The 72089-nt window shown below is 45.0% G+C and overlaps 1 long non-coding RNA gene and 1 other non-coding gene across 12 annotated transcripts; one reads left to right on the top strand and one right to left on the bottom strand.

Annotated features, from left to right (window-relative positions):
* Positions 1 to 41539: 41539 nt before the first annotated feature.
* On the bottom strand, positions 41540 to 41643 carry LOC114117709 (U6 spliceosomal RNA). The gene has a single exon (XR_003591365.1). It is a non-coding gene; the product is annotated as a U6 spliceosomal RNA (small nuclear RNA).
* A 10332-nt stretch (positions 41644 to 51975) lies between these two features.
* Positions 51976 to 62891, top strand: LOC121816163 (uncharacterized). Of its 11 annotated transcripts, none has more exons than XR_009595926.1 (5): positions 51976 to 52038; positions 54393 to 54490; positions 55784 to 56003; positions 56280 to 62561; positions 62652 to 62891. It is a non-coding gene; the product is annotated as an uncharacterized LOC121816163 (long non-coding RNA). The 11 variants fall into 11 exon arrangements; XR_006055603.2 differs by having other exon boundaries at positions 55784 to 56426; positions 56993 to 62561; XR_006055602.2 differs by having other exon boundaries at positions 55784 to 56426; positions 56628 to 62561.
* The last annotated feature ends 9198 nt before the right edge of the window (positions 62892 to 72089 follow it).

Genomic DNA, 72089 nt, shown 5'->3' with positions numbered 1-72089 from the left:
TCATCTTTCAGGATTTGAAATAGCTCAACTGGAATTCCATCACCTCCACTAGCTTTGTTCATAGTGATGCTTCCTAAGGCCTGCTTGACTTCTCATTCCAGGATGTCTGGCTCTAGGTGAGTGATGACACCATCACGATTATCTGGGTCATGAAGATCTTTTTTGTATAGTTCTTCTGTGTATTCTTGCTACCTCTTCTTAATACCTTCTGCTTCTGTTAGGTCCATACCATTTCTGTCCTTTATTGTGCCCATCTTTGCTACGCATATCCCCTCCCTTTGACTTCCTTCCTATTCATTTAGGTCATTACGGTGCATTAATTAGAGTTCCCTGTGCTATACAGTGGGATTTCCCAGGTGCTGCTAGTGGTGAAGAACTCATCTCCCAGTGCAGGAGACTTGGGTTCAATCCTGGGTTGGGAAGAACCCCTCAAGGAGGACATAGCAACCCACTCCAGTATTCTTGCCTGGAGAATCCCATGGACAGAAAAACCTAGTGGGCTACAGTCCATGGGGCACAAAGAGTTGGACTCAACTGCAGCAACATAGCACACACAAATGCTATAGAGTATGTCCCCATAAGTTATTTTACACACAGGATCTATAGTGTATATACATCAGTCCCAGTCTCTCAGTTTCTACCACCTCCCTCCACCGCCACCTACCTTCCCTCTTGGTATCCATATATTTGTTTTCTACATCTGTGCCTCTATTTCTGCTTTGCAGATAAGGTCATCTATACCATGTTTCTAGATCCCACATATTTGTGTTAATACATGATATGAGCTCTGTGTTGAACCACTTTTAAGCAGGCCTGTTGTGTTATTCACAGTTCCAGCCAAGCTGTGCGTTTTCCTAGATTGAAAGATAGTTATGTCAGGTTTTCCCGAGGTGGCTCAAATTTGTATTTGTTTAATTGGTTCTTCAACAGGAACTGTGATTCATTACAACTGATATCTTACTTTTCTCTTCCTGCTCTTTAAAGTGTGAAGTGCAAAAAGCAGTACAAAATATGTCTTGGTATGTCCTCCTACCAGTGCCTGGATGACTTGTCGTTGAGGTCTGTGGTGCTATAGGCTTTGTTGAGATGTTTGACACAGTCATTCTCTCTCCCTGCCAAAAACGCTCTGCATTTAACTCAGGGACTTGATTGTTCCTAAATGTCAACTGTCATTAAAGAAATGCGCTTCATTTCATTCTTCTGCTCACTGTGACCACTGTGTCTGCATGAAGAATGGATTTCTTTTCCCTCCAAATGTTTTCCTGTTGCTCTCATCTCATCAACCCTATTTCACAGGAGTGCAGGGTCATCAGCACCGTGGGAATGAGGAAATGCAATCCCAGAGTCTGAACTTTCTGTAACCAACCCAGTTTTCAAGTCTTTGGTCTCATTGTTAAACCACAAGCTCCAAATTTTGTTTAGCTTTGCTTTTGTTTAGAGACTGGCCATGGCAGTGTTGGGAAGAGTGCTCACTTTGTCCGCTATTTAAACTTGACCGTGTCAGTGGTGCTTCGTATCACGGGGTGTGTAGACAGCCTCTTGGGGTCAGGAGGCCATGGGTGCTCGGGGTTGCAATTCATAAAGTGGTGGGTTGGGATGGGCAGGTTGTTTTCATTCCTCTGTCTCCACTGACATTCTTTCCTAAAGGAAAGTGAGACCCCCCCCCACCACGATTCCAGTTTTTTTTTTTTTTTTTTTTTTTTTTACATATTTATGTATTTGGCTGGACCAGGTCTTAGTTGCTGCATGAGGAATCTTTTAGCTGTAGCATGTAAGGTCTTCACTGCGGCATGCAAAGTCTTAGTTTCAGCACGTGGGATCTAGTTCCTTGACCAGGAATCAAACCCGGGCCCCCTGCATTGGGAATGTGAAGTGCTAGCCACTGGACCACCAGGGAAATCCCCAAGATTTCAGTCTTCAGCACCAAAGAAAATTGTCAGGTGCGGGGCCACAGCCTTCCCTGAGTACACATTCAGTAATACTGAATGTCAGTATTAACTCATTTTAACATTTATCAGTGATGTTAAATGATGGGGAATGAGTCAACATCAGGCAGGGTAAGAATGCAATGGACTGTCTGCTGAGCAGGATGCCAGCGTAGCAATGACTAGCCCTCCAATGCATCATCACTGGGCCTCTTGTCAAGGCTGGTCTGAACCGATGAGGGTGAAGGACCCACGCCCTCTGCCCCAGTGACCGAGTCAGTGAGTACCCATCCCTTGGAGTTCCTCTCCCAGAAGGATGGCCCATGGACTAACCTGGCCCCACTGGGAGCCAGTTGACATGAGGCAAATTTGCCGGAGGAGTCTCTAAATGTTGCCCAAGTTGTCCCCCTAGTAAGTGAAGAAACGAAAGTCTGTCCAGGCCACAGCCTGTCTGCCAGTGGGCCCCCGGTTGTAGACCGTGGAGACAGAGGTGCAGGATGGGAGAAAAGCGGACAGAGGCAGGGCTAGGCCTGGGCCTGTTCTGGACCTGATCACCATTTCATGTCACACCTTTTGTCAGTTATGATTTTAAATGAGTCCCCAAGTCATGTTGTTTGAGGGAAATAGTGTTACTTTTGGTTTTATGTGAAACTGTAGATCCTGGATTTTCCAAGAAACCCGAGTCTTTGTCTTTATTTTTCTGACACATTCATTATCCTCATTGTTGAATGAAAACACACAGGAACGAGCTCAGAGGTTTTCTGGGTAAATGGCAGAACATCTCAGGCAAACAAGTTAGGGGACAATAGAAGGCATCTGTTGACCCCATACCTAGAAAACAGCTGTTTCAACGAGGTGGTCCTTCCTGCCCTCTACATTTTGCCCTGCCAGCTTCCTATAGGGCCCTGACTTCCTTCACAGTGTTATTTCAGTGCTCAGAGGTTTGTGTTCACACACCCCAGTGGGCCCTACCCTCACGTCCCATTGAACATGTCCCAGACTGGGTAACGTGTCCATTCTTGGACAAGCACTCACAGGGATCCCCTGGCAGGAGAGGCAGACATCTGCCCACTGGCTGAGACAGTCAGATCCCAACCCATAGCTGCCCTCAGACAGAGGAGGGTGGGGTACAGACTGGGGGCCAAGAGCGCTCCTCCAGGGGCTGTATACAGATCTGTGCCCCAGCTGGGGCCATGCTCTGGAGCAGAGTTCAACACAGTGCAAGGCTCTGAGTTCCGGTCTCACAATGTCACTTTGGAATCACCCACTCAGAAGGGCCAATATATCAACTCTGCCTCAGCCTTCCCCTTGGGCCCATGCAGTCCCATCCCCTAGCCTCTGCTCCATGCCCCGGCCATCCCCAGGTCAGAGATTTCAAGGGCCCTCTTGAGAAACTACACAAGGACAGTAAAGGAAGGTGGGACTCACAGACAGACGTTAGAATCGTGGGAAGCTGTGAAGAACAGAGGGGACCTGGCGGGCACAGGGCCATGAGAACAGCAGGTGGGAGAGCCCAGGGAGAGGAAACACTTGGCTCACACGTTGTGGGAGCTGGTCTGACTCAAGGTCCTTCCCTGAGGCAGTAGACTTGCATTTTTATTGTTGCTCCAAGGCCAGCCACCCTGTAGCCATTCTTGGCAAAAAGTCATGACCTTCCCCCTCACTGAAACCTCCTCTTGACCTTGAATACCTACCTACCCCCTTCTAGGCAGAGTCCCCTGGCTGCAGGCCCCAAGGCCCCGGAATCAGGGTCAGCCATGAGCCAGCTGGGCATCTACCCTTCACAAGAATCCCGGGCTCCCAGGCCGCTCTCAGCTCCACCCCATCTCAGACACCCAGCACACCTGTCTACATCGCCACCATCAACACACTGTGTGTATGTTCATTCTGCTTCCAAAGTAAATTTTATTACCAGTTTGAAAGCAACATGTTTTCATTACAAAAAGCAGGAAAAGTAGAAAAAAAAAAAACCACCGTTTTTTAAAAACCCATCACAAAAAGAAAAGTTCTACCAATAAATTAAAGCATTTCCTTTCATTTGTGTCTTTCCAATTTGATGAAAATTTGTGCATTTTTTTTGGACTTTTGCTACCAGTCTCTTCATACGTTGTGGATTTCATAGAGTATTTGTGCTGAAGGACCCTTTCACATGTGTGCTTTGACTCCTGTTTTCCACTTTGCCTTGAGTGTACATAAAATAAAACATTCATGAATGTTGCTTTACTGATTGCACATTGCTTTGCTGTGGAAATGGACCCACACTGACGTGGGCATCCTTTCCAATAACCTTTAGGTATAAGCAGGTGTTTTCTATTTCATAAATACTGAGCTTACAGCTGCAGCTAGTGCATTGCAGACTCTTTTCTTGGGATGATTTCTCCAGGTGTGGAGTGATGAAGTGAAGGCATAGTTTAAAGCTATTCATGTACACGATAAGCAAGGGAGTGACGTGGGGAACCTGGGGCTCGGGAAAAAATCCTCAGAGTCAGTCCCTAAGCCAGAGAGTCACTGGATCAGATGTTTTCAGATGTGAAAGTTTTTGACCAAAGTCACAAAGGTTCTTTACAAATTTATATTTTTTCTTTGCATGAAATCTTTTGGAGATTATCGAGACTGGCAGTTTGGCATTTCTGCTTGGCACTGCTTCTTTCTGGAGGGGGAAGAATGGCTGGGAGGAGCCCTCAGCTGCCAGTGACACCTTCACCACGTTCCTCACCAGACCTCCTTCCCTCTCCTGACTCCAGCCTGCTCGTGTGTGCGCACATTCACAGGATTCATACTTAAACACATGCATGTATAAGCATTCAGACACACACAACCCTGTAACACACATTCACACACATACACACACTCTCTCCAACACACTCACACTCACGACACACATGCTAGCCCAACCCTATACACTCTCATTTACTAGGATTGCTGAATACAACACAGGGTGTGCAGTTACACTGCATTTCAGATAAACAAGGAAAAATTTTCAGTGTAAGCAAGTTCAATGCATATTTGCAATAGAGCCATGCAGTATTTGGGATGGACTTACCTTCAAAAAGTATTTGTTGTTCATCAGAAATTCAGATTTTACCAGATGTTCCACATTTTTATTTGCTAAATCTGCCTGCCCTAACATTCACACACTCATTCATCCGTCCACTTAGCCGTGCCCCTCTGTGCTCACATCTACTCACACACACCCTGCTTGTTTTCTTCAAGTCATATGTTCAGTTTACTTGCTTATTATAAATAGGTACCAATAAAAGACAAATTGCATGGCAGTAGATTAACACAGGAGACCTATGTTCTATCCATGGGTTGGGAAGATCCCCTGGAAGAGAGCATGGCAACCCACTCCAGTATTCTTGCCTGGAGAATCCCCATGGACAGAGGAGCCTGGCAGGCTACAGTCCATGAGGTCACAAAGAGTCAGACATGACTGAGCAGCTAAGCACAGCACAGCCCAGCTTAATACAGATTTTAAAAATAATTGGTTTAATTAAACATTGGTGAATTTCATACCTCACAGGTGACTGTCTCTGAGAGAAACTGGTGTCACTATGTGGAGAACCCTGGCATCCGGGCTAAGTTCCTGAGGCCTCAATGGCCATTCTCACAAAACAGGCAGACTTCAGACAGCCCAGGTTCCAGGCCCTCGGCCCCAGCAGGCGGCTCTCAGATCTCCCTGTAAACATTTCCTTTTGCACTTCCTACGTTCTGGGCGTGTTTATTTTACAGAAAGGGGTCTCGGCCCAGCTGGGATTTGTTTGGAAAGGATTGCTTCTTTCCTTTCTTTATAAAAATAACCCCGTGTCTTTCTGTAACTGGGCCAGATCATCCGTGCAGCAAGTGGGCCTCACCTTTTCCTGGGTGTGTTCCTGGAAAGAGTGTGAGGAGCCAGGCGGGTTCACCATCTGTGTGCACCCCCTGCTTGGCCTCCTGTCAAACACGGCTCCACGGCTCTAGTCGCCCTATTCCTTGGTCCATGGGCCTCAGGGGTGCAGGGCGGCTGGGCAGGCCAGCTGCATCTTTGATGAGTGAGCCCGGGAGTGAGCAAGTCAATGAGCGAGGACCCCAGCTTCTTCCAACGTGTTTGCTATCTATAAATCTCACCATGAGCCGCAGCCTTATAGTCAGGGATCGTTCCACTCCCGACAGGCGGCTCCTCCAAGTCCAGGGCATTTTAAATTCTGCGTTTTTTGGCCTGTAATTCTGAGAATGAGTTGAGAATGATTTTACTTGCCCTGCCCTGGGATGATTTCTGGGTATGTGGAGCAGTGGCCAGCAGGCCACATAGCTGAGGGACCTCACCTCAAGATGTTTGCACACAGTGGCTTGCTTCCGCAACTTGCAGGGACTGGAAAAAAGGGACCTGAAGCCGTGAGGCTGGAGATGGTTCAGTGACCTGGGGGTGCAGCCCTGGGGGAGGTGTCTATGGAGGTGCTGAGTGGGTGACGCACAGGGTCATGTTTTTTTCAGAGGGCTTTTATACCCTCACTGGTTGGCACTGCAGGAAATGTTCACCGTTTCCTGCCCATCAATCCAGAGAGGTTGGAGCTTGGCCAGTGCTGCGCATGGTGAAGCTGTCAGCAATACATGGGCAACATCCATGCAGCCTGGCATTCGTCTTCTGTCCAGGGAGCACAGAGAACTTTCCAGACACTTATTTCCTTAGCCCCAGAAGAGCCTGGAGAGATGAGGACATGCTGAGAGAGATGGTCCATGTCCCCCACCACAGAAGGCACAGGCTGCTGGGTACAGAGGAAGTGGGAGCAGCGAGGGAGAAGACCCACTTGCACCCCCCAAACCTCCCCCCACCCCAAACCCACCCCACCCACCTGCACATGGCCCCAGGTTCCCGGCTCGTGGTCCTCAGGCTTAACACCAAATGTACAGTTTCCTTCAAAAAAACACCCACACAAACATCTAACCACTTTCTGAAACCCACACCTAAGTATAAATTTGGCTCTTCTGAACCCCAGGAGGCCTCCCAACATGGGCCTGGTTTCTATAGAAAACCCGTTGCCCTGACGTCATGGACTTTGTTTCTGAGAAGAGACAATTGTTTTATCTTGGAAGGAAGGATGTTGGGGGCCTCAGAGGACACTCGGCCTTGCCCAGCATCAGGGATGCTCCCATACACACAGAGGATTACGCCTGCTCCTCAACGGAGAGGCTTCAGCCAATTGGAGCTCTGAAATCATTCCTGGCTTCGTAGAAATAAAAAGCAGGTCAGGAGAGATCTCCAGGAGGTACTGGTCTCCCCGCTCCTCTCAGGAGTGGGCTGAACTTAGTGAATTGCTTCTGGACAGCAGACATGAAAAGAGGCGGGGGCAGCTTTAAAGCTGCTGCTGCTGACGGTCACCACCGCTGGCCCTGCAGACGTGTCCCCCAAAGGGACGTGTTGAGAAGGACACTCATGCTCTGTCTGCTGCTTTCGGACTCCAAACCCCATGACCCCAACTAACAGAAGAACACCAGACAGGCCCAGTTGCTGGGACATTCTACACACGGCCCACCCTGTGTTCTTCAAGGCCATCAAAAATAAGCAAAGTCCGAGATACGGTTACACACCCAAGGAGGCTGGAGAGATAGGATGACTAAATGTAATCTCGTCTCCTGGATGTGATTCTGGAACAGCAAAAGGACACGAGGAAAAAAACCAGTGGAAGCCAAATAAAGTGTGCCCTAGAGGAAGTGATGTCAGTTCCCTAGTGGTGACAAATGTGCCCAGTAATAGAAGATGATGACCACCAGAGAAACAGATGGGACTTATCCTTACAACTTTTCTATCTATAACTACTTGCAAAGAAAAAAAAGTTTACTTAAATACAGATAAGAATAAAAGGAAAGTAGTCTTGACACAGGCAGTATATAAGGGCAGTGATTGCAAAGTGGTTTTCTAGAATTTCATCTTAACTTAAAGTTCTTGAGTTCTTTCCAGGTCTCAGATGAGAGGGTTTTGACAGAAGTTAGTATTTAAATGGTGCAATTCTCTAGGGCAAAAGCAGTCACATTAGGTTAAAAAATATACACAGAAATATCTAATCCTGGAAGACTCTTTACCAGGTTATATGTGTTACACAGGCTGGATGCTAGTAGCTGAGGGATCGACCTCAAAGGTCAGGGTGAGCATCCGGTTAGTGTCGCGGGCTGCTCTCAGCCTTCCTCCTCCTCCCACCCAGAATTACCCCAGTGATGGTGAAGAAAGAAAACAAGATCTGATAAACCTATGAGCACAAAGAAAATGAAGAAGGGGGCAGGCAGGTGAGAAAAGAACTTCGAAAATCACTCAAGAAGACATAACATGTGACTCTTCAGAAACTTGGAAATAATGGAAACAGCAAAGGGGATGCACCCATCAGGTAAGTGGTGGAAGGACTATTCCCCATTCTGAGGCCGCGAGTCTGCAGACTCAAGCTGACTCAGTAAAAGAGATCGAAACATACACGCCCAAGGCTCATCTTCCCGAGACTTCAGAGTTTTAGAGACAAAGCAATATTGAGAGAGAGAAAAAGAGAGAGAGAGAGACCCCATTTAAAGGCAACAGAGGCAGAAGGCACTGTTGGAAGAGTAAACATTAGTGCAGCAAAACCTTCAAATTCTGAGACGCCACCTAAAATTCTATTCCATTCAGTTCAGTCACTCAGTCGTGTCCGACTCTTTGTGACCCCATGAATCGCAGCACGCCAGGCCTCCCTGTCCATCACCATCTCCTGAAGTTCACTCAGGCTCACGTCCATCGAGTCAGTGATGCCATCCAGCCATCTCATCCTCTGTTGTCCCCTTCTCCTCCTGCCCCCAATCCCTCCCAGCATCAAAGTCTTTTCCAATGAGTCAACTCTTCCCATGAGGTGGCCAAAGTACTGGAGTTTCAGCTTTAACATCATTCCTTCCAAAGAAATCCCAGGGCTGATCTCCTTCAGAATGGACTGGTTGGATCTCCTTGCAGTCCAAGGGACTCTCAAGAGTCTTCTCCAACACCACAGTTCAAAAGCATCAATTCTTCGGTGCACAGTTTTCTTCACATCCAAATAATAAACAGTAAGGGAGAACGGAGATATTTCAAAACTGTCAGGACTTCTGCCTAATACTCTAGGAAGACGGAATAGGTGATTTTCCCCATTCCTCCTGCTAAGGACAACTAAAATCCAAGCCATTACACGTGAAGAACGACAGAAGACTGGGGAAGGTGGAAAGAAGCCTGGCTGGAGACCAACCTCAGACCCAAGGAAAACACCATGTGAGCGTGGGGTTCTTCTTGACTCAGATACCCCAGCATTGGAGCTGGAGAAGCCAGCAACCCAGAAATGCCAAAGACACAGACACACACGGCACTAAAACCCCCGCTCTCTCCAGACAGAGGGCTAGGAAAAGAGCAGCCTGGAAAGACAAAGCACTTTTTCACAAGAACTGATGTTCTCCAGCCCCAAACCACAGAAAAGCATATGTCCCCACCCTTGCCCATGCCAACCACGGCCAAGAGGGCATTAGGGCTTCGGCCCCCACTGGGCAGCCCCACCTCCAACAACAGGTGATGTCGGAGCAGGCAACCAGGGAGCCAAGACTTTCATCTTGCTGGAAGGTCCCCATATACATGCCAGTCAATCCTAAAGGAAATCTGTTCTAAATATTCATTGCACAGACTGATGCTGAAGCTAAAGCTCCAATACGTTGGCCACCTGATGCGAAGAACTGACTCATTGGAAAAGACCCAGATGCTGGGAAAGTTTGAAGGCGGGAGGAGAAGGGGATGACAGAGGATGAGATGGTTTGATAACATCACTGACTAAATGGCCGTGAGTTTAAGCAGACCCCGGGAGAGAGTGAAGGACAGGGAATCCTCATGTGCTGTAGTCCATGAGACTCAGAGTCAGACACGACTGAGCAACTGAACACCAACAATACACATGCTGTCTAGAGTGACCACGTAGAGAAACCAGTCTGTTTGTAAATGGTTTTCATTAAGTTGAGGAAGTTCTCCTGTATTCCTGAGGGTTTTTATTGTGAATGGGTATTGAGTTTTGTCAAATGCATTTTCCCTTTCATCAGTTCATACAATCAGATGGTTTTCCTTCTTCAGTCTGTTAATATGGTTGATTGGGCTCAGACAGTAAAGAATTCACTTTACCTGGGCAATGCAGGAGACCAGGGTTTGATCCCTGGGTCTGGAAGAGCCTCTGGAGAAGGGAATGACAACCCACTCAAGTATTCTTGCCTGAAGAATCCCATGGACAGAGAAACTCAGTGGGCTACAGTCTGAAGGTTGCAAACAGTCAGACATGACTGAGCGACTAACAGGTACACGTATGGTAGATTACATTAATGCATTTTCAGATATTTGAAAATTTCAAATAATCAGCCTTGCATCCTTGGAGAAACATCCACTTGGATATGGTGTGTGATTATTTTGATACATTTTGCAGAATTCTATTTTCTAACATTTTGCTAAGGATCATTGCATCCATATTTATGAGGGGTACTGCTCTTTGGTTTTTCTTTTTTGTACTGTCTTTGTTTGGTATCAGGATAATACTATCTTTATAAAATGAAACTGATACAGGATCCTTCCCGCCATGTTCTTTTGGTCAAGTAGCCACAGAGCCCAGATTCCTGGGGAGAGGCCATAAACTCACCCCAGTGGAAGAAGTATGAAGAATATGGGGGTCACACTTTAAAACCATCATGCCTTCCTAGGAAGGTACTAGGCATGTGAGTCTGAACTCAGAATGCATTGTTTTAAGAGCAATTTACTGGCAAAATAACACTATGCTTTTTGAGTATCACAGGCTAAACCTTCTCTCGGGTGGAGGCATGTGAGGGACCCATGCTGCCTTTTTCACTTATCTCCTTTGTTTCTGGGGAAATGTGTCTTGAGTTCTTAAAGCAATCTACAAACAAACCTTGGTAATCCAGACTTTTCTTTGTTTGTTGCTAATAGTGCAATTTAAAATGTCCTTAAGGCAATGGGGACAAATTGTAAAAAGGGGCTGGCAGGACCCACCAGAAACTGAAAAGGAACTGGGCAAGGAAATGGCAGTGACCTTGGTATAGGGCATTAAAGTGCCTGACACACTCTGCCCTGAAGTCAGGAGCCATGGGAGGCTGGGGAACTGTGCCTGCTATGTGTCACTCTGGGACAGGGGATGGTGAGCCAAGGGCGTGTGCCACCTCCCAGGTGTGGAATCAGTGGCTTGGGGGCAGCACGTGTCTCCTGGTGTGCCTTGCTTTTTTACACAGGGTGGATCCCAGGAAAGCCACCCCAGGCTTTCAAACACATGAGGTGAGGGCTGGAGAACTCTGCATTTCTGGATGTATACAAATTAACTATGCACCTGTTGTTCAGAATTGCTAGATTTCAGTTACAGGGTGGTGGAAATTAACTTGTCATATCTTCCCACTCAGAGTCCTGTGTTGAATCTCTCCAGGGACCCTGAGGTAAAGACCTCTGCTTGTAACAGCAGACTCCTTCCCTGAGGGGGAGAAACTGCTTGAAGAACCCGCAGGCAGGTCTTTGGTTTATGAAAGAGACCACCAAGGAGAAGTGCTGATCAGTGAGATGGATTGAGATGGTTTTCTTTTTGCTCCTGGAAGCCTGGATTCAAAAGTTTCTGGTGACTTGAGACACTGGAAGGAGAGGCAGGGAAGACCCTGTCGGGGAGGAGTTGGACGCGGGCGGGGACTCCCCTGGTCCGTGGGGGTAGGGTACCCAGGGCCCTAGGCAATGGTGTCCACTCAGGTGAGGCTCTCTCCATCCACCTGCGGTCTCCTGTCTCCCTATGCTCTGTACCAGAGCCCCTGTTAGGTGTCAAGTAATGATGGAGGCAGGGGTGGTCAGTGCTTAGAGGAAAGAGGAACTGGAAAAGCCAGGAGAGGAGAAAAGAAAAGACACCCCCGTCCCCTCCCATCACATGTGCCCCAGTTCTCTTCAAAGCTTCTGTGGAAGCCCAGAGAGGACATGGAAGAGTTCAGTCATGAGGAGCCTACCGGCCCCGGTCTCCCTGCCTTTGGGGCATTTACCCTGGCATTCCCGTCAGGGCCGTGGCTGCATCTCCACAGCCCTTGTCCCTTGACACCACCATCCATGATGTCCTACAGGAGGGGGGATGCAGTGACCCACACTGCCCCCTGACTTCCACCCCACCCCTGGCCCCCGCCCCCAGGGGCTGGAGTCAGTGTTGCCTGACCCCCAGCTCCTTCCATGCACCCCTCCTTCACATCGGTGTGCCCTGAACTGCCCACATGTGTGGCTTCCCAGCCGCCAGCCTTTGGGGTCCTGGGCCCCTCAATGCCCACAGACATGCGATTCTTTCTCCTAGGGTGACCTTGACCCTGACTGTGGGTGCAGGGCTGTGAAACCTCAGATTGGAACCCTCTGAGGTATCACCCACCCTCCAGGGGCCCTCATGCTGTCAGCGGAAGCCCCCAGTTTTAGCCTTGCCTGAAACCCACCCTGGAATGCTTCCTCCGCATTACAACCCCAACCTGAACCCGCTTCCCCCGACCCACTCCCTGAAGGGGTCCCTGATGGACCCTTTTAACAAAGGCACAGGTGTCCTTGGTAGAGGAGGAAGTCTTGCTGTCCATATCCTCAGAGCAGAGAACCCATCATAGAAATTTAAATTGCATTCACCTGAAAGGATGCAGGGCACAGTTCTTAGCCTGGATCCCACTAACATTTGGGGCCAGATGATTTTCTGAGGAAGGGGTTGTCCTCTCCTTATGGGACGTTTAGCAGCATCCCTGGGCTCCACTGTTGAGATGCCAGTGGCAACCCCACCCCCCAAGTCCCTGCCTTTGTGAAATCCAGAAAAGTCTCCAAGCTTTGTCAAATGTCCCCTGTTGAGAGACAGGCTCCCCCACTGCTCTAGACAGTGTAGATTGGACTGGGTTTTGTGGTGGATGTGCCTCATTTCAATTTTGCAGAGAGACAATGGGGCCCACGAGGAAGAGTTGCCTCCCCTGGAGCCACCTGTTCCCCACCCCCACCTCTGTAAGCGACAGTGGGCAGCCTTGGCAGTTGTCTGCAGGGTCAGGTCGCCACAGCCTCAGGCCTTCTGCAGTTAGAAACACCTCCCCTTTGTCTAACTCACGTCTTGGATGAACAATTTAAATTCCCTTCCTGCCTTCTCTCCCAAAATGATGAAGAACAACTGGGAACGGTTTGAATTCAAAATCAGGAGGCGCACTCGGAGGGCCTAGCTCAAAATCTGATAGTGTTGCAGCAAAAACAGAAATAAGTGAACAGCCTTTGGCACATACCAGCCAAACAAGCCTACAAGAGTTAAACTATCTTGGGTATTCTTTAGCTATTACTACTAAGAAACACTTGTAGCTGGCAGCCCCCTGCTGGCTTCAGTTCAGTTCAGTTCAGTTGCTCAGTCATGTCCGACTCTTTGCCACCCCATGGACAGCAGCACACCAGGCCTCCCTGTCCATCACCAACTCCCGGAGTTCACTCAGACTCACGTTCATCGAGTCCGTGATGCCATCTAGCCATCTCATCCTCGGTCGTCCCCTTCTTCTCCTGCCCCCAACCCCTCCCAGCATCAAAGTCTTTTCCAGTGAGTGAACTCTTCACATGAGGTGGCCAAAGTACTGGAGTTTCAGCTTTAGCATCATTCCTTCCAAAGAAATCCCAGGGTTGATCTCCCTCAGAATGCTTTCTTAGAAGTAAAGAATCTGCCTGCCAATGCAGGAGACACGGGTTTGATCCCTGGTCTGTGAAGATCCCACCTATTGCAGGGCAACTAAGCTGGTGACCCACAACTACTGAAGACCCCATGCCCTAGATCCTGTGCTCCGTAACAAGCAAAGCCACACCAAAGAGAACCTCGTGCATTGCAACTAGAGAGTAGTCCCCACCCACTGCAGCTAGAGAAAAGCTGGTATAGCAGCAAAGACCCAGCACAGATAAAAGTAAATAAAATAATTTAAAAAACCCAACATTTGTAGCTGAACTTGTCCTTCACAAAGCTAATTACTCTATACATGGCATTCTTGTCCCCCTACACTCTCTTGTAGCATTCTGCGTTTCAGAAAGAAGGTCCTGGGCTGATACCTTCAGGGACACTGGACCCAGCTGCCGAGTTGCCTAATGCCAGCTGCGGCAGTCTTGAAACTTTGCAAAAGAGAGAAAACAGCAAGACCTTCAAGAGGATTTAAAACCTCTCCCTATTCCCGAGAAAGGGAGCACAGCTCTTGAGGAGCTAACCTTTTGCCTGGAGAAGTTAATAAAGCTAGTCATTTCTATTTCCTCTAAACTCAGTCTTGATATTTCTATTAGGCATGGGTGGACAGGGAGCCAAGATTTTGGCAACAGTGGTGAAGTCGACCAAAGAATGACTACTTTGGAATTGATTACAATGGTTGGAATTGATGAGAGGAAGGCTGGGGCCCATTCTTCCTGCTTTCTCTCGGCTGCCTCCCTCTTCTGGGACCTTAGAAAATCACCCAGCAGCCCCCCTGTTCATGGCCTCTGTTCCTTTCCCCACCATCCTCTCAAGACTTCTTAAAGCCTCAGCTTTCCAGTCTGACTTCCCCAGCCTGCTTCCTTAATTAGCTATACTGTATGCTTTTCTGATGGGAAAAGGAAGAACGTTGTAGGATTGCAATACTGTAGCCACTGCATTGGACAGTGTGAGTCCGGAGATTCCCCATGACCACAGAAATCTCTCTTCCACAACTCTGAAGCCCCAGTATTTAAAGCACTTTGTCCTCAAAGACGTGGCTAGATTTGTCTGGTTTATTAGGTTGAGTGTTTTCATGCGTCTGTAATTTTAAACTCATCTTTCTCCCATCCCTATGTCATTCAATCCTGCATTATTCTTGGGGTCTTGTCTTTTTCAGCTTTATGGCCTAATCACTAAATTTCATCTACTGAATAGAACAGAAGGGCAATGGGCTGAACTCGTTTTTCAGCCCATTTCAGCTGAACATTCAACTCATTTCAGCTGAGCATTGTTCTTCAGCTGAGATGATGTAGCTCTTCCTGCACAAAGAGGACAAGGAGACGCTGGTTCCCCGGACCTCCATCCCTCACAGAGCATCCCGGTGTGGTCCATGGCGACACATACGGCTCGAACCATGTGGTCTCTTGAGCCCCACCCTGAGAGATGCTATTTCAAGGCCTTTGGTGGCATGGGCTGGGGGCACGCTCCCTGAGGCTCTGCTACCATTACTCAGTATCTTCTTGGTTGAAGAAATTAAATAAAAAAATGTCCTGTTCCCAGGTGCAAGACAGTGCTGACAGGTAAACTCTGCACTCAGATTTCTGATGGAAAAGCAAGTACCCCCAGGACACCAGACCATCATCCAGGATCAAGCACAGGTGGCCCCATGCTGCCTGATATGAAAGGGTAAAGTCTCTTACCCAAGACCCAGGGTAAACCCCTTGTTCCCTCTCATCTTGTTCTATAAAAATCTGCCACCTTGCACAACACTTTGGAGCCCATCTCTACCTGTTGGTTTGGATGCTGCCTGAATTCTGAATCACTGAGTGAAAGCCTGCAAGATCAGTAAATTCTCTGCAGAGCATTTTCTCGTGAGAGTTTAGATCGCACTCCAAGTTTCTTTTCTTCACAAAACCTTAATTTCCTCTCCATGAGGGACAGTAATAAACTTTACTCACAAAACAGTTGTGAAAATCCATGGACTAAGGGCTATTAGAACATCCCCAGCAGAGGTTAGCTTGGAATCAGGGCCAGGAGAGATTTCCAGGTATCTAGGGTTCCCTCTCGGAGAAAGCAATGGCACCCCACTCCAGTACTCTTTCCTGGAGAATCCCAGGGACGGAGGAGCCTGGTGGGCTGCCGTCTATGGGACTGCGCAGAGTTGGACACGACTGAAGCAACTTAGCAGCAGCAGCAGCAGGGTTCTCTCTAGCCCAGAAGTACAGATGTTCTTGCCAGGAGGGGGTGGCTTTTCCATGGGATGATATTTCTTCCTCCCTGGGTTATGAGCTTCTTGAGAAAGGGGTTTGTCTCCTGGGCTTTGAGAGGCTCCATACACTTAGGCAATGGCATCCCACTCCGGTACTCTTGCCTGGAGAGTCCCATGGCCGGGGGAGCCTGGTAGGCTGCAGTCCATGGGGTCACTAAGAGTCTGACACGACTGAGCGACTTCGCTTTTACTTTTCACTTTCATGCATTGGAGAAGGAAATGGCAATCCACTCCAGTACTCTTGCCTGGAGAATCCCAGTGACGGGGGAGCCTGGTGGGCTGCCGCCTATGGGGTCGCACAGAGTCAGACACGACTGAAGCGACTTAGCAGCAGCAGTAGCAGCAGCATACTCTTAGAACCTTGCCTTGTAGGCAAATATTTACTCATAGGCAGATGATAGCATAGCTACTTTGTGGCATCAAATGTGTCTTTATTGGGTCTTCCCTAGAGGGCCAGTGGTTAAGAATCCACTTTGCTATGCAGGGAACACAGTTTCCATCCCTGGTCAGGGAGTTAAAATTCCATAGACAAGAAGAGTTAGTGACTGGAGAAGGGGAGGAGGTGGGAGATGGTAGAGCTGAACAATCCTCAGCAATAGAAGACTATGGGGGCAAGTTGCAATGTCACTCACGCCTGAAATTGACGGAACACATGTTCACATTTTTTAAGGTTCCTATGTAGGGGACTTCGACTGGAAGAGGGCACATCAATCCACTCCAGTATTCTTGCCTGGAGAATCCCACAGACAGAGGAGCCTGGTGGGCTACAGTTCATAGGGTCCAAAAGAGTCGGACACAACTGAAACGACCAATGCACGCATGTAGGGTTCTTACTGTATCCTGTTCCAACCTGGAAGATGTCACCAGGCTGTGCTGTTTCAGTTTAACACAAAGTTTATTGTCCTGTACCTAAGAAAATGTGCAAGACACCAGAAACACTCATTTCATTGTCAAATTCAGTGCATCAGAGAAATGCAGGCTTGAATTGGAAAAATGTGTTCTCTGAAAAACCACTTCCTTTGGTCACACATATGCATTTGAATGCAAAGCCCTCAAATAATCTTTCTGGGTTGCTTTTTTTTTTTTTTTTTTTTAGTGTGGTCTGAATGTAAACACACTATTTGATTTCTATCCTCTGCTTAAACCAACAAAAACATCCCTCCCTTCTTGAGAACTCCATGTGGGCATTCCAGCTGACAGACACATAAACAGGGGGCTTGTGACCTGCCTTTTCTCTTTCATTTCACTCAAGATGAAAACTGAAGAAATATACTATTTGTTGTAAAGGACATTAGCCCTTCCTTGAGGCACTGTATCTCTTTTTTAAAATAAATTTTACACAGAAAGGTTTCCTTATAAATCTAGTCTACATCACACTACGTGGATCTGCAAAGAATACTCTGACTGTGGAAACCCTCTCTAGGGCAGCATCCCTAACAGTGGGGAATCCATGACCTTGGATGGAGGGCAAATTGTTAGTCACTTGGTCATGTCTGACTCTTTGTGACCCCATAGATCAGGCCCCTCTGTCCATGGGATTCTCTAGACAAGAATACTGGAGTGGGTAGCCATTCCCTTCTCCAGGGGATCTTCCCAACCCAGGGATTGCACCGGAGTCTCCTGTATTGCAGGCAGATTCTTCAGTGTCTGAGCCACCAGGGAAGCCCCAAACCTATGTCTTACTTCTCTTTTCTTGGAGGCTTCACAGGTCCTCCTGTTATGAATGCAGACAGCAAATCAGAGCAGTGTTAGTGAAACCTGTGCTTTCTGTCACCCTAAAAACCACATTTTTATATCATTTTCCATTTGTCACAGATGTTCATCCTTCACATCTTTACGTCCTTTGAAATCATGGTCAGTATGAGAACCACAGCTAGATCTTTATTTTTCCAGTTTGTTAAGCAAGAACATTTTATATCATATAACACATTTTAATATAGATACATATGTATTTTTTGATTGGTGCATTCCCTTGTAATCTTGTGTGTTTTGCATACTGGAAAGCCTCAGTCTGTGAAGAGGTCTGGTGGCTCAGATGGTGAAGAATCCACCTGCAATGTGGGAGACCTGGGTTCGATCCCTGGGTTGGGAAGATCCCCTGCAGGAGGGCATGGCAACCCACTCCAGTGTTCTTACCTGGGGAATCCCCATGGACAGAGGAGCCTGGAGGGCTATAGTCCATCAGGTCGCAGAGTTGGACATGACTAAGCAACTAAGCACAGCACGCATGAAGGGATCTGCTGGCTTACCTAGACTGCCAGAGAGTCCTGGGCACAAAGCAGACCCAGGGGCTGAGCCAGAGGTCAGCCTGGGCTCCTGGATGTCCCAGGTGCTGGGTAAGTTCCTCCTGCGGGTGGAATTCACTCAATGGGGAGAGATAGGAGATCAGAGTGGATCCTCACTTGGTATCTGCTGATAAACAATAGGCCCATGTCCACTGTGCTCCTTAACCTCCCTCCTCAATCAAGAACCCCCAGACTCCATTGCTCAGTTTTCCAAAGGTGAGGTAGTGCCCATCTGGCGGGTTTCCACGGAAAGTGTAGTAGTTTGGAGCATGTGATTCATCCTCAGACAGACCCAGTTTTGGGGCTGGATGCCACATCTCCCAGTTGCCTGTATACTGGGCTTCCCGTCAATGGCATCTAACTATCCACCTATTCCCTCTATTGTTCAAGCCATGAATAAAACAATTTATTCTGAAAGGAGACACAATGCACTGCTTAATCAGGACTCCAAAGCCAAGGCTGATGTGAACACCCAGGCCAGGAAATGGGATATTGTTAGTTATCCCTGGAATCTAATCACGTTCTCAGCTCCAAATGTGACCACTCTCCCAAATTTTATAGTCATCATCTCCTGTGTTTCTTTGTAATTAAAAAAAAACGCATTTGTTGATTTATTTGGCTGTACCTAGTCTTAGTTGTGGCAGGCGGGATCTAGTTTCCTGCCCAAGGATTGAACCCAGGACCCCTGCATTGGGAACATGGAGTTTTAGCCACTGGACCACCAAGGAAGTCCCTCCGTAATGTTAAAATAAAATGTGAATCCCTGGATAGTGTGGCTTAATACTGCTCATAGTTTTATTTATTAAATTTTATTTTATTTTGTAGCACTGAAACACTTTGTATTGAGGTACAGCCAATGAACAATGCTGTGATAGTTTCAGATGAAGAGGGAAGGGACTCAGCCACACATGCCCATTCTCCTGCAAAACCCCTCCCATCCAGGATGGCACATAACATGGAGCAGAGTTCCATGTGCTTCGCTGGTTATCCATTTTAAATAGAACAGTGTGTACATAACCTTCCCAGAGTCCCTAACCATCCCTTTCCCCCAGCAACCGTAAGTTCGTTTTCTAAGTCTATGAGTCTCTTTGTTTTGTAAATTCATTTGTACTGCTTCTTTTTACATTCCACATAGAAGGGATGTCATATGATATTTCTCCTTCTTACTGTCCTAGTTTTAATTTTGCTTTGTTATTTTAGTCTCTTCCAGGCTATAGATTGGCCCTCAGTCCTTTCTTTTCCTTATAATTTGTCATAAATCAAGCAGAGCCTTGCTGTTTGGTCTGCAGCGTGGGTTGTATTGCAGACACTTCTGCACCTTTCAACCTGCCCCTGAGCATCTCCCGTAAGTTGGATTGAAGTCGGGCTCCATGTCTCTGGCAGGACTCTAGGTCACGTGGTTACTGTCCATCAGGAGGCTGTGATGTCTGGTTGTCTTTTCTTGTGATGTTAGTTACCATCACTGTGAGGATGGGGCCAAGGGTACATTGTCCACAAGGAATATGAACGAGATAATATCAGTGACTAAAAGTCAGCCATTCTTCATCGGCACCATGTACAATATCCTACCCATTGTCGGTGACACACCTTCCCACTGTGGGGGCCCTGTTGTGGAGTCTGGGGTTCTGCCATCAGACACCCTATTGCTTCCTTTTCTGTACCCTACCCCTATCCCAAGCTCATAGCATCCAGGACTTGTACCTCTGGGCTGTGTGTCTTCATCTGCTTAAGCATGCGACTTCCAGGGGTCTTCCTTGCCGGTTTTAATGAAGGAGTGGGGAGAGATTTGAGGACTAGGGCACCACCAGTGATGTTTGCCCAGAACCCTCCTTGTTCAAGACAGTGGAGTTGGTCACCCGTGCCTGGAACTGCAAGAATCCTAAAGTGAAGCAAAAGCATCTGGTCTGATCAACACACTATGCAGACGAGAAACAATGCCAAGGACATGGGGACTGAGCAGAAGCCCACAGGGGGCATCCAGCAGGGATGTCTGAATCCTGTTGCCATCTCTCCCACCTTTACCGCCTGAAGTCAGAGGCAATGACTTAGTGAGCTGTGGGCGAGGAACTGGCCAAACCTCCAGGCACCCGCTGTGTCTCCAGGCTCAGATAAGCTGCCTCGCTCCCTTTAAATTTCATAATTTGCTGACATCTTCCTAGAACTGCTGACACATCTTTTTATTGTTTCCATATGGTCTGAAATATGGGTTTTCTCTTGTGTGTGCATTTTTTAGAACAACTCCTCCTAATGTGTTGAGTATCAAAATTTAAAGATGGTCTAAAGGTTATCCCACAGCTGAGAATCCTGGATCCCAAGAGTTCTATAGTCAAAAGTAGTGGTAAAGAGTTTGATTTAAGTCAAATCAAGGTACGAAATGCATGTTGCTTTCGGGGGTAATGGAGACAGGAGCATTTCCTTCTCAGAAGCATTTTCACCCCAGATTCTCTGGTGGCAAACTTTTTGGGCTGGGTTCCCAGGAACATTGAGAACACACCAAGAAGTCAGAGTTTTCCTTGAAGAGAAGAGGAAGGGGATCTGGTAGCTGTGGGGCACAGGCTGGGGTAAATTTTATATAACAAGTTGTGTAGTCCTTCTACCCAAAGACAGAGCGAGGAAAAAAAGAAACTGCCACCTGGTGAACTTAACATGAATGGAAAGATTGATAAATTCTCAGGGAAACATATACTAAGTAATGGATCTCCCCTTCTGGTTAACTTATTTTAGGGATTTAAATATGTCTTTAATATAATGTCTATTAGTATTTAATCATAAGCTGGAATTGATTAGAGAATTGAGGAACTCTGGAAATTCCCAAAATTCCTGGAAAGACTTTTTGTAAATAAAGTAACCTTTTATAATTTAAAATAATTTTAGACTTATGGAAAAGCTGAAAGGATAATATGAGGACTTCCTGTGTATCTTTCACTCAGATTCCCCCGAAGTTCACATTTTCCCACATTTGCATTATCATGGTATGTATTTTAGTGCTTATTCTGGTCATTTGGGAGTGAGTTGCAGATATGACATCTAACTCTTTCTTTTTATTGTTAAATGCTTCAGAGCACATTTCCTAAAAACAAGTACATTCTCTTACTTAACTCAGGACTGGTATTAAAATCACAAAATTGACAAGAGGAGGCTGATGGGCTACAGTCAGACATGACTGAAGCGACTTGAGCATGCATGTACACTATATTGTTTCTAATCTAAAGACCTAATACAGATTTTGTCAGTTGACCTAATAATGGCCTTTATTAGAAAAAGGGCAGGGGGAGTCATTCACGATCTTATCAATCAACTTTAGCCTTTAAAATCAGAAACAACTTCTCAATTGTTGTGTTTACTTTTTTCCTTCTTGAGTATGGGCCAGATATTTTGCAGAGCACCCTTGAATCTGGGGTTTGTCTGGTGTTACACTTTGGCCACCTCATGCGAAGAGTTGACTCATTGGAAAAGACCCTGATGCTGGGAGGGATTGGGGGCAGGAGGAGAAGGGGACAGCAGAGGATGAGATGGCTAGATGGCATCACTGACTCGATGGACATGAGTTTGAGTGAACTCCAGGAGTTGGTGATGGACAGGGAGGCCTGGTGTGCTGTAATCCATGGGGTCGCAAAAAGTTGGACACACCTGAGTGACTGAACTGACTGACTGACACTCTTAAAGAGATGGGAATACAGACCACCTGACCTGCCTCTTGAGAAATCTGTATGCAGGTCAGGAAGCAACAGTTAGAACTGGACATGGAACGACAGACTGGTTCCAAATAGGGAAAGGAGTATGTCAAGGCTGTATATTGTCACCCTGCTTATTTAACTTATATGCAAAGTACATCATGAGAAACACTGGGCTGGATGAAGCATAAGCTGGAATCAAGATTGCCGGGAGAAATATCAATAACCTCAGATATGCAGATGACACCACCCTTATGGCAGAAAGCAAAGAAGAACTAAGAGCCTCTTGATGAAAGTGAAAGAGGAGAGTGGAAAAAGTTGGCTTAAAACTCAACATGGCTTAAAACTAAGAACATGGCATCTGGTCCCATCACTTCATGGTAAATAGATGGTGAAACAGTGGAAACAGTGAGAGACTTCATTTTGGGGGGCTCCAAAATCACTGCTGATGGTAACTGCAGCCATGAAATGAAAAGACGCTTGCTCCTTGGAAGAAAAATTGTGACCAATCTGGACAGCATATTAAAAAGCAGAGACATTACTTTGCCACCAAACTTCTGTCTAGTCAGAGCTATGGTTTTTCCAGTAGTCATGTATGGATGTGAGAGTTGGACTATAAAGAAAACTGAGCGCAGAAGAATTGATGCTTTTGAACTGTGGTGTTGGAGAAGATTCTTGAGAGTCCCTTGAAATGCAAGGAGATCCAACCAGTCCATCCTAAAGGAGATCAGTCCTGGCCTCTCATTGGAAGGACTGATGTTGAAGCTGAAACTCCAATACTTTGGCCATCTGATGTGAAGAGCTGACTCATTGGAAAAGACCCTGATGCTGGGAAAGATTGAGGGCAGGAGGAGAAGGGGATGACAGAGGATAAGATGGTCGGATGGCATCACCGACTCAATGGACATGAATTTGAGTGAACTCCGGGAGTTGGTGATGGACAGGGAGGCCTGACGTGCAGCAGTCTGTGGGGTCGCAAAGAGTCAGACACGACTGAGAGACTGAACTGAACTGAACTGAACACTGTGAGCAAGCTTCCAGTTGAAATACTTTGCATCCTCCTTGGTGCTTCGAATCGTCCAGCACAAGATGTCCATCTGTCTCATGATGGGTGATGTCAACACAAATCCCTTGGTGAATGTGACATCTGCTGGGTTTCCCCAATTTTTGCAATTAATAAATATCTTGTGAGAAGATACCTGAAGGCTTTGTAAGTATCCTGTTTGTCTTCAAGTTACACCACGGATTTTAGAACCCACTGATGACCCTCCTCTGAATCAGTGACTCCTAGGAAATATCTGGTTTTTCCCCTGTTGACTCCATCTTCAAAATGTGCACATAACACATCCACTCTCACCCTCTTGCTGTTACCATGCGGTCACAGTCACCACCATATCCCTTGTGCAAGGCCTTCTTTGGAATCCCCCTGCTTTCACCCCTGCCCCTCCAGACTCCCTACCAGGGGCAACGTGGCCTTGGTAAAGTGAGAGTCAGCTCACATTGCTCCCTTGTCCAAACCATCAGGCAGTCCCTGGTCTTCACAGCTCACAGTGGCTCCCCCCTCTGCATAAGGCCCCCCCCCGCTCAGGGCTCTTCACTGTCCTTGATGACTCTTCATGACTTCTGTCTCCTGTTTGCCTCTGATATCATCTTCCCTCCTCTGTCCAGCTCACTCTCCACTTTGACCTTCTCGCTGGCGCTTGGCCAGGCTTGCTCTTCTCTTAGGGCCCCTGCTGTTCCCTCTGCCTGGAGCGCCTTCCATCCTGGGAGCCTCATCCTCTTCCTTGACAGTTCTTCTCTGAGCTCTACCCTCTACCACACTTTTCCTTTGTCTCCTTATCACCTTCTAAATTACTGTAACACTGGCTCCCTAGATCTCGTTTTTACTTGCTACCTCCCCTGCCAGAACACAGTCCCTTGAGGCAAGTCGCTGATGTCTTTCTTGATCGCTGATGGACCAAACTCATCTAGACCAGTGACAGATGGTCAAAAATATTTGTGGGATAAATCAAAAGGGGGAAACACTTGTATTATGAAAATGGCAAAATATTTAGGTATTCCTTTATATCTATTAGGTCTTCATTGTCTCTTAATTATCTCTAAAATGTCTTGTTCCTCTCTCTCCAGATCCTTTCCTTAGACTACCTTTTTCTCCCCAATGTTTTTAAACACAAATTTCAAACTAATGCCTCGTGCCTCATGTGTCTTCTCAGAACACCCTCTGGGCTACAAATGTCTACATCCCATGTCTCATGGGCATTGCTCTCTGTTCCACATGGTCCTGCAGTTCTGCGTGTCTGAGCCAAACCTTCATCATTCATTTTTTAAACTCAGCCTTCCTCTGAATTTTCCCCTGGGTGATATACGCAGCCTTTCTTGGAAAACCAAGCACAGACCAGGAAGCCATCTGAATTCTCTTCTCTTCCCGTAAGATGTCCTTGGGACAAAACTTCACACATGCTTGTACCCGCCGCCCCATCTCCTCACTGTCCCCTGGCCTCACAGATGTGCTTCATCTTCCCTTGTCAGGACCACAGCAAGTCTAGGGTGAGCCTGACCCCAACAGAAAAGAGAGGCCACACCCACACTGGGTAATCTGAAGACATTTTAATAAAGGGGCCATTTGCAGAATTGCAGGCAACGGGTAAGAAAGCCCCCCAAAAGTGCCCCCAATCTAGAAATAGGAGCTTCCCTGCTGGCTCAGTAGTAACGAATCTGCCTGCAATGCAAGAGAAATGTGAGGTGCAGGTTTGATCCATGGGGTCGCAAAGAGTCAGATACGACTGAATAGACTTAGCATGCATGCACACAATTGAGAAACAAATGACACTATCATCGCACCCGGGCCTGAAGAGGTGAAGGGAGGGATGGTCATGGAATCTAGAAACACAGCTGGCTGTGAGGGTCTTAATCTTGGTCCAAGGGTCCCACCAGATTGAGGCAAACCCCCAGGAGTGGTCCAGAAAGCAGAGACATCCCAGTGTCTCTCTCTTTCTGCCCTCTCACCTCCTGGAATGTTCAGCATTGTTTGAACCCAGCTGGAGCCGGCTGTGATAGTTAGCCTCCCAAGGCACAGAGCAGGGGATGGCATGGATGCAGAGGGGGAGGTGAAGGGTATTTTAATGAAGTATAATGCTCTTCCTTGCCTACTTCTCCATTGCCCCATGTGGCCCCCAGGATGATAACACGTGGCTTATCACCGCCTGCCCTTGTATAGGATGCTGCTCTTCCTGGGATGCCCTTAGTTCTTGGCCTTCCTGGGAAATCCCTACATTTCTCATCTCAATTTAGCAGCTACTCCCTGAAGACTCTCCTCGATATCCTTTACTAATTAATCTCACCTCCTTGAGCAGACCACTTACGCCATATTATAGTAAGTCCCTTACACACAAACCTTCAAATTGTGAACTTTCAAAGATACAAACATGTCCCTGTCTGCCAGCTGTCAAACTGTACTACTGAACTTTTCAAGGTACTGTTTTGTAAGATTAAAAATGTTTTCTTTGTTTTTTTTTTTTTGTGTGTTTGTTTGTTATGTTATTATTTGTGTGAAATGTATTATAAACCTATTACAGTGCAGTACTATATAGCCGATTGTGTTAGTTGGGTATCTAGGCTAACTGTGTTGGACTTATGAATACCACTCTTGGAATGGAATCAGTTCATATGTAGGGGACTTACTACATATTTAAAACATGCTTGTAGCAGGAGACCCTAACATGGCCCCTTATTCTCTCCACCTCCCAGTGTTAAGATCCTTGAGGGATCTCCTCCTGTTGACTCTGGGTGAGACCCGTGACATGCTTCCAACCAATGAAATGCAACAACAGTGGCAGAAGTCCTCCTGTGAACAGATCTCACAGGACTGTGGCTCGTCGCTTGCTGGAAGACCTTCCTTATTTCCCTTTTAAAGAAGAGCCACCGTGCTGGGGAGACCACGTGGCAAGTGATGAGGGTGCCTCCAGCCACAGCCTGAAAGGAGGTGAGGACTCAGTCCAACCCTTCAGGAAGAACCCAGGAGCTTGGGAGCAGCCCTGCTCCATGTGAGTCTTTGGATGGAAACCCAGGTCTGGTTGACACCTTGATTGGAGCCTAGGAGAGAGCTTGAAGCACAGGACTCAGTTAAGCTGTGCCTGGATTTCTGACCCATGGATGCCGAAAGGTAAGAAATATGTCTTGCTTTAAGGTGCTAAATGTGTGGTGATTTGTTCTGCAATAAGCAATTACTAATCCAGTTCTTTGCACTAATAATAGCTGACATTTACTATTCACTGAGCCATTGAGGTGATGCTCAACTCCTCTAGTCTTTCTGCTCTTGTCCCCAGCGGATAGTGTTATTAGCACATCATAGGTGAGTACAACTGAAGATCAGCGGCTCTGTAATTCGGCTTCCCTTGTGGCTTAGCTGGTAAAGAATCTGCCTACAATGTGGGAGATCTGAGTTTGATCCCTGGGTTGGGAACAACCCCTGGAGAAAGGAACAGTTGCCCACTCCAGTATTCTGGCCTGGAGAATTCCATGGGCTGAATAGTCCATGGGGCCACAAAGAGTTGGATGCAACTGAGCCACTTTCACAATTGGCTCAAGACAAGTGATGAATGAGTGTCAGAAGCAGGATTTGAGCCGAGATGCTAAGAACGCCATTCTGACTCTGGGGTCCACACTCACGACCACTCCTCTCTGTGACCTTCCTCTGCTGATCTGGCTCTTCTCCCTGCCTTGTTCTTCCTTCCTACAGTGTGGGATCCTTGGGACCAGGCTTGTAGGAATTCATCATTTATTTATTGTGCCAGGCACAGTATCTGGCACACTTTAGGTCCCTGATTAATGTACCCTGAGTGAATGTCATGCTTTGTAAAAAATTTTTCTCCATGCGGATGTACTAAAGGTAGGCAGCTGAGTTCATCTCAAGGGGGTTTCTCAAATGTATATATCTAAAATATATATATTATACATTCACTTTTAAAAAGCAGTTGGCAGAAAATAAATTACATATTTAAAATAGAAAGATCCTTCCTCTGGTTGTTGCTGCTTCAGCAATATTGTCATGCTTAGTTTATGCCAATCATATCATAAAGAATGCTAATATTCTGAGACTTTTCTTTACACTAAAAGTGAATTAGCGCATTTGTATACAGTAAAGTGAAAGTGAAAGTCGCTCAGTTGTGTCTGACTCTTTGTGACCCCATCGATTATACAGTCTATGGAATTCTCCAGGCCAGAATACTGGAGTGGGTAGCCTTTCCTTTCTCCAGGGGACCTTCCCAATGCAGGGATCAAACCCAGGTCTCCTGCATGGCAGGTGGATTCTTTACCAGCTGAGCCACAAGGGAAGCCCAAGAATACTGGAGTGGTTAGCCCATCCCCTCTCTAGTGATCTTCCAGACCCAGGAATCAACCCAGGGTCTCTTGCATTGCGGGCAAATTCTTTACCAACTGAGCTCTCCTGGAAGCCCGTCTGTTTACAGAGCCACACTTTAAAGACAGGAGAAAATGGACCTTCCTCTGTGACTAGCAATCTATTCTCTTAGAAATGCTTTTGGCTTACAGAAAACTTCACATACTGGAAGATTTAGTTGCCAGAATCGTGATTTCCCTTTTATTCCTAGGACTTCTTAGAGCATATATCTGGAGGATTGCAGGGAGGGTTGGAATCTCTCCATCCTCTCCAGTGAGTAGGAGGAAGCACTGAAGGAGTGTGTAGCAGATGTGGCTGGTACCCATCCATGTCCTCCCATCCTCATCTCCCACAATGTGCAGACAGGATGCTGAGAACACCAGCTGCTGCTACTTGAGAATCTTGGCCAGTGGGCCATTTCTAGTTGTCTAAGCCTGCTCTCCCCCAACAGGAGGGGCCAGAAATGCTAGAGAGTTGATATCTCCAGGAGAAGCCCTTGGGCAGTGACTGAGAGAAGCCAGTGGACCAACACACCTTCTCCCTTGTTTCCTGGTTAGGACAACTCTGGGATGCATCCTCCCTGCTCTCCCAGCAAGTCAGACTGAGCTCCGGCTGCTGTCCACAGCAATTCTGCTCAATAAGGTGCCTTTTGTTGAAGTCCCTCCCCTGGTTCAATTTTCCACTCCCCCACTGGTGTTTCCTGGAGTCGCTCCGTAAATTAACTGCTTGCACTTGAGTCCTTCTCTCAGTGATAACTTCTGAGGGAACCGCTTAAAGACAGTGGACAAAACTCCAGTTAGTGCTAAGGCCTCCATCAGTGTTTTATGAGACAGAGAGATAAGCAGGTGGAGAGCTACTCACTCCATTTTGAATTCTCATTGCAAATACAGAAGGAGCTGCAGAAAGGAGAGAGCTACGAAACATTTCCTGAGCAGAGGACAAAGCTGGCCACTCTCAGGCAGTCTGACTAGGATATGCCTGGCTTTCTCTGGGTGATCTAATAAATTGGATCTCCTACAAAATTCTATAATATACAAGAGCGAAGGGAGAGATAAAACCTCTAAAAGAGCTGTCTTCCAGAAGTAAGAGGAATGTAAAGGATAAAATGGACTCATTGTAACACTGAAACAGATTTCTGTTGACATTCTTTGAGAAACTGCTGAAAGCAAGAAGTTTTCTGAGAAACAAAAATCACTGGAAATTTTAAAGTACTCAGGAGAATTGAGAGCACTCTGTCTGCTGAGAAGCCTGCCCAGCTCAACGAAAGACTTATTTAAGATCTAAGAGAAATATCTTCATCAATTATGTATTTGAACAGACAGCTCCTACACATTGCCTGGATAAAAATCATTGTTCTTGAGGATCTTGATTTCTCCTTGGGGGCCTCAGAATCTTGACTGTGGCAGGGAAGCAGGGTTCTATCCAGCTTAGAAATCTTTGTGTTGCAATGTTTGGGAAGAGTTTCTTCTGCTTAAAATTTTATATATCAGGACTCAAATATACTTGATAAAAATAATTGAGTAACTTATGAAATGTAGATGTTACACAAGAAATGATGATCTCAGATTGATAGTAGCAGGATCAGACTACTTCAGGTCCTTTTAGGTTTGTGGCAACTCTCCATCATCAGATGATGGTTATCAATTTTTGTAGAAATAAAGTATTTTAAAATTAAGTCATGTACATTGGTTTTTAGACATAATACTATTGCACACTTAATAAGTTTCAGTGTAGTATAAATATAACTTTAATAGGCATTGGGAAGCCAAAAAATTCCTGTGACTCCCTTTATAGTAATATTCACTTCATTGCGGTGGTCTGAAATTGAACCTGCAATTTTTCTGAGTCAGCCTATACAGAACTTGAACAACACTCTGAGTAAATTGGACCTAACAGACTTATAAAAACAGTGCCTCAACAGTATCAAACATGTACATTTTCCTCAAGTGCACATGGAGCATTCTACAGGGTAGACCATATGTCAGGCCACAGAGCATTTACTGAGCAGAGGACAAAGACTTAATAAACTTCAAAAGGCTGAAATCATATAACATATCTTTTCTGATCACAATAGAATGGAACTAGAGAACAGAAAGACCCACAAGCATGAAAATTAAACAACACAATCTTAAATGACCAATAGTTCAAAGAGAAATCAATGAGAAATTTTTAAAAATAATAAGATAACAAATATGAAAACACAACATATCAAAATGTATAGGACATGGCAAAAGCAGACCTAAGAGGAAAATTTATAACTATAATTATATATTAATTGAACATATGTGTTCAATTATGTTAAAAAACAAGACACATCCAAACAAATAGCAAAACTTTATACCCTAAGAAACTATAAAAGGAGGAGCAAATAACCCCAAAATTGCAAAAGGAGACCAATAAAAACTATTATAACAGAGAAAAAGAGAAATAGAGACTGGAAAAATCAATGAAAGCAGGAATTGATTCTCTGAAAGGATTAGCAAAACTGACAAACTGTTTAGCAGATTAAGAAAAAAAGAGAAAAAAAACAAATGACAAAAGTCAGAAATGGAAGGCTTTACAGAAATAAAAAGAAGTATAACACTATGAAGACTAATCTGCTACAAAATAGGATAACCCAGTTGAAATGGATAAATTTCCAGAATCATCTATTTTCCCCAGCTAAAATAATCCAGCTAAAATAATAAAATCCGAGTGAATAAAAAATGTAAAAGGAAGAATAGGTATAAAAATAAAACCCCCACTAATGATGGTAGAAATCAACTTGGATGGATTTTAACTCACCCTATTAAAATATATGTGGGAGACCTGGATTAGATCCCTGGGTTGGAAAGATCCCCTGGAGAAGGAAACGGTTACCCACTCTAGTATTCTGGCCTGGAGAATTCCATGGACTGTATAGTCCATGGAGTTGCAAAGAGTTGGACACAACTGAGCGACTTTCACTTCACTTCACTAATTCACCCTATTAAAATATATAGCTCTCAAACTGGATTTAAGAAACTAAATTCTAATGCTTCCTTATTTATAAGATAAATGTTTTGCTTATTTATAAGATAAATGATTTTCTAACATAAAATAAAATGATAGTCATAAAAAAGGTCCATAGGTAAACATTTGTTGGGTTCTTACACGCTGGGCACTTTCAAACCCTTTAACATATACTACATCTCAACAGGGAGACAGACAGATAGTCAGATAAATAACTGGCCAGGGCAGAGACAGGGAATTGAAAGAGTGGACTTTGGAAACCACACTTATAAATGCTGTACTGTTTTTAAAAGAAAAAGATTGGACATTTAATAAAGAAAATAAGGGATGGAATAAGAATACACCACAAAAAGAAGACAGCAATATCAATACTGAAACTCCATGAAACATCTCCTAAAGTCAAAGGTTAATATCTACCAAGAAAGTGGAATGCTCATGAATGTTTATGTACATATGTGTGTAAGAATATTAGTGAACATCTGTGGCAATGACTGTTAGAAATATAAGGAGAATCTCATAAAAACACAATCAAGGCATGGTGTTTAACAAACACCTTTCAGAGGGACTCAGGCTAGAATTTTAACACGTGCTTTCCTGGTGCAGACACCCAAGTGACTCAGATGGTAAAGAAAATGCCTGCAATGCAGGAGACCCAGGTTTGATCCCTGGATCGGGGCAATCTCCTGGAGAAGGGAATGGCTACCCACTCCAGTATTCTGGCCTGGAAAATTCCATGGACAGCGGAGACTGGTGGGCTACAGTTCGTGAGATTGCAAAGAGTTGGACACGATTGAGGGACTAACACACCTTCACACATCTTCCTTGTCTGAAGATCATGAGACTTCCCAGTCTCCTGTGAGCCAATTCTTCATAATATATCGTGTATAAATCACATTATATCTCCTATTGTTTACTGGAGGATAACCAGAGAAGCAAAATAGCAGAGAAACAAAACCAATAAATAGAAACCAGAACAACAGAACCTTAAAAAAACTGGAAATTAAAAATAACATTTCCCCTGTCCCTTTCCACTGCTATCAATCTAACCAACCGAAATTAAAAATAGTGATTCAAAAAGTCCTTAGATCAAACTGGAAAAAAAACACAACCAAAATTATAAACTTTTTAGAAGTTCAAGACAAGGAAAGTACTGTATATTGGTCCAAAATTATAGCAGAAGGAAACCCGTAGTCATAAATGTTTTAATTAACAAAAAAATATTTGGAAATGTATTCACTAGAAATTACTCAAGACGTAAAGAATGTGCAACCAAAGGAAGTTAGAAAAAAGCAGTTATAAACACCAAAGTAGTCACTAATGAATTTGAAATCAAACAAAAGTGCCCAGATAAGCAATGTGTAGAATTCATAAATAAAACCAATGCTGCTTCCAGGAAAAGGCCAGTAAGTAAATCAATCTCAGGCACATCTCTTCAAGAAAAACACGGACAGCCACAACCTGATGCACTGTGAAGGAGAAAAGAAATGAGCAGACTGATAAAACAGCTTTTCCTGAAGAGCACATTCTGCATAAATTTAATCCAAAACTAAAAAAATCTAGGTGCATTTGATGTTTCCATAAATTAACAGCATTTGTCAACAAGAGGTTAAACAGTAACTAGACTATGCACCATAACAGAAACCAGAAAGACTGTTAAATCTGTCTTTTCAAAAGGCTTCACGTTCTGATGGTTTTATAGCAAAGTTTTACCTAAAACACCCTCAGTCTGATCACAGATATTGAAGCCACAACTACACCATAATCACCGACAAAGTGGCGGGACATTCCAGGCACTGCTAGGGCTGTGGGCACATTCTCTGAAATCCCACACTTGTTCAACATGATCTGCCGCTGCTAAGTCGCTTCAGTCGTGTATGACTCTATGTGACCCCATAGACGGCAGCCCACCAGGCTCCCCCGTCCCTGGGATTTTCCAGGCAAGAACACTGGAGTGGATAGAGCTATACAAATACATTGAAATACTTATGCAATACAGTTCTTATAAATATATTATAATGTTTGAATATTATATATAAATAAATGGGCTTCCCAGCTGGCACAGCAGTAAAGAATCTGCCTGCTAATGCAGGAGACATTGGACTTGATCCCTGAGTCAGGAAGATGGCCTGGAGAAGGAAATGGCAACCCCAGTATTCTTGCCTGGGAAATCCCATGGACAGAGGGGCCTGGCCTTGCAAAGAGTCAGACAGGACTTAGTGACTAAACAACAGCATCATTTCTTTTTAGATTCCATGTATAAGGGATGTCACATATTTCTACTTCTCTCACTTACCTCACTCGGTATGATAACCTCAAGGTGGAAGACCAGTTTTGAAAGAACAGGACCTTTGGAAGTTTCGTGACTTCAGGAACCAAAGCCTTTTAGTGCCCTCAGTTTAGACAAAGTGGACATTTCTTGGTTTATAAGCATGCATATTCCTTTGTCGTCTCTTTTTCAGCTTGGTTTTGATATTAGTGAGTGTAAAGCAAAACTTCCATCACTTTGGGCCCCTGAGAATTCCTTCTATCTTCTGATGCTATGGTTCTTCTTCTCCTGGAGGCTCCTAGGTACTGTCTCCTGAGCTGGCATCCCTCAGACAAAGGGCAAAGGCTCAGGAGCAGGAAGAGGGGGGGTATGTGCGTGTGAGAGACAGAAAGACAGAGAGAGAGGCTAGCTGTGTGCAGCAGCGGAAGTTTGGGGCTGAGGATCAAAGTTTTCTGGGAATTACAAATCCCATTTTCCTAAATAAACAAGTATTACAGAAACACATCTTGTCCCTAATTCCCGGGTGCCTCTGTGTCCTTTCCACAACCATCTTGCGCGTGTAGACACTCAGAAAATAATTATTGAATAAATAGCTCACATTCCATCCAATAGGTCATTGAGTGACCTGTTCCTTTTCATCATCTTCTTACATAAATTCTTGCCTGAAAAATAAAAAAACAATGAAGGTGACAACACAGAGAGAGCGTCTGTCGCGGTCTGCAGTGTGTGGCATTTGTATATTTGGAGTTGACGGGAAGCGCTCCAGCGTCCTGTACTTTCTGTCTGTGTGGTGCCAGCCCGTTGCTTGTCAGGTGCGGTCAGCGCTCAGCTGAGATCCCAGCTCAGAGGCTTCTTCTGAGAAAAACTGGTTTGACAGAATACCGTGTCTCATCTTTCTGTGAGAAAGCAAGTCTAGAACCACAAGGGGTGAAACTAGGGGCCCTAAGGAATCCTGAGTTGGATCCCAGGACAAAAAAAAGGGACATTTGTGGAAAGACTAGTGAAAGTCAATTAGGCCTTGCTGCTGCTGCTGCTGCTAAGTCGCTTCAGTCGTGTCCGACTCTGTGCGACCCCACAGAGAGCAGCCCGTCAGGCTCCACCATCCCTGGGATTCTCCAGGCAAGAAACTGGACTGGGTTGCCATTTCTCTTAGCCATTTTTTTTTTTTTTTAATGGTATTGAACCAGTGTGAACCTATTATCCTAAAAGATAATGTTGTTAAAGTGTTGCACTCAATACGCCAGCAAATTTGGAAAACTCAGCGGTGGCCACAGGACTGGAAAACGTCAGTTTTCATTCCAATCCTAAAGAAGGGCGATACCAAAGAATGTTCAAACTACCACACAATTGCACTCATCTCACACACTAGCAAAGTAATGCTCAAAATTCTCCAAGCCAGGGCTCAACAATACGTGAACCATGAACTTCCAGATGTTTAAGCTGGATTTAGAAAAGGCAGAGGAACCAGAGATCAAATTGCCAACATCAGCTGGATCATCAAAAAAGCAAGAGGGTTCCAGAAAAACATCTACTTCTGCTTTATTGGCCATACCAAGCCTTTGACTATGTGGATCACAACAAACTGGAAAATTCTTAAAAAGACGGGAATACCATACCACCTGACCTGCCTCCTGAGAAATCTGTGTGCATATTAAAAAGCAGAGATAAAGGTCCGTCTAGTCAAAGCTATGGTTTTTCCAATAGTCATGTATGGATGCGAGAGCTGGACTATAAAAAGAGATGTTGTGGGGAGGGAGGTGGGAGGGGGTTCATGTTTGGGAACGCATGTAAGAATTAAAGATTTTAAAATTTAAAAAAATAAAAAACTAAAAAAAAAAAAAAAAGAAAGCTGAGCACTGAAGAATTGATGCTTTTGAACTGTGGTGTTGGGGAAGACTCTTGAGAGTCCCTTGGGCTGCAAGAAGATCCAACCAGTCCATCCTAAAGTACACTCCTGAGTATTCATTGGAAGGACTGATGCTGAAGCTGAAAACTCCAATACTTCGGCCACCTGATATAAAAACTGACTCACTGGAAAAAACCGTGATGCTGGGAAAGATTGAAGGCAGGAGGAGAAGGGGACAATAGAGGATGAGATGGTTACCGACTCAATAGACATGAGTTTGAGCAAGCTCTGGGAGTTGGTGATGGACAGGGAGGCCTAGCGTGCTGCAGTCCATGGGGTCACAAAGAGTCGGACACAACTGAGTGACTGAACTGAACTGAACCAATGTGAATTTCTTGGTTTTGATACTTGCAGGATGGTTATGTAAGACTTGGCAACAGTGGAGGCTGGGGTCATAGTTCAGGGGCTTATTGTCCTATTTTTATATTTTCCTGTAAAAATCTAAACTTACTTAAAAAAAGCAAGTTAAAAACTGAATAGAGGAAGTATTGTATAAGTGGACATTTATTTATTTTAAAGATTTTTTTAAATCTGGACCATTTTTAAAGTGTTTATTGAAGTTGTTACAATACTGCTTCTCTTTCACGTTTTGGTTTTTGGCTCCAAGGAATGTGGGACCTTAGTTCTCCCACCAGAGATCAAACCTACACCCCATGCATTAGAGGGTGAATTCTTAACAACTAAACCCTCAGAGGTCCCTAAAGTGGTTCTTTAAAAACCACTACAAAGTCACAGTCATCAAGACAAAATGGTACTGGCACAAAGACAGAAATAGTGATCAATATAACAAAATAGAAAGCCCAGAGATAAATCCACACACCTATGGACACCTTATCTTTGACAAAGGAGGCAAGAATATACAATGGAGAAAAGACAAACTCTTTAACAAGTGGTGCTGGGAAAACTGGACAACCACTTGTAAAAGAATGAAACTAGAACACTTTCTAACACCATGCACAAAAATAAACTCAAAATGGATTAAAGATCTAAATGTAAGACCAGAAACTATAAAACTCCTAGAGGAAAACATAGGCAAAACACTCTCCGACATAAATCACAGCAGGATCCTTTATGATCCACCCCCCATAATTCTGGAAATAAAAGCAAAAATAAACAAATGGGACCTAATTAAAATTAAAAGCTTCTGCACAACAAAAGAAACTATAAACAAGGTGAAAAGACAACCTTCAGAATGGGAGAAAATAGCAAATGAAGCAACTGACAAACAACTAATCTCAAAAATATACAAGCAACTCCTGCAGCTCAATTCCAGAAAAATAAATGACCCAATCAGAAAATGGACCAAAGAACTAAACAGACATTTCTCCAAAGAAAACATACAAATGGCTAACAAACACATGAAAAGATGCTCAACATCACTCATTATCAGAGAAATGCAAATCAAAACCACAATGAGGTACCATTTCACGTCAGTCAGGATGGCTGCTATCCAAAAGTCTACAAGCAATAAATTCTGGAGAGGGTGTGGAGAAAAGGGAACCCTCTTACACTGTTGGTGGGAATGCAAACTAGTTCAGCCACTATGGAGAACAGTGTAGAGATTCCTTAAAAAACTGGAAATAGAACTGCCATATGACCCAGCAATCCCACTGCTAGGCATACACACCGAGGAAACCAGAACTGAGACACCTGTACCCCAATGTTCATCGCAGCACTGTTTATAATAGCCAGGACATGGAAGCAACCTAGATGTCCATCAGCAGATGAATGGATAAGAAAGCTGTGGTACATATACACAATGGAGTATTACTCAGCCCTTAAAAAGAATACATTTGAATCAGTTCTAATGAGGTGGATGAAACTGGAGCCTATTATACAGAGTGAAGTAAGCCAGAAAGAAAAACACCAATACAGTATACTAACACATATATATGGAATTTAGAAAGATAATAACAATAACCCTGTATGCGAGACAGCAAAAGAGACACAGATGTATAGAGCAGTGTTTTGGACTCTGTGGGAGAGGGCGAGGGTGGGATGGTTTGGGAGAATGGCATTGAAACATGTATATTATCATATGTGAAACGAATTGCCAGTCCAGGTTCGATGCATGATACAGGATGCTCGGGGCTGGTGCACTGGGATGACCCAGAGGGATGGGATGGGGAGGGAGGTGGGAGGGGGTTCAGGATGGGAAACACGTGTACACCCATGGCTGATTCGTGTCAATGTATGGCAAAACCAATACAATATTGTAAAGTAATTAGCCTCCAGTTTAAATAAATAAGTTTATATTTTAAAAAAGGCCTGTTCCACTAGGAAAAAAAGGCAATAGCAACCCACTCCAGTACTCTTGCCTGGGAAATCCCATGGACAGAGGAGCCTGGTGGGCTGCAGTCCATGGGGTCACTAAGAGTCAGACATGACTGAGCGACTTCACTTTCACTTTTCACTTTCATGCATTGGAGAAGGAAATGGCAACCCACTCCAGTGTTCTTGCCTGGAGAATCCTAGGGATGGCGGAGCCTGGTGGGCTGCCATCTCTGGGGTCGCACAGAGTTGGACACGACTGAAACGACTTAGCAGCAGTAGCAGCAGCAGCATAAAAGTGAAAGTATAAGTCACTATGTTCATTATAAATTGAATAGTAAACTTTACCTCATTTTCCTAAACAAATAAAAATAAAATAAAAACCACTACAACATTGTAATTAGCCTCCAATTAAAATAAATAAAATTTTAAAAAAGAATAGGATTTTAAACAGAGTGAAGGAAGAAGAGACCAGTAAGAGAAATGAAAGGGCAGGTTTCTAAAAAGCCCAGAATTGCTGGCTGCTGTGCAAGGGAGGGTCTGGGGTAGGGGAGGTATTTAATGCAAAGTAACTAAGGGTTTGTAAGACTTCCAGGTGAGAGTGAGGCCAAAAGTCAGTCACAGAGCAGTTACATGATTAACAACATCATTCAGAAACGCAAGTATCCTGGGGACGGAGCAGGTTAAAGAGGGCAAAAGTGAACTCGGGAAGACCAGGGAGTTGCACGCTCAGATAATCCAGGGAGAAAACAGAGTGCGCCTCAACCAGAATCATGGTTGGACGCATCGCAAGGAAGGACTGAGAGCCTCTTTGTAAGGCTGTGATGGACGTGCCAGAGGCTTTTCCTATTTACCTATTTATACTGGAATGTAATTCCTTTACAATATTGTCTTGGTTTCTGCTGTGCAACATCGGGAATCAGCTGTGTGTACACATATATCCCTTCCCTCCTGAGCCTCCCCCCCGACCCACCCTCCATTCCTCCCCTCCAGGTCATCTCAGAGCACCGAGCTGAGGTCCCTGCGTAACGCATATGTTTCAAGGCTTCTCTCTCCATTTGCTGCCCCACTCCTTTCTCCACTGTGTCCATAAGTCCACTCTTGATACTGCATGTCCATTCTTGCCCCACAAATAGGTTTGTCAGGACCATTTTTCTAGATCCAGTGCGTATCCTCTTCACAGACAGTGTCTTCTGCTCTTATCTGTGTTTAGTGCTGATGAAGTCTTGCCAATGGAAGGTGTTGAGTCAGACAAGAAGTCCAGCTTTCTTGTTCCTCTTTCCCCTTCTTAGTAGGCAACCTGGAGCAAGGGAAGATGTCTTCAGGCCACCAAAAGGAGTCTCTTTATATTCCATTTGCTCCTTGCCAAGCTTTGCATTAGTTAAGTGTGAGTGAATCCAATTCATACAGAGATGGTTTCTTTTAGCTTGATGTGTGGATATAACATTTTTAGAGGGAAATAAGCTTTCCACCATGTGTTTGGGGTTTCGCTGAACTGAACACATTTTGAAAACAGCTGGAAATCAAGGGAGTGCCTTCAGACTCTTCCATCCTGTTTGTTTTGCTATCTCAATTTTTGGAACGTGATCATCTCCTTAAAGTCCAGAGTTTTCCAGACTTCAGGGTGGAATCCAGCATTGCATTCCCAGAGGGCATTGGTGAACAATCAGAATGTCTAGCAAGGGAGGACTCCTGGAGACCACCCACCCCCACTGGTCCGCTCCCACGGTGCTGAAATCAGGGTCTGGTCAGATTTCTTGGTCTGATGCACACCCCTCTGCAGTTGACTTCTGATCAACAGGAAAGGCAGACACAGATGAGAGCAAGGCATCTTCAAAACTCTGTAAGTTATTAAGCCAACGTGAAAGTTCAAAGACACCTTAAAGGCAAATGATTTCTAAGCTACAGAATTAGGAGGAACTGGTGAACCTGGTCTCTGGCTGAGGATGCTGCCATTTTTGGAGACTTTCAAAGCCAAGACTCAGGCCCCAGGGGCTTGGCAGGCCGTGTGAGGACAGACAGGCGTGTGGGAGGCTGGTGCTACCAGCAGCTGGCTGTTCTCTGATGACAGCCTCTGCCTTCCATCCAGATCGAAATGTCAAGAGGAAGGAGCGGTTTCAGCAGACTGAGGAATGTGGCCATGGGAGGTGGCTTGAAGGAGACTCATATAAACTTGACTACTTCCTGGGAAAGAACCAGGAAAAAAAGAGAGAGAGAAAAAGAACAAAAAAACCCACAAAGCAAAAAAACAAAAAACACTAAACCTACCCTTCCTATCTGGGAGAAAGAGACGAGTGCAAAGAAAAGAGAGGATTAGCAGACAAGAGGAGAAGGCAATGGCACCCGCACTCCAGTACTCTTGCCTGGAAAATCCCATGGACAGAGGAGCCTGGTGGGCTGCAGTCCATGGGGTCGCTGAGAGTCGGACACGACTGAGCAACTTCACTTTCACCTTTCACTTTCACTCATTGGAGAAGGAAATGGCAGCCCACTCCAGCGTTCTTGCCTGGAGAATCCCAGGGACAGCAGAGCCTGGTGGGCTGCTGTCTATGGGGTCACACAGAGTCGGACACCACTGAAGCGACTTAGCAGCAGCAGCAGCAGCAGCAGCAGCAGCAGCAGCAGCAGCAGCAGACAAGAAGCACAGTGAGGAGTGTTGTGTGACTCTTGCATTGGGTCAAGGTGGATGGGGATTCGAGCCCCTTCACTGCATGTGCTGTGTTCAGGTAGGTGATCTCACTGACCTCAGATCCCTGACCCATAACACAGGGGTCATGGCCCTCACAGGGACACAGTCACGGAATGTGTGTAAAGGACTCAACACATGGCCAAACAGAGATTTTTCTTTTTTTAATGGGAGCAGAAATAGAAGGCAGGCTGTGAGGAAAACTTTAGCACCTGAGAGAGCTGAGGAGAGGTAAGGCTAAGATAGACAGACTCATACAGGATGAGGGATTCTGCCCCCATCATTCCCATGGGTAGCAAAAGGTGCAAGTGAAAGTGTTAGTCACTCAGTCATGTCCGACTCTGTGATTACTTGGAGTGTGGCCCGCCAGGCTCCTCTGTCCATGGGATTCTCCAGGCAAGAATACTGGAGTGGGTTGCCATGCCCTGCTCCAGAGGATCTTCCTGACCCAGGGATCGAACTCATGTCTGCTGCATTGCAGGCGAATTCTCTACCATCGGGGCCACCAGGGAAGCCCTAGAAACAGAGACTGGGGGCAAAACTCCCCCTCTGTCCTCAGACCTCTCCCCTGAACTCCAGGGTTGGTGGCTTTCCTGCCGAGGCTGCCGTCACCTCAAGGCTCGGCTGTGATTCCCCTGGGCTGGTAGCCCCACCGCCTAAGTCTTGGAAGTTCCTGGAGACTTCTGATACCAGTTCTTGAATCGTCCTTGTCTTTGTAATCCCTCACCTTTCAAAAGGGCACCATCTCTCCTCAGATAGTTTTCTCTACTGAATGTTCAAGCGCCTACCCAGACCAACTGAAGCAGAACCCTGGGGTGGAACCCAGTGATTTGTGTTTGAGCAAACCCATCTGGGCTGAGGCTGACTGACTTCAGAACCTCTACCGCCTTAATTAATTGAGAAATCTTATCCACTTGATCAAGCACGATATCATGAGTTGATCTCATACTACTTCTGGGTGTTTTAAAAGTTTTTCTAGAAGTCTCTGGGTGATTTAATCACCAAGTTGTGTCCGACTCTTGTGACCCTGTGGACTATAGCCTGCCAGGCTCCTTTGTCCATGGAATTCTCCAGGCAAGAATACTGAAGTGGGTTGCCATTCTCTTCTCCAGGGGGATCTTCCTGACCCAGGGATTGAACCCTGGTCCCCTGAATTGTAGGCAGATTCTTTACCGTCTGAGCCGCCAGGGAAGCCCAAGACACCAGGGAAGTCTTTGGAGTTATGCTTTGTCTTTTTCCCCATTTAGTGCATAAAAGACAGTTGGATTATCTTGCAGGTGATGCCATGTGTTAATATCCATGACCCCTTTCACTCTGGGTTTTTCACTTTTTGCTTTAACTTTATCCTTGCCTGATATTATTACTCCTAGCTTTCTCTCTGTTAGAGTTTGCCTGGTCAGTCTTTGCCCATTCTGATTTTAGTAGTTTCTTTTACACATACCTCATTCTGCAAGACTCTTTCCCAGTAGATGTGCTGAACCCATGTGCATGTGTTAGCATCATTTCATCCAAATGTATGACTTGAACATGGTGGTTTATGTGTCACTTGTCACTAGCTTCACTTCGGAGATTTGTTTTCAATATACTCTGTATTTCCTAAATCATTTGCCTAGGGATTTCTTTCCCTTTCTTTGCTTTGCTTTCCCCTTTCTCTTCTTTTTGATATTTGTGGGATATGTGTGTTTGACTTCTGGTACTTTGGAGGATTTACAGTATATTTTTAGTTTGTCAAGTTTTCATCATTATTATTCATGCGTCACACTTATGAATAATAAGAACATTTATGTCTTAATTTAAGAAGTATAGATATCATCCTATTTTCCACCTATAATATTGTAATTATTTGCTTCTTTTTCTTAAACTTATTATTCTGTGTTAAGGTATAGCTGATTACCAATGTTGTGATAGTTTTCAGGTGAATAGCGAAGGGACTCAGCCATACACATACATGTATCCATCTTCCCCCTGCAAACTCCTCTCCCATCCAGGCTGCCGCATAACATTGAACAGAGTTCCTTGTGCTATACAGTAGGTCTTTGTTGGTTTTCCATTTTAAATACAGCAGGGTGCACATGTCCATCCCAAACTCCCTAACTACCCCTTCCTCCCCATTTTTCCCTTTTGCCACTGTAATATTGTTTTATTGTGTGTGTGTGTGTATGTGGTTCCCTTTACTACAGCAATGCATTTAAAATTCTTTTTTTAATAATGGAGTGTTTAATGGATTTACACATCATCCTTGTTCAGGGGCCATGCTAATCTCTGTCGGCTTCCAGTTTTAGTACATGTGCTGCTGAAGCAAGCACACTTAAAACTTTGTTTAACTTAGAGCGTGTAAGAAAGATGCTTTCTTATCTTTCTTCTCCAGTGATGGGAGGGGTGTGGGAAGGGCATTCCCTGGTCCACAGAGATGATCGGTCTTTACCTGCCTGACACTGACCTCTGAACTGGCCCTGGCTTTGTCTCTGTCGCAAAGTATCAATACACAAGTTTCCCTCTAGAGAGAACAACTCGGTGAAACGATAAAATAACTCCATCTGACAAGTAAATTGCACTTGTTAATCTTATACTTTTCTTTATCAGCTTAATCTATTCTTTGGCATCTGTGGTAAGTAAACAGGTTTTGTTGCCAAATGATAAATAGGGGGGAAATTAGAGGCTTTTGCCTTGACGTTAATTAAGTCCTTTGAGAAAGTAGTGATTCATGGTTGCGCCGACTGGGAAAATGCTATCATGGCTAGACTGATTTTACTGGTTTCAGCAAAGACATGCCACTCTGCTTTTTTCACAGTTTATTACAGGGTCCTGAATAAAGAATGCATCTGAAAACAACCCAGAACTGAATACTTCCTTATATAGTCATCCAACATTTATAGATTTTTTTACCCCCTATTAAAAGTTTAAATTTAATTCAGTGTAACTTCTCAGTCAAAATCACCACTTCCTCTAATTTTCTCACTACTCCATCCTGTCTCCAACTGATGGTTAATTAGCAGAATGTCTGCCTTTTTCAGCTGCTGTCCCCACTTCTCCTGGCCCTCCATGACTAAAATTGAGGTCCCGATCTGGGTGTTTGGAGAGACCAACTAGCTACCTACCTAATGGAGGCAAACCAGTGGGCTTACCCCTAACAGATCTTACCTAACGGTAACAGGGAAGGCCTCCCTGTTCTGCAGAGTTTAGGGCCCCCACTGCTATGACCTTCATCAGGGCCTCTGCGTTCCTGGAAGTTTCTGTATTTCTGAATGGAAAAGAGCAGGAACCTCTCTCATGAGTTCTGGGCTCCGTGTCTACGTTGCATTTATCCTCAAGGCAACACTTTGAGGGAGACCTGGGGTGCTCAGAGGGTGGAGACAGCTCTCTCAAGGTGCTGGGACCAAGAGCTGGTGCAGGTGGCTCTTGACTGATGGATTCCATAGCATCCCAAGCTGCCCCAGTTTCTGTGATCAACCTCACTTCAGACGCCTGGCATGACCTGGGGGCTGGGCATCTGGTGGTAGTGGCATGGAGCACCCCCTTAAAAAGAGAAAAGGTGAGGGGCTTCATCCCTCCAGATTCTCTGGCTCTGCCGCTTGAGTGACCTAGGCTGAGTGGTGCTATTCCAAAAAAGCATCCATAGAGAAAGCTAGAGCTGTGTTGGCAACAGCTGCTGAAAAAGTCTACTCTCTACCCTAATTTTTTTAGATTACAGAATACTTACTATCTTTCCTTGAAAGAAATACTATAAAATCAGCTTTTTAATTCTGTTCCTGCTTTCCAGAGGCCAAGGTCTTTATTTGAACAAGCACACCTGAGTGTCCCTCTCCCATCTCTCCTGCCGCTGGTGCTGCTGGGGCCCTGCTCCTACCCTCTCAGAACTCAATCTCTAGAGGTAAAGACTCTGCTCTGCACTTGTTCTGACTCTGACACATGCTCACTTTGCCTTATGAAAGGCCAGAAGCACCCAAGAATCAACACACCCGCTAAAAACAGCCTTTGAGGATAATGGATTTTTGTGTATACCTCAACTTCCTAGCCACTCAGGGGGACCAGCTCTGTGGCATGTCCCTTGGACCTCCTTGCAGTCCAAGGGACTCTCAAGAATCTTCTCCAACACCACACTTCAAAAGCATCAGTTCTTCAGTGCTCAGCTGTCTTCACAGTCCAACTCTCACATCTATACATGACTACTGGAAAAACCATAGCCTTGACTAGATGGACCGTTGTTGGCAAAGTAATGTCTCTGTTTTTCAATATGCTATCTAGGTTGGTCATAACTTTTCTTCCGAGGAGTAAGCGTTTTTTAATTTCATGGCTGCAATCACCATCTGCAGTGATTTTGGAGCCTCCCAAAATAAAGTCTGACACTGTTTCCCCATCTATTTCCCATGAAGTGATGGGACCAGATGCCATGATCTTCATTTTCTGAATGTTGAGATTTAAGCCAACTTTTTCACTCTCCTTTTTCACTTTCATCAAGAGGCTCTTTAGTTCCTCTTCACTTTCTGCCATAAGGGTGGTCATCTGCATATCTGAGGTTATTGATATTTCTCCTGGCAATCTTGATTCCACCTTGTGCTTCTTCCAGCCCAGCGTTTCTCATGATGTACTTTGCATATAAGTTAAATAAGCAGGGTGACAATATACAGCCTTGACGTACTCCTTTTCCTATTTGGAACCAGTCAGTTGTTCCATGTCCTATGCAACATCAAAGTCTGTAGAGCTCTGGGAGCTGGGTCCCTGACAAGGATGAAGGGTATGTCAGGGAAGGTGATGATGGAGATGGCTTAGTGCATTGTGTCTCCATCCTCAGCATGTCTGAGGATCCTGTGGGGATGCTGTGAAAATGCGGCTTCTGAGTCAAGGGTCAGGAGGAGAGCTCAAGACTCTATATTGCTAACAACCTTCCAGATGCCATGATGCATCTGGTCAGCAGACCACTCTTTGAGTAGCAGGCTCTTAGAAGGTAGTAAGTTTTCCCTAAATGATGTGGATTCCAGAAAGAGGCATGGAGATACAGACAGGAAGTTTTAGAAGACTGTTGAACAGCTGGGTGAGGATGGAGTCTAAGTTGTATTGAGAAAACAGCAAAAGAGAAAGTATATTAAGAGGACCACGAGCCATTTAGGGCCTAGCCATGGGGTTTCATTGTTAACCTTATTCTTACAGGCAATAGGGAGCCACCAAATGTTTTTAAGAACAAAGTGGCTTGATTGGCTTGGGATTTAGGTGAACCACCCCATGTCCATGTAGTGAAGCATGAGTTGGTGGAAAAACTCAAGATCTTTGAATTATGACCCAATATAGCAATATTAAAGAAAGATAGAAGGAAATGGCAACCCACTCCAGTGTTCTTGCCTGGAGAATCCCAGGGACTGGGGAGCCTGGTAGGCTGCCGTCTATGGGGTCTCACAGAGTCGGACATGACTGAAGCGACTTAGCAGCAGCAGTGAGGGATTCACCTTGGCAAAAGCTGTGGTGATTGAGAAGTAGAGATGGACTGGTACAATATTTAGGAAATAGAACCAATAGTACTGATACAGAAATTGGGAGTGAGTATAAACTACAGTTGGCCCTCCATCTCTACAAGTTCTGTATCTGCAGAGTCAACCAATCGGGGATCAAAAAATTTGGAAAAAAAAAATCCTGGGTTCCAAAATTCAAAACTTGAATTCATCATGCCCTGGCAGCTAATTATGTAGCATGACATTATATTAGGTGTTATAAATAATTTATGGGTGATTTAAAGTATATGGAAGGATGTACATAGGTTATATATGCCAATTCTATGCCATTTTATGTAAGGGATCAGTACCTGTGGAATTAGTCCGAGGGACAACTGTAGTAAACAAAATGTCATTCAGATTTCTTGCCTGGGAGCTTGAGGGGATGAACTGCAGCCTGGTGGCATCTCAGGATCAGATAGCTTGGGATGTTTTCCATATGCATTTGATTTTTAAAGCAATTATTATTGAATCAACCTAAAATGCAGTTCATTTTTATTTCAAACTGTTACTATATGCTTCTTAGGGATTAATTTATCACTGAAAATTTTATTCCAAAGAGTACCATACTGTTTTTTGCACAAGTGTGCCTCAGTGGTAAGGACTCCGCCTGCTAATGCAGGAGATGCAGCAAGTTTGATCCCTGGGTCAGGAAGATTCCCTGGAGGAGGAAATGGCCACCCATTCCAGTATTCTTGCCTGGGAAATCCCACGGACAGAGGAGGCTTGTGCGCTACATACAGTCCACGGGGTCGCAGAGTTGGACACGGCTGAGTGACTAAACAATAGCAACAAATAATGATAGAAAAGTTAGAAGAACTTACCAAAAACAGTTAACTGCTTCCATACTGAAATTTGTTATAATTTCTAATGATTTCTTATTTAAAATTATGGCATTTGTTATTAATAATTGGATAGCACTTTGGTATCTTCCCTCAAAAAAAGCGTATGCAAGACTCTATTGTAGCAAAGATTGCACTGTATTGAACAATTTTAAATAAATCTCTGTCTTCCAAGGCAGTGAATGAGTTCCTTGAGGACACAGAGAGATTGTATTCGTATTTATCCCCTAGCCTGACCGACCCTAGATGGAGTCAATGTCAGGAACCAACAGTAATTTTGAATAAATAAATCCTGCCAAGCATACTATTCTTTATTCTTGCACTCAAGAGGTCAGTTGCTCAGACAATGGAAAGACATTTGCATCACCCAGAACTGAGTTCACCCTAAAGTCAGACATATGCCGGCTGCGCAAGTGAGTTAAGGACCATTTTGGAAGTTAACTGTTTAAACTGTGTGCTGTAAAGCCACAAACCAGGTCAGGCAAATGTCAGGAATCATGACCTACCAGGAAGTCTGTAGGAGGAGACGGAGAAAAGGGTGAAGGTCAACTAACTCATAGTTCTCTGTGCTGGGAGTTGTTTTGGCAAGTGGTTCTGGCTGACTTCATAAACGGGAAAGCAACAGCCAGACACTGGTCAACCCGAGACACATCCCACTTTGGTTCTTCCCTCCCCACCCCACCCTGGCATTACCTGTGTGGGCCCCATTGTTTCCATAGTGATTTTAATTAAAATAGTAGTCACCGTTGTAACAAGTTACCGCAGCAATTGTCAGTGGTGCTGATGGTTACGGAAAATGAACCATTGAGTTTAATCTTAATAGATCAAGCAGGAAAGAGAGGAAAACATACATTTAGGGGATTGTTCCCGGGGAGCTTGTGAGACTGCGAGGGCTGGGTAGAGCTGCTCATGGGAAAGTCAGCCAGAGCATGGCAGGTACAATGACATGCTGGCTAGTGAGCCCTGGACATCTGTCCAGACTTCATCACCTAAGTAAATGGTCTTTCTGGGCAGAAGTCAGAAGTCTAGCACGTGGGGAACAAACTGAAACAGGAAGCAAAACAGAGGATGGTAAAGGCGAGGCCAAGAGGCTAGAAAGGCGATGAACGTTTTTATCCACCCAGAAAACCTACAGACAGGAGCCTCCTTGGGTCCATGAGGCACTGCGGGTCACCCCCTCCCCTTCAAGCCCATGGCCCTCTCCCTGTCCTTGCCCCTAGGCTTCCCCCAGTGCCCCAACTCTCCATTATCAGTCTCTTCAGAGATTTCTCTTCTCCCTCATCCTTAAGTCACCCAAATTCAGCCTAGTGTCTGGCACCAATGATAACTTTGAACCAATAACTACTTCTAAATGTATTACTCTGTATTCTGATACAGTAAGTCCTCTACATGGGAACCTTCAAGTTGGGAACTTTCCAAGATCAGAATGTGTGTTCATATGTTCAAGGATGTAAATTAGTTCACACATGTCTGGTGTACGTTGTCACATGCGTACACCCTCTACAAGTGGTTATGCCTCTGTGTCCTTTATAGCACTGTATAGAGTATAGCAGTATCTTTCTTTTAAGCCCAGGATGTCTGGAAGCAAGCGTAAAAGCAGCGGTACATAACCAATTGTGTTAGTTGAGTACCTAGGCTAACTTTGTTGGACTTCCGAACAAATTGGACTCATGAACGCACTCTTGGAACAGAATTTATTCCTATAGAGGGAACTTACTGTATTTTAGACAGGTGTGTCTTCTCACAGGTCACTGCTGGGGATAGATGGGCCAGTTCCCAATGGAGACTCGGAAAGAAGCATAGAGCACCTCTCTGAGCACTGAGAAGATGAGGTGCTCTCCGCATCTCCACGCATAACGGCTCACGGATCCCTGGTGCTCCCAGCCTCCCCTGTCCGTGAGTGAAGCTCCTCCTCACGCAGGGCTGCCCTGGGCTGAGATGCTGAGGCTCACGGTAGGAAACTGCCTGCACAGGGGCCTGCGGGGACGAGACAGAGTCTGCTGTCACAGCATGCGAAGCACATACTCTGACTGCCTCTTCTCCATCCACCTCTAGATCAGGACAGCCTCCTTTTATAGAAGGAGCATGTGTAGGGATGTGTGGAAGAGTCCAGTCTGGAAGCTGGTTGCAGGGCAGGATTCAGGGCAGGTGGAAGCAGACGGAGCTGCTGGTTGAAGAGCAGGTGACAAATACCTCAAAGTGAAAATACGAGAGTGAGTGAGGGTCTGAAGGGCAGTGAGAACAGGGACTGGAGAACTGGACGAGACAGAATTCACAAAAGACACAATGACAGGATGTGGATGATTGCATTTAGGGGAGGAAAAGGAGGGGAAAGCCAAAGGTGACTCTCAGATGCTGAGGTTGGGCGGATGGATGCATGCAGGACACGGTGCAGCTTTGTAGCTGTCCTCTTCTGCCTTGTGCTTCTGGGGAGATCCCAGTAAGCAAGAGGGGCTTTCCTGATAGCTCAGTTGGTAAAGAATCCACCTGCAATGCAGGAGACCCCGATTTTATTCTTGGGTCGGGAAGATCTGCTGGAGAAGGGATAGGCTACCCACTCCAGTACTCTTGGGCTTCCCTTGAGGCTCAGCTGGTAAAGAGTCCTGCAATGTGGGAGACCTGGGTTCAATCCCTGGTTTGGGAAGATCCCCTGGAGAAGGGAAAGGCTACTCACTCCAGTATTCTGGCCTAGAGAATTCCATGGACTACATAATCCATGGGGTCACAAAGAGACAGACATGACTGAGCGACTTTCACACTTCACAGCACCTGAGGACCTTATTGTTTTCATGAAAAGATTGGAATATATTCTATTTAATCTCTGTAGCCTTTACCTTGCCACAATCCTGGGTTTCTAAGAGCAATTGGTGATTTGTATGACTAAATAGAGTGCTGGGCCCTTCTCTTGCAAAGCTGGCTCCTGGCACTGACCCAAGCCAGCCGAGCAGGGCACAGATCCCATTCCACACCTGCACTTCCAATCAGATGGGAAACATGTCAAAAGCGATTACAACCAATCCAAAAAGTGCCAAAGCTTGGGGATTATTTCCTTCATGAAAATGAGAGCTAATTTTAGTTATCATGATAACAACACCACTCTCTGCTGCTGTGTTGACAAGAGCCAAGGGTAGGCTCTGGGGATGGGATTGGGACTTGACATCACTGGGACAGAAAGGAGCGGGGCTGTGCTGATGCCCAGCAGAAATAGCCTCCAGGAACAGAGGGGAATATAACTTTCTCATCCTCCCTAAGCCCCAGAGACCCTCACCATCAGACACACAGCTGTGGATGCAGGACGTTTCTGAAACTCAGCTGTTCTGTTCCCTGACCTGAGGCTAAAGCCGTCCAGGAATGTGTCCTGCCTGGATCCGTGATTGGCTGGTGGGGGTTGGGGCATGGGCAGATGGGATGCTGCCTGTCAACAGCAGAGCTCAATGAGACACACGTGGTAGGGAGCGTGCAGCACTCAGGTCTTCACGGGCAGCCCAAGCATGCACGGTGTCTGTGCAGGACATCCCTGGGCTTGGAGCCATGGGCCTGGCAGCAGGGCCACCTCTAGTCCATCATTCCAGGGAGTTGAGCTGACACACACTGCAGAGCCTGCCTGAAGGCTTATGCCCCGGCCTTGCTTGCATGGGTGGGAAGGAGGGAAATGGCCAGAATTTCCTTTCCTGCAGAGGCACTTCTTGACATGTTCTTGCACGTTTACCAGGAATAAAATCCTGATGGCAAACCATTTTAGTGCTTCATCCATTCAGAACATTTCAGAGATTTTAGCCCAAATCTGGGCCTGCCCACGGGACGGCGCCACTCTTGGGGGCATCGTTCCTTCTACATGTGGCTCCAGGGAAAGATGAAGACCCGAGTTGTCCACCATGATTCTTAGAAACTAAGTGGTTTTCTCCACTGTGAGTGAGGATGGACACTTTCACTTTGGAACTTGGCGGAGGAGATGAACAGCATTAGAGATGAACTCCAATCATGGAAAGAGAAATCAGGACTGCCTGACCTTCCTGATCCGGACAATTCAAAGATCCAGTGGGTCTGAGAAACAATCGAGATCAGAGAAAACACCACTGGCTATGAAAGATGTGGGAAGAAATTAGACTTCTGAGGTGTGGGTTACTAAAAAGACTCCCTTTGCTCCCAATCCCTTTCTCTTCCTAGTGTAAATGATAACAATATTATACTTGTGCTAAGTATGAATCAGGCCCGTCACCGAAAACCACTAAGAAAACCTAAAGGGATATATGCTGTGAATCTTACAAAACATGTCTAATTGAAGACAACCTATAAATAATGCATGATCTTTCAGCAGATCAAAACTGGAAAAACACATCATTTATGATTTTTCAGTGATCTGTCAAGTAGAAACAACTTATCTAGAACCCAAGTCATTGTTTAAATAACCAGACATATTTGAAACCTACAATGGTCATTCTTAATTATGAACCATTCTGGATTACCAAGGAAGAATCAAATTTCCTTTAGATGAGTTATGATGAAGCATGTTTAATATAGTTTCATTCACAGTATGCAATTAATCAGAAAGCCCATGGATTAGAAATTCCTACCTCCATTATTAATGATGAGAAAAAGATGAATATATATATATATATATATATATATATACACACACACACACACACACACATCATGGAAGGCAAGGAGAAGGAAGCCAATTTCATAACCTTTCCTTGGATTAGAATGTTTTGTCATTCCCATGAAAATGATTCTTAGCTAAACATAAATATTTCCAGTTACAAGCAGGCAAGTATTCTTTTATTTTTGCAGCGGTTATATAATCAATAATGTTTGCTCAGGACCTCCCTAGTGGTCAGTGGTTAAGACTTCACCTTCCAATGTGGTGCGTTCGATTCCTGTCAAGGAGTTAAGATCCCACATGTCCCTCAGCCAAAAAAGGAAAACATAAAACAGAAGCAATGTTGTAAAAATTCAATAAAGACTTTTAAAAGAATGGTCCACATTAAAAAAAAAAAGTTTGTAGTTTTTTTTTTTAAAGTTTCGATGTTTTTGAAACATCAAAAAGAAAAAAAAGCAGGTTGTTAAGGGGGAATTTTATTATTTTCAATCAGTGTAAAGACAAGTGAAAGATGAAGTAGGGCTAGTATTAAAAAGAACAGAGAGGAGGATTTTGTGTCCCTTTAAGTAAGGTAATTTCATATTGTTCTGCTAGCTTTATGATCTACATCTTCGGTACTGACCACAGTTGTTCAAAATTTGGAATTTTACTTTAGAGTAAAAAAAATCAGTTTTGCGTAGAATCTTGGATTTTCTTTTTCCTCGCATTTCTTCTAGTTTATCGTCTTCCATCTATATAAGACTTTCTTTCTTACTTTTCCTGTGGAGTCAGGGACAATCTTAGCAAGTAACACATTGTAGTAAAAATCAGGAAAAGCGTCCAAAAAGGGCTTTTACACTACCCACACTGGTTAAGAGTTTTGAAAATGTCATTTTAAACATTGTTGAATAGGTAACACAAGGAAGAGAAAATGAACCTGGAGTTTACAAGATTGCTCGGGAGAGAGACGTGAACTTCTCCAGTACAAAGAGGCTCATGAGTAATTAACTTGTGCAAGGTGGCATACAGGAGGTCCAAGGAGTAAGCTGTATCACTGGAGAGAATGTTCAAGAAGGTTGCCCTACAAGGAAAATCTCTACGCAGCTGGGTCTCAGAAAATGAGGAAATTGGGGTGGGGGGTTTACCAAAAAGAGATCCCCATTTCCCCACGGCAGCTTCTCCCGTGGCTCAGGCTCTTCTTGAAGGTGACCTTGACACTCACCCTGTCTAGACGTGGAGCTATGTTCCGCCCCCTAGCACTGGGATGTCTTCAGTGACTACTTCTGCCATTAGAGTGTACAGAGGGGATGTGACTTCCGAGGCCAGGCCATGAAAGGGAATTCAGCCTCCTCCTTGCTGCTGGAGCCCCATGCCACCACGCTGGAAGGCGCCTAGTCACCCACAGTGTAGAGGTCACGTGTGGCCTCCCTGCAGCTACATAAAGAAAGACGGGGAAGATGTCCAGCCACACTCCTCCAGTGCACTGCTCCAGCACCCAGGCTCTTCCAGTCTGTTCCAGCTCCAGCTGATGACTAATTATGGCCAGAGGATTGCCTAAGTCAGAACCACCCACCGACACTATGAGAGAATAAAATGTTCGCTGCTGATTGAAACCACCAAGTCGAGGGGTGATGAGTCACCAACCATCAGAGATAAATGGGAACTTGGGGAGAGATGTGGGAGTTCCTGAAGCCACTCCTTCCACTGTGATCTCCTGAGACCAGCCCTCTTATTAGTGGCTTCTTTGGACAAGTGGTGTGCACCCAGCTGAGCTGTGTTGGAAGACGTGAACTGGTGAGAGATGGGCTGACTGTAGGTATATGGCCTGGTGCTGATGCAGTTTCTAGTAATTTCAGCCCTGTTCAAATGTAGAAAGAGGTTTGAGCCAAATGCAGAATAAATTTCTGTATGTGTTGGTGGAAGGACCTAGCAAAATCATGGAGATTTATCAGCAGAAAGCTGGGGACGGTGTACCTTTGGGAGGATGTTGGGTTGAGTGCTGTGAGGGACTTTCCTAGAATGGCTGGAGGCTGTTTCATTTTTCAAGATCAAACCTCTCTGTTGTGTGAGTTTGGCTCCTCACCGACTCTGGAATTTCTGTAAAGATTCTTGCTACAAAGGAGATTTGAAATATCATGCTGATTTTTGCTAAGTCATAAAACAATTCTTGTTAGCTTTTGGAAATTACTGAAAATATACAAAGGATGAGTAAGGAAACATTATTAATAATCCTATGACCCATTTTACCATGTTCTTGTATTTTCTTCTGGCATCCTTCCATGTGTATATAAAATTGATAACATGTCTGTTAAGAGCAATGAATGCTCTCTAAATATTTATAGAGAAAAATGCTCATACAATATCAAACTTAGTGCTCCATAAATGTATAAATAGACACATAAATATGATAACTTCTCTTTAATGTAGATAGTCTTACAAAATGAGGGTCATAAAGTTGCTTTTTTTCACTTCATATTACATGGGGAGCATTTCTGTGGAGTAAGTTCATGAAGAAACAGGGAATGGAAACTCAGCCTCTTTTTTCTGATGTGAGTTCTGATATGGGTCCCTGTCTCTTTTGCCTGTTATATGAATTGTGAACAGACTGTGTTTCTAACAGGTCCTGTCCCTCAGGGCATATGTGGAATACAAAAAACCAACAAAAAAAAACCCAGATACATGAACAAGTCAAACCAAACAAAAACAAGCAGAGAACAGAGTAGTGATTCCCAGCGGGGCAGGGGGCTAGAAGGGGGAAATGGGTACAGGGGGTCGACTGTCTGCTCCTGTATGGAAACCACATCGTGAGCATAAGAACAGTGCCGTGTCCACAGAAATAGAAATACAATGTGCACATGACTCATCTGTAATGTTATAAACTAATGCTATCTCAATCAGTAAATCAATCCATTTTAAAAAAAATTTAGAGGCTTCTCTACACTGAAAATGTAGTTGTAGATATTGGAATCCAGGAACCTGTCTCTTTGGAGCATCCTGGCATTCAGAGGCGTGTTCCTTTTACCCTTGTGTCCACCCAGTTACCTAGGCCTTCATTTAGAAGGTGCGTGCCTTAGTTTGGGTTCCTCTAGAAGCAGAACCTGAGACAGGAATGTGGGTGCATGTGGTTTACTTGGAAGGCAATGCCAAGAAGAAGGACAGGCAGGCCATGAGGAGTCACAGCTGTGGGCCCCAGGCTCCATCCTGTGAGGGAAGAAAGTGTGGGGCGTGGGTGGTTCCACTCGGCGGCTACGAGGCTGGGTGCTCCCCTGTCCGTTCCAGCCTCATGGCCTGGGGCTGTCTCCTTGCCATCTGCCTCAAGGTATTCTGTGTCCATCCCATACAGGACTTTCTTTTTTTCTTTTTGACAACATATATGAGCTACTTTTATTAAAAGAAAAAAAATTTTTTTTAATTTAAAAAGTACCAATAAACCAAAAAGTCTGAATTTTAAAAAAGAATTAATTACAAAATATGGACATCATAACATCCTCAGATTTTTTTCTGCAATACCTGATGCCAAAATACAATGAGAAAATTATTACTAAACTTTGAAAAGTTGCAACTAAAAAATTTTGTAAATAAATTCCAACAGTAACTAACATTTTCTTATTCATAATGTGAATGAAGTAGCTATGTGAAGATAGAAGGAATAAGGTGAAATTGAGGAGAAAAGTTGTAGAGGAGGAGCCATGAACTTGGAGTCAATACACAAGTTAAGGGAGGTGGGGAGGGGGGTGGTTCAGGATGGAGAAAACATGTAAACCCACCGCTGATTCATGTCAATGTGTGGTGAAAACCACTGCAATATTGTAAAGTAATTAGCCTCCAATTAAAACAAATAAATTTTTAAAAGTCAAGCAAAGACTATGAGACAATGTATCAGAAAAATAAAATGAGGAATGACCCTAGCTAAGTTATATAAATTCTTAATAAGACTTGATCTAACAATGAATAAATTATATATGCAAAATCCAATATTCAAATACTATGTAGTATGTAAAATATTATAGAACTGACTCAAAACTACAGGCTAAATGTCCATTTACCCCTCCCTCCTAAACATATTTCCCACGCAGGATTTTCTTTGGTGGCACAATAGCCAGGGGGGCACAATGGCTTTTGTGATTCCTCTGCCTCTGTTTCCACAGCTGTGTTGTGACTCCTGGACTGAGGGGCTGCTTCGGGACTACGCTCATGGTCTCAAGGTTCCCAGATGCCCTTTTTCCCAAAAGCTTCCTTGGTGGTGGTAAGACAGAAGATAAAAAGTCCAAGCCTGATTTGAAGCTTGTAATTATTTTCCTGCAACAGGAAAAATAAGTTCAAACCCCAAAAGTGGCATCCTGCAGGGGTGAAAAAATGAAAGTCAAGTCTCTCAGTCGTGTCTGACTCTTTGAGACCCCATGGACTGTAGAGTCCATGGGATTCTCCAGGCCAGAATAGTGGAGTGGGTAGCCTTTCCCTTCTCCAAGGGATCGTCCCAACCCAGGGATCCAACCCAGGTCTCCTGCATTGCAGGTGGATTCTTTACCAACTGAGCCACCAGGGAAGCAGGGATGAGAACAGCACCCTAAAAGTCTGAAATCAGGAGATACTCAGAGCGTGGCTGGATGCTCTGTGGCTGCTGGGGTGGCAGCAGGTGATTCTAGCAGGAAGGGAATGTCCCTGGTTCAAGCAGTGCTGAGAGCCAGGGGCAGGGGCAGCTCCACCCTTAGGGAGATGTGTGGACAGAATAAGCTAGTGAACCATCTAAGAAGCAGCTCACATAATGAAGGACCAAAGAAGCAGAAAACATTTTTCTCAGAAAATATTCATAGGCAGGGGAATTCTCTGGAGGTCCCGTGGTTAGGACTTCTGTGCTTCCATTCCATTGAACATAGGTTCAATCTCAGGCCAGAGAGCTGAGATCTCACTTGCTAGGAGACCAAAATAGTAATGATAATGCTAATGATAATAAAAAGAATCCAAAAGAAAGAAAATATTCATGTGCCTTAAGAGAGATTCAGTTACAGAAGGGCTGTCCTGTTCAGAAGGTAGTTGATGGGTTCTGAGCTGCTTCAGAAGGCAAAATGGGGACCAACAGGCAACAAGCAGGAGGGCAGGTGTGCATTCAGGATTAAAGGAGCCCCAAGGCCTGCCTGACAACTCCTGCCTGGAGTTTCTGAAGACCCCTGGTGCAAACCAAGCTTTAAAGATGGGAGCTCAGCAAAGTCCATTCTTTGCCATGTTTTTTTGTGTCGTAGTTTTGTTTCGAGGAGGAAGGTGGGGCAGCCAGTGGCAACCTTAGGGGACAGAGACTGCAGTTTGCCCTGTATTGGGCGATAATATTGCACGCTTATCATTAGCCTTTCAGAGAAGTGGGCAGATATGTGTCACGTGGTCCATCACGAACGCGACAGACCTTGGGATGCGTGACCGTCTCTCAGATGCGTCTCTGAACTGGGGTGGACTCTTGTCACTCCAAGCCTTGGGGTCTCCTTCCTGATTCTCCGCATGGCAGCCCCTGTAAAGCGCAGTCCCCTCTCTCCACTCCTCATCCCAGGGAGATTTGGCATGGAGCCCTGTGGGGAAGCAACTGGGAGATCGCATCTTCGTTTCTTCAGCAGCCTCGGATCTGGCAGCCCTCCCTGGGAATCACACCGGTGATGACGCCATGAGGCTCTGAGCCCAGGGGGACACAGACGTCAGAGAAGGCATGTTTATACAAGCTACGTGACCGGCACCTCAGATTTCACAAATGATGTTTCTGTTCTCAAGGAGAGGTGGGCTACAGATAGGGAAAAAACTAAAGGGAAACCAAAGCTCCATGGTGTTGGGTATGGGGATGAGGGGCATGTTCTAAGAGCTGGAGATGGGAGTGGGATGGCCTAGGCCTCTCCTGGGCGGGGGCAGGGAAGTCTGCTTGTGAGGAAACTGAAGGAGAGAGACAGAAAGGAGAAGAAAATGGTTTCTCTGAAGCTCGAGTGGGGGCAGAACAGCCAGAAACACAGCAGCAGAAGCGGGCAGCCAGGCCTCCATGGGCCCCATCGACCTTTCAGGGGTCAGGCGGTGAGAACATGTGGACACGGATACACAAGAAGTTCTCAGACGTTCAGTCTTAAAGGGTTCCCTTCGTCCCCCTTCTTGGCCCAGGGAGAGGATTGTAACAGAAAAATCAAGACTTCTTTGTGCTTTTTCTTTTTAAGGTGAGTGATTTATATCTGCCGCTGCAGGCTTTGTCTCTGCGTGTGTGCATGTGTGTGTGTGTGTGTGAGAGAGAGAGAAGGCGAGGACTGAAGAGATACTTGGAATAGAAGAAAAATAAACAAACTGGGGAGTCAGCAGAGAGCACAGCAACGTCAGCCCATCACATCCTTTTCTCCCTGTTAGTCTTTTTGTCTCCACAGAAGAAAGTCTCTGCCACGTCAAAAAGCCTCCTCTGTGAGGATGAGAGGCCCCATCCCACCCACCCTGGTTCTGCGGAGGACTGCTGGAGATGGAGAAGCAGGCCCATGAGTGATCACCATCCTCCTAGGCTGGGCAGGCTGCTCACCTCCTGGCTGAGTCTTGGGGCGGGGTGGGGCGTGGAGCTCACAGAGCTGCCCCTGCGTAAGCAACACCTTGGCATTAAAACTTGCTATACTTTGCATGCTAAGCCTTTACACAAGACAAAATATAATAATTTAGTCACTTATCAAAAACAAGGACCTTTAGTTCCTCCTCAAGGACCAGAAGTCACATTCTGAGCCATATCCTGTGGGCTGTTTTACAGATGCTGAAGCCCCCGTCAGGTGGAAGAGATGACCACATGATCACCAAACTGAAGCCATGACATAGGCTGCTCTACCTGGCACACTTCCAAGAACAGTTCTCAAAGGCACAATTCTCAAAGAAGTGGGGACACACTTTGGAACAGAGATTAATTGTGCTTAGCCAAAATGACCAAAAGTCCACCGCATCATGGATTTTAATATGACTGTCCGAGCTGACTGTGTCATCCTGGACAACCCAGAACTCCCCCTTAAATACTCCTGTCCTCTGAACAGCAAGTGGGAGCTGGTTCTCTACAGCAGGAGTCCACTTTCTTGCCTGGTCATCAGCCTCCAAAATGAACCTTTCCTTCCCTACCAACACTTTTCTCTCGAGAACTGGCTTCCACCCAAGAAGCGAGCTGCCAGACCTGGGCTTCATAACACCTGCAGAGAGGACGGTCCTAGAGGAACTGGAGGCTGACTCCACTGTCCCATCTGTCCAGGGAAGGGTCCCCAGGCTTCCTAGCAGGAGTCTTTCAAAGAAAATCCACTGGTGGTGGGTCTGCATGGGTGTGGGAGGGAACTTGGGTTTCTGGATCCTCTTTAGGCCCCCACAGTCATGCACATCTCAGAGGGGACCAGGCAAGAGTCACCTGTGCTTTGACCCCAGGGGCAGTGGGCTTGGAGACAGTGTGTGATGTCAACCATCAGTATAAGAATGCACCAGGGAAAACAATCCGGTTCCAAGGAGGGTAATTCCAGGGGGAAAAGGTTGCTGAGCCCTGCTTGGACCTGGCTACCACTGCAAGGATACCTTCACCCAGGCCAGGATACCTTGTACTCCCCAGTGATAAGCTTAGGTTCAGTTCAGTCACTCAATCTTGTCTGACTCTTTGTGACCCCATGGACTGCAGCTTGCCCAGCTTCCCTGTACTTCACCAATTCCCAGAGCTTATCAAACTCGAGTCAGTGATGCCATCCAACCATCTCATCCTCTGTTGTCCCCTTCTCCTCCTGCCTTCAATCTTTCCCAGCATCAGGATCATTTCAAATGAGTCAGTTTTTCACATCAGGTGGCCAAAGTGTTGGGGTTTCAGCTTCAGCATCAGTCCTTCAAATGAACATTCCAGACTGATTTCCTTTAGGATTGACTGGTTGGATCTCCTTGCAGTCCAAGGGACTCTCAAGAGTCTTCTCCAACACCACAGTTCAAAAGCATCAATTCTTTAGTGCTCAGCTTTCCTTATAGTCCAACTCTCACATCCATATATGACTACTGGAAAAACCATAGCTTTGACTAGATAGACCTTTGTTGGTAAAGTAATGTCTGCTTTTTAACATGCTGTCTAGGTTGGTCATAGCTTTTCTTCCAAGGAGCAAGCGTCTTTTAATTTCATGGCTGCAGTCAGCATCTGCAGTGATTTTGGAGCTCCACCCCCAACACACAAAAGAGCCTGTCACTGTTTCCACTGTTTCCCCATCTATTTGTCATGAAGTGATGAGACCGGATGCCATGATCTTAGTTTTCTGAATGTTGAGTATTAAGCCAGCTTTTTCACTCTCCTCTTTTACTTTCATCAAGAGACTCTTTAGATCTTCTTTGCTTTCTGCCACAAGGGTGGTGTTATCTGCATGTTTGAGGTTATTGATACTTCTCCCAGCAATCTTGAGGAGAAGGGGAAAACAGAGGATGAGATAGTTGGATGGCATCACTAACTCAATGGACATGAGTTTGAGTAAACTCTGGGAGTTGGTGAGGGACAAGGGGGTTGCAAAAAGTCGGACATGACTGAGCGACTAAACTGAACTGATATTTCTCCCAGCAATCTTGATCCCAGCTTGTGCTTCATCCAGCCTGGCATTTCGCATGATGTACTCTGCATGGAAGTTAAATAAGCAGGGTGACAATATATAGCCTTGACGTACTCCTTTCCCAATTTGGAACCAGTCTGTTGTTCCATGTCTAGTTCTAATTGTTGCTTCTTGACCTGCATACAGATTTCTCAGGAGGCAGGTCAGGTGGTCTGGTATTCCCATATCTTGAAGGATTTTCCACAGTTTGTTGTGATCCACACAGTCAAAGGCTTTGGCATAGTCAATAAAGCAGAAGTAGATGTTCTTTTGGAACTCTCTTGCTTTTCCGATGATCCAGTGGATGTTGGCAATTTAATCTCCAGTTCTCTGCCTTTTCTAAATCCAGCTTGAACATCTGAAAGTTCACGGTTCACATACTGTTGAAGCCTGGGTTGGAGAATTCTGAGTATTACTTTGCTAGCCTGTGAGATGAGTACAATTGTGCAGTAGTTTGAGCATTCTTTGGCATTGCCTTTCTTTGGGATTGGAATGAAAACTGACCTTTTCCAGTCCTGTGGCCACTGCTGAGTTTTCCAAATTTCCTGGCATATTGAGTGCAGCACTTTCACAGCATCATCTTTTAGGATTTGAAATAGCATAACTGGAATTCTATCACCTCCACTAGCTTTGTTCATAGTGATGCTTCCTAAGGCCCACTTGACTTCGCATTCCAGGATGTCTGGCTCTAGGTGAGTGATCACACCATCATGGTTATCTGGGTCATGAAGATCTTTTCTGTACAGTTCTTCTGTGTATTCTTGCCCCCTCTTCTTTATGTCTTCTGTTTCTGTTAGGTCCATAATATTTCTGTCCTTTGTTGTGCCCATCTTTGCTTGAAATGTTCCCTTGGTATCTCTAATTTTCTTGAAGAGATCTCTAGTCTTTCCCATTCTAATGTTTTCCTTTACTTCTTTGCATTGATCGCTGAGGAAGGCTTTCTTATTTCTCCTTACTATTCTTTGGAATTCTGCATTCGAATGGGTATTTACTTCCTTTTCTCCTTTGCCTTTAGCTTCTCTTCTTTTCTCAGCTATTTGTAAGGTCTCCTCAGACAACCATTTTGCCTTTTTCATTTCTCTTTCTTGGGGATGGTCTTGATTCCTGTCTCCTGTACCATGTCACAAACCTCCATCCATAGTTCTTCAGGCACTCTGTCTATCAGATCTAATACCTTGAATCTATTTGTCACTTAGATCAGATCTCTGTAAATGAGGTTTTAAGCCATGGAATGCTTGGCACATACAACTACAATATATATTGCACATAATGTTGTTGTTGGTCAGTTTCTGGGTCCAGTTGCTAAGTCATGTCCGACCATTTGCAACCCCATGGACTACAGTACTCCAGGCTTCCAGCATAGAAATAAAATAAAACCCATATGCCAACCAGCCGATGTGCTTGAGAAATACATCATCAGCCTGCAAATGTTCCCCGTGGTGCCCTCTCCTTGCACCCACCAAGGAAACCCCTGCCCTGAGGTCATCTGTTCCTTCTCCTATGGATGGACATTAGGGTTGTCTATGGGTTTCTCTATCAGAGGGATGCGGCCAGGAAGATTCTTGAGCACATGTCCTGAGGCACATGGACAAGAATTTGTCAGCATAGGTGAACAGGGCTTGACTTTACTGGATAAAGTCAAATTGCCATAATTTCTACCCTAACAGCTATTTGTAACAGTTCCTTTCCATGTTGTTCCACAGCCTTGCCAAACAGTGGGTATGATCAAATATCTCAGCTGTGCCAACTGGCTTGAATGTGGCAAAATGCATTCTTGCGTTTCCTTGCTAATGAGTGACATTGAGCTTTCCTTAATGTTTCTCAGCCATTTGTGTTTCCTCATCTGTGAATTGCCAATCTGTGTTTTTACCAATGTTCGCCTTTGGAACTGTCTTCTCATTGTATTAATGGTCTGTGTTTCTCTCTCTTGTTCTTTCTTTTCCCCAATCCGTTACTCTCTGTCCACGCAGCACCTTCCCCCACTTCCTCTGTGAGGTCTTTAGACAAACAGAAGATCTCGATTTAAGTAGTTGGTTGCTTCACTATTTCCCCTGCAGTTTGTGTTTTCAACTTTAATTGAGGAAATTCTTTCTGGGTCTGACATCCCAAGGATTTACTCTTATATGAACTTATAAAAGTATGAAATTTCACTCTTACAGTTAATCTTTATCCCACCGAGCTATTGATTGAGGCAGGTGTATGTGCTGTTCTCCATGTAGATATTCAGCTGTGCCTGTCTATTAACTGTGCACATAGGGCTGTCTCTGGGATCACCATTCTGCCCCATGGGATGATCTGTCTCTCTCCCTCCCTCCCCACCTCTCTCTCTTTCTCTCTTTCTCTCTACTGAAACCTCACTTTAAGGACCATGGTTTTGTAATACTTTTCTACCTGGATAGGTGAGCCTCCCCACTTTATCCTCCATCTTCATGGAGTGGTCCCCACACTTCCAGCTGCTAAAACAGAGGGTCTAGGATGCCTGGCAAGAACAGGTTTCCCAAATAGCTGATGGTGCTGGCACTTCTTCATCCCTTGGGACTCCTATTCTCACTTCATTTCTGCCAGCAGAGTATTTCCCTTACTAATAAGAGCTATCTTGCATTTAAAAGTGTGCTTTAGAATATTTTTCCAGCAAATTTTATTGAGGATAGCTTTAGTCCACCATTGGCAGAAGCCTTAATTGATCCTGAAGTCCCCACCACCCGCAGATAACAGATGTCTTTGGAGAACTTTCCTCTGGGAGCAACACAATGGACTCAGCTGCTCCTGGACTGGATCTGGGGCCACAGGGTGCCAGACTTGGGTAATGAGTTCTGGCTGGCTCTAATGGTGCAGCAAAAGTTAAGGGCTTGGAGATAGTGCTGGAGATTTCAGCCAAGGATCCTTGGCCCTTGTTTTTTTTTTTTAAATCATCCCCTGTATCTCAGAGGCAGCCCACATGAGGGGGAAGGTCAAAGGCTCTCCTGGCAAAAGTGAGAGTGTCTTGGGGCACAGACTTAGGGGGAGGAAGGGGCAGGGACCCACATTGTGCTTGGTTGTATGTTCCTCAGGAGGATGTCCACTGGAGTCCTGAACTGACCAGACCCCTTCTTAGGGTGTAGTTTCGGTAACCTCCTTATGGATCTGTCCAAAGGCAGGCTGGGGGGCTTGTGGTTGAGACGTGATCTCTGGTGATCAACTGCAGATCAGCCAGCGCGGCCAGCACGGGGGACTCACTGCAGCACACTCAGCACCGGGACTGCAGTTGATCTGTAACCCAAGAGACCCCTCAAACCTAAGCTTTTAGGACTGGTTGGTGATTCTCACGACTTCTAAGGTTTGGCTATGACACCCAATTCAGATGAGTCCTGGCTAATATGATACTTGCTTTGACCTTGTTCTTTCTTTCTCACCCCATGAAGCTGATTTCCACAGAGGTACTGACAGCAATGACAGGGTGACTATGTGCCCAGACCGGCCTATCTTGGATGATCTGCCGAGGCTCCAGACATCTGCTCATGGGTCTCACCCCAGACTCCCTGAGGCCCTGGGAACCTGCAGTCTGTGGGTTTTCTCTGCCTTATTAAAAACCTTTATAAGAAAATATGTTTTAGGGACTTCCCTGGTGGTCCAGCAATTAAGAATCTGTCTTCCAATGCAAGGGTGTGCATGCGTGCTAAGTCACTTCAGTCATGTCTGACTCTGTGCAACCCTCTGGACTATACCCCGCCATGCTCCTCTGTCCATAGGATTCTCCAGGTAAGAATACTGGAGTGGGTTGCCATGCTCTCCTCCAGGGGATCTTCCTGACCTAGGGATTGAACCTGTCTCTTCCTCTTGCATTGGCAGGTGAGTTCTTTACCACAAGTACCACCTAGGAAGACCCCAATGCAAGAGGTCACAGGTTCAATCCCTAGTCAGGGAATTAAGATCCTACACGATGTCATGGAGAAACTAAACCCGTACACCTCAAGGAAAGATCCTGAGTGCTGCAACCAAGACACAACACAGTCAAATAAATAAATACAACTTTAAAAAAGAAATTAAAAAATAAATATATTTTTAAAATAAAATTTTTAAAAAAGAAAACCTGCTTTAAATGTTTGATTTACCAACCTATGTATATCAATCTGCAATACAAAATTCCCAATATTAAGATTCCTGATAATTGATAGATTGGGGCCAGCGGATGATAATAGTCATCACTGGTCCTGTGGTCTTTCTCTCTTTTATCAGAAATTCTCAAGCTCTCAACTGAAGCCCTGCTGTCAGGTGCTATAAGGTTAGTTTTTCTTCTGAAAATCAATAAAACCCCTAAGGCATTTTGAGTTTCCTATAATTGGTGGCCTAGGGCCATTGTGGATAGTGGACATAATTTCAGGGCCAGCCCTCTCTCTGGGCTGAGAATGTGTGTCCACTATTATTAAAAAGGGTTCAGGAGGACTGACATGTGTCCAAGGACAGTTTTAAACTCTTCTCCCTGGGGGGCCAGACATCCAAAGGATCTTGCTTCTACTCTTCTGCTACCGCTGAAGTATAATGATCTTATCTAAATAAACAAATACTGCTATATATTTCACACCCCCATTAACCTTTTCCTTTGCCTCAAGGCCTCTTTGAAAATTGCTAAAATCCAACAGGGAAATGAAGGCAATTTGTGTTCTGTTTCCATCAGACAAGGGCATTCTTCAAGGGCTCTGCTTCCTGACTTCTGACTCCTTAGCAACCAATCCAAGCGACTGGCTCCTTAGCAACAGTCCTGACTCTCCTGAATTCAAGCTGAAATCCATGTATCTGTTTTTGAACGTTTAATGGATTTACTCAGGGTAGGAAGCCTGCCTTGGCCAGATTCCTTCTGGACCACCCAAGTTGGATATTATTGAATGCTGTAAGATTCAGGCATTATGCTCTTGGTTAGCAGCTCTCCAATATGCCCTGCAAATCCTTGAATCCAGATGACGAGTTCCTCATAGACTTCTCTCCAAATGTCAGTGTATTCTATGTTACTCAGTCTGGAGGCAACTTACATCCCATCCCTGGAATGCCGTTTTTCCTTTCTCCTTCCACAGTTCATTAAGGATGAGTCATCAGAATAAGAGCTCTCCAACTCTGTTTGAGGAGAGGACTCTGTACCTACTGTCTCAGGAGAGAAAGGACAGTGTGCTCTCGTTCAGTCTCCATCTTTATATAGCATCTGTTCATGGGCTTCCTGGGTGGCGCTAGCGGTAAAGAACCTGCCTCCCAGTGCAGGAGATATAGGAGATACGGGTTCCATCTTTGGGTTGGGAAGATACCCTGGAAGAGGAAATGGCAACCCACTCTAGTATTCTTTCCTGGAGAACCCCATAGACAGAGGAGCCTGGTGGCCTATGGTCCATAGGGTTGCAAAGAGTTAGACACAACTGAAGTGACTTAGAACACATGTGCCCAATAGAGGGTACCTAGGTATTCATGTCTGTATGCTGCTCACCATACTGGACCAGTACCTTAAAAAGCTCCTTAGAGACAAGCACATGCTTTCTAAAGATAACATTTCAGCCCCCAACTTTTCATTTCAGTGTGTTGAGGAAGCAAAATTTTACCTCTGTCTTCTTTGAGATTTTTTTGGCTGGGCCTGAAAATGAAACTGACATGGAAGCAGTTAGTAGAATGTATATGTACATTACACAGAAATCCTTATAAAAAATAAAGTTCCCCCCAAATGGCCCTGCATGCTTTTATAATAAGCTGAGCAAAGAGAGGCGATTGTAAAAGTAACTACACTCTGGGTGGAGGCCAAACGGAGATAAAAATTATTTTAATGAGGTTGGTCTTATAAAATTCTCTCTGTCTCAACTTCTCATCCTTGATGATAAAAGTGCTACTTTCTTCCTGGCAAAGGGAAGACATCTTTCATTTAAATGGGAGGTTTAATCTTGGGTTTCCAAGAAGAAAAGCAAAGATTAAACTGGCCTGCTTGCACCTGCTATTTCTTATGTGCCTTTATCTCAAAGTAACTCTTATGCCAAAATGGACTTTTTGGGGTGGTGTATTCTGTCACCCTTCAAGGGCTCCACTTTGGGGTCAACAGCTGAGTTTACATTATATAAAATTCCATCCGTTCCATAATAAATATGGGCTTTCCAGGTGGTGCTAGTGGTAAACAACTTGCCTGCCAATGCAGGAGACATAAGAGATGTGGGTTCAATCCCTGGGTTGGGAAGATCCCTTGGAGGAAAGCATGGCAGCCCACTGCCATATTCTTGCCTGGAGAATCCCATGGAAAAAGGAGCCTGGCAGGCTACGGTCCATAGGGTCACAAAGAATCAGACATGACTGAATCGACTTAACCTGCACACACACCAAACTAAAGGTGAGCCCAAGGTTTTACTCTGTTCTTGATGAAGTCATCCATTGCCTCTGAGTCCTGACCACAGCTGGTGGCTTCCCCTACTTATTTGGGATATCCCCTGTGTGTCCCCATATACCGCTGTCTTACAGATCTGGCAAGGTGACCAATTTCAAGTGGCTTCAGTCCAGACCCCTGTCGGGGATGATTTTGTTTCATGAAAATTATTGGACTGAATAATAAAAACTGGAGAGAGAAGCAAAGCCATTCTCCTTCAAGTATATATACCTTTACAAGGACATTCATTACACATATTAACATGTCTTCCTCTGCAGAAGGGGGAATAAAAGTGCCATAGGGTTAAAATGCAGAACAATGACTGAATTAATCCATCATAATCAATGAATGCAGGAGAGGGGCACTACATGACCTGAGAAGTCACTGGAGACACTGCATTGACTGATTGCTCCAACTAATCCAGGGACGGGGACTGCAAGGGGGGAAGGACTCTACAGACATTCACACTGCTCCTTCCTCACTTCAGGGGGCTTCTTTCCTTTCACACTGACACTGGCTCTGGGTCCTCCAGCTGGGTGAACGGTAACCCTGTGCTCACCACTTTCTATGGCCGTAACTAGACATCATTACTCATCCCATTGCTCATTGCTGCAGTCACTCAGGGTGGGCGCAGGAGTGGGTGGACTGATGGGGAGAAGAGAGAAGTGTTATTCCAGTAAGAAAGTGTCCCCATTGAACCCAGTGTAAAGCAGTGAGAAGTAGGGCAGGACTTAAAATTCAAGAATCAGACACAGAGGAGCATATCGGCGCATACAGTAAGTCACATTTTGCGTGGGCTCAGAGCTATAAAAGCAGAGAGGCCTTTGCATAAATGGTGTCCATTTATTGTGCATTACATTTGTTGATGGGAATTGGCCTAAAAAATAAGAGTTGGTTGCTTTTTTTCTCTATCTTACTTCAATCAACCCTGTGTTTTGTGGTTGTTTTGTTCTTACAATTTATGTAACAGGAAATGATGATAACAAAGTAAGGATTGTATAATAATGGGATTCTATTTCAAATTTCAAAAAATAAGTAGTTTTAGACTAAGACTGTATTCTCAAATGAAGCTGATAAAAAAGATTGCGTGATATACGAAACACTTAATACACTTAAAAAAACAGTTTTAGTTTTGGTATTTACTGTTGGAAAAATTGGATGGCTACATGCAAAAAAATCAAACTGGACTACTTTCTCACACTGTACAAAAATAAACTCAAAACTGATTAAAGGTTTGAATATAAGATCTGAAACCATTAAACTCCTAGAAGAAAACAGGCAGTATGCTCTTTGACATCAGTCTTAGAAATACTTTTGTGATATGTCTTTTTAGGCAATGGAAACAAAACCAAAATGTACAAATGGGACTGTATCACACTAAAAAGCTTTTGCACAGCAAAAGAAACTATCAATGGAAAGAAAAGGCCACCTACTGATTGGAAAAAGATATTTTCAAATAATGCATCTGATAAAGGGTTAATATCTAATATATTTCAAAGAACTCATACAATTAAATATCAAAAAAATCCAAACGACCAGATGGAAAAGTGGGAAGTGCATTGAATAGACACTTTTCCAAAGAAGGCATACAAGTGGCCAACAGGCACATGAAAACATGCTCAAATAACTAATTGTCAGGGAAATACATATCAAAACCACGGCAAGATGTTACCTCCCACCAGTCAGAATGGCTGTCATCAAAAGACAATCATTAACAAGTATTGATGAGAGTGTAGAGAAAAAGGAACCATCAACCCTGGTGATGGGAATGTACGTACATGAGGCCACTATGGGCAACAGTATGGAGGGTCCTCAGAAAATTAAGTATAGAACCATCATATGATCCAGCCTTACCATTTATGGGCATTTTGCGAAAGAAAACAAAAACACTAATTCTAAAAGACATATGCTCCTTTGAATTTATTCCTCTCTAGTCAAGATATGGAAATCTAAATGACAAATCACTGGGTTGTTTTTGTGCCTTTTTTTTTTTTTTTTTTGGATACTGAGTTGTATGAGGTCTTTGGAGGAGGGTCAGTTCTATTTTTAAGCAAACATATTTTATTGGACTTCCCTGGTGGTCCAGTGGTTAAGACTTCATGCTTCCACTGCAGAGGACACATGTTCAATCCCTGTTCAGGGAAGTTCTGCATGGTGTGCAGTGTGACCAAAAAAGGTATGTATGTTTTATCTTCATTTAATTTGTTTTAAGCCCTGGAACCAATGTGGATACACAGTTTTCTGGGTACCGACTTTGTATTATTTTTGAGATCATACATCATCCCTTGAAATGTGAAACGTCAGGCCAGAGTGGCTGGGTCAGCTCAGCCCACCCCTGGCAGCAAGTCAGTTCAGGTACCTGAGCTGCAGGAGTGTTTTCCTGCCTGCTCAAAGTGTCTTCCAACACTGCCTGACCCCTGCCTGGGAGCCTGTTGCATCACTGGAGTCTGGATCATCTCCTGCTTGCACATCTCAAACCTCTGATACCGTGGAGGTGAGTTTGGACCTCTGTGGTTGCCCTGTTCACTCCCGCTGTGGTCAGTCTCTTTGTCCACCATGCCCATCTCTGAGTGGTACAAATTCATCTCCATCACAACCAAGTGCAGGAATGGGACCTCCCCTCTTTCTGCCTTTGAACTTGGATTTGAGGAGTCGTCTCACATGGACATTTCCCTCCTAGAGCACTGAGGCTCTCGTGCACTCCAGTCACTGCCTCCTGGATCCTGAAGGCCTTTCTTCACTGCCTGAGCCCCTTGGACCCTCTCCTCAGACTAATTCACCCATCAGGCCGCTATCATCCTTGGGGACTGCTGTAACAAAATACCACTGCCTGGGGCGGGGCGGGGGGGGAGGTGGGGGTTGTAAACACCAGAAGTTTATTTCTTATAGCTCTGGAGCCTGGAAGTCCAAGATCAAGGCGTCCATAGGGGTGTGTTCTGGTGCTTCTCAGACAGCTGTCTTCTCAGAGTGTCCTCACATGGCAGAAGGGTTGGGGGAGCTCTGTGGGTTCTCTTCCAAGAGCACTGATTCCATTCATGAAAGCTCCACCCTCAGGACCTCAGCACCTCCCAAGGCCCCACCTCCTCATACCATCACATGGGGCATGAGACTTTCTGCATGTGAGCTTTGGAGGAACATGAGCATTCAGACCATGGACAGGGCCCCAGTTAGTGTTGGGACAGCCATAGCTTTTCGTTTATTTTTCCAAAATGTCCTGGGAACTCCTGTGCATATAACATGTCCTTGTGATATAAATGGGCGTGAGATCAGAGCCTTTATACCTGAAAAAAACACCCTTCTATGTCATGGGCTACTCTGCTGACCCCTGGGGTGCCCTACACACTGGTAGACACAAGATAGTCACTTTAAAAACATACACAGTAATACCCCTGACACATGAACCTTCAAGTTTCGAACTTTCAAAAATGCTAACTCCAATTCCATCAAAGTCAGGCATGAGCGAAATTCAGCTTGCCCTTCACTTCCTGTTGCCCTTCACTTCCTTCAGCTCTACCATCTCTCAGGTCCTCTTCCTCCTCCAGTCAGTAACTCTTCTTGCCTGTTCACTCGATGCCTGCCCTGATATGCCAGCCATTGGGCTGTACCATTGTGCTTTTCAAGGTGCTATACTTGAGACTAAACACATTTTCTTTATTTTTTGTGTTTGTTTGTTTTATGTATTATTTGTGTGAAAAGTATTATAAACCTGCTACAGTATAGTACTATACAGGCAATTGCATTCATTGGCTACTTAGGCTAACTTTGTTGGCTTACAATCAAATTCGACTTACGAACGTGCTCTCCGATCAGAATTTGCTCATATGTAGGGGACTTACTGTGTTGTTGAGTGACTATTCCACTTGGAGAGAACCGTTTCAGGAATAGTGCTTCCTGAGGAGCTAGACAGCTGGGGTCTGAGGGGTGGGGTTGACAGGGTGGGGGCAGTGAGGACAGAGGGGATGGGGTGGCACAGGATAGAACTGGACACATCCACGGTCCTGCCCACAGCAGTCCAGCCTGCTTGTGCCTCCTCCCTCCAGAAGACATCAGAACTCTCCATCCACAGCCAGGATCATGGCATATATTGTAGCAGAACTTCAAGAGCCCCCAGGTTTGACAACTGGCTTTCAGTCCAAACTGTCTAAAGGAGCCAATTCTAGAAATATCTGCCTGCAGCTGGAGTTTTGAAGGGCTTTAGGCAGTAGCAAACCACTGAAAGAGGTGGTTGAAAAAAGTGTATTTTCTTATAGGGAACGTTGAGGGAACATTTTAGGATCTTAAAACAGCAATGGGACAGCCCAGAGGAGATCAGGTTGGGCCAAGAAATACAGACAAGAAAAAGAGAAGAACTGGGAATCAGGGGAAGGTAGACTGATGGAGGACAGGAAACATTCCTTGCCAAGGAAGAAGTGAACTGTGACCTGGTAACAGAACCTGTTAGAAAAAAAATCTTTCATGTTTCTTGTAGGTATTTACACTTTCATTTATCCTGTAGTGAAAAGCATACACCACACTCCCATAATTCAGAAGCTAAAAATGGAAGATAAAAATCAATTCAACAGCAGGATTTTTTTTGGTTTGCTTTCATGAAATGTAAACTTCGATAGCATCCTTATTTCAGGAATGTAAAGCATACAGGGGAAAGGGTGTGTGCTGGAATCAAAGAAACACAAGAGTTTTCTTTGCATAGTTCAGGTTCAGGAATGCTCTATTAAAAGTTCTGCTATTTCAAAATATTCCAAATTTAAAAATACATGACTTGCTTTTTCCTCTCCTGAGCATTATAACAAAGACCCTCATGTCCAGACTGGACAAAAACAGGTAAGCAGAAGTTCTTACAGAATCTCTTTTTTTTTTCAAGGCCTAGTCATGTCCGGGATTTTGTCTAATTAGAAGGGACAATAGTGATTTTCATTGGAACTCTTCATGCAGGCGCCAGGAAGCTGAATTGTGGAAGGAGCTCGGGGCCATGGAGCCTGATTCCTGCCTGGTGTGTGTGTCTCCTGGTCAAGGGTATCCAGGAAAAGGCGTCATGGGCCCTGGGTGACTGCACTTCTGGCAGGAACCTTTAATTATCACAGCATTGGAAGGCTCATCACAGAAGCGGGGCCTTCAGCACTGGACATGTGTTTCCTGGGATTTAAATACTAACAGTCACACTCGGGGTTTCCTTGGTGGCTCAGAGAGTAAAGAATCTGCCTGCAGTGCAGGAGACCTGGGTTGGATCCCTGGGTTGGGAAGATCCCCTAGAGAAGGGAATGGTTACCCATTCCAGTATTCTTGCCTGCTCAATCCCATGGACAGAGGAGCCTGGTGGGCTATAGTCCATGGAGTCACACAGAGTCAGACATGACTGAGCGACTAAGCACATAGCACACACACACGTGCATGGTCACAGATGGGGCTGTTTCCATGTAGGAGGTTATGTGTTCCCACAGTAGAGTTGAAAACTGAAGTAAAATTGACTGAATAAAGTGGTTGAGGCTGGCCTGAATTGCTGCCTTAGCTGCAGGACACAGCGTGATATTCTGTGCCCTGGTGATGGTCCCCAAGGATCAACAGCTCGCCTGGAGCTCCACGGCTGCCCACGACTAGAGATGTAACGGATGGGCTTGACCCTCGTGAAAGAAGAGGAATGGTATCAGAGAGCTTGGCATTGTGGGAAAATGGTACTCAGGACTTTGTGAAAAAAATTCTGTGCTCAACACTAATCCCTGCTTTTGAAGTATGCTTTAGATACAGAGGTTATCCTCAGAGGTGGCAGGGTGTAAAGTTTTTAGGAAGGATGAGTAGTTTGTTTTTGTTTCATCGCTAAGTCGTGTCCGACTCTTTGTGACCCTGTTGACTACAGCACGCCTGGCTTCCCTGTCCCTCGCCATCTCCTGGAGTTTGCTCAAACTTATGTCCATTGAGTCAGTGACGCCATCCAACCATCTTATCCCCTGTCGCCCCCTTCTCCCTCTGCCTTCAATCTTTCCCAGCATCAGGGTCTTTTCCAATGAGTTGGCTCTTTGCATCAGGTTTCCAAAGTCTTGGACCTTCAGCTTCAGCATCAGTCCTTCCAATGCATATTCAGGGTTGATTTCCTTTAGGATTGACTGGTTTGACCAAATATCATTATTAACATGCTTCTTGTTAATTAATGATCAAAGGCTATTGGTGAACAAATGAAACAAAAATCAGAGCCACTTCAATCCTAACTTATCTGTGAATTCACAGTCTTTCAACTGAGCATTTACAGCTCATCCAGGCCCATTTGCAGATGTTCTTTGACCACGTTTCTGCTGAGATTTTTCTATAGTAGGTTCGCCTTGGGTGCAAGAGAAAATTCAGGAAATTTTCTAAAAATCAACCCACTAAGAGCATCAGAACAACCAGAGTGTATCTGTCCTGAAATATAATTTTTATATTTAATTTGTAAGCCCTGGAATTCTCCTTGCAGGGAGAAGTTTGCCCAGTCCATGTCCACCTTCGTCGACCCAGTAGTGAGCAAGGCTGGGAGGACTCCCACTCTTCCCTGTTTAGTAGGAGAAGGTGTGTGAACACAGGGGACAGGGCCAGTTTCCATCCTCTTCAAAGAGGATGTTGATCACATCCTCTTCCTTCGGGTCATAATGGGGACGGGCTGTTTCAGGAAATGGGGCTCCTCCTTGCAGGAGCTCAGGACACAATTTCACAGCCAGGCACATACACTGTGGCCCCTTCCTGTGGATCTTGCCAGAAACCCTCTGGACCTGTGAATAGGCAGACCTTGCTGGGCCTTTTGTGTGTTGAAAGGGTTAAGTCAGGATTGATCTTTTTTTATGGTCCAAAGATGATAAACAATCTGCGTCCAGTGTGTATGAAGGGGGATCCATTCCCCACACCACAGCAAGAGAAGTTGCTCCAAGTACTTATTGGCC

The sequence above is a fragment of the Ovis aries genome, chromosome 13 (genome assembly GCF_016772045.2).
Source record: "Ovis aries strain OAR_USU_Benz2616 breed Rambouillet chromosome 13, ARS-UI_Ramb_v3.0, whole genome shotgun sequence".
Classification (NCBI taxonomy): Eukaryota; Metazoa; Chordata; class Mammalia; order Artiodactyla; family Bovidae; genus Ovis; species Ovis aries.
The sequence above is the reverse complement of the archived record's forward strand: the minus strand, read 5'-3'. Positions and strand labels throughout refer to the sequence as shown.